The sequence below is a fragment of the Calidris pugnax genome, unplaced genomic scaffold (assembly GCF_001431845.1).
Source record: "Calidris pugnax isolate Ruff unplaced genomic scaffold, ASM143184v1 scaffold188, whole genome shotgun sequence".
Classification (NCBI taxonomy): domain Eukaryota; kingdom Metazoa; phylum Chordata; class Aves; order Charadriiformes; family Scolopacidae; genus Calidris; species Calidris pugnax.
Window position 1 is genome coordinate 12,127,250 of NW_015091257.1, and position 72,089 is coordinate 12,199,338.

Below are 72,089 nucleotides of genomic sequence, written 5' to 3' on the forward strand. Positions count from 1 at the left end.
ATAATAAATAAATGTATTTATTATACCAACTTGGCTGGAAAAACAGTTCCCTCTTATTAGGGCCTTAAATTATGCTGACTTTAAAAGTGCTAAGATGGACATAAGAGTGCATCAAGGCATCACATCTTACGCTTCCTATGCCAGGCTTCCCTTTTCTAGCCCAGTCTTTTGAAAGGGGTAGTAATACAGCCATTGCAAGGTACATGTCCTCACGCTGGTCACTGTCCTGGCCAGAGGACTGGATCCATTCCTACAGATACCTGCCAGAAACACTGACATCTGCTGGTTTTCATAAATGAGAACTATGTTTTCTTGATCCTTTGGGGTCTAGACAAGTTGACTCTGGGCATAACTTTACTACCTTGTCAAATGTTTATACGTGATAAAGCCCCCTTCTGTGAGAGTTTGTGTGAGAGGGTTCTACAGCTGTGGATAGAGGAATGGTTACCAGCAAGCAGCAGGTTGAGAAGACTACACACTGAAAAGCAGCACGCGAAAGTCTCCTGGGAACTGATAAGCTCTGGAGACCAGTTGTCCTGTTAAATCCACCAGAACTGATAAATTCAGAACACCAAGAGCATGCTGGCTGTGTACAAAGCCACTACCCACATTAGTATCAACCAGGGGTTGTATTAACCTGGATCATGTACAAGTAGGTAGTGGTTGCTGTACACAGACAAAAAACCTACAGGGTTACACAGATGCACCTGATGAAACAAGTGTTTTTCGAGGGACTTTCTAAACTACCTACCTAGGAACCAGAGGTCCCAGGGGTTGGGACTGGCCTCCCAGTTGTTGCTCCTATAGATTAATTAAGAGTGTGCAAGTAAGTCAATGTGCTGTGTGAAAAGTTATCTGCTACTAGTAACAGCTTTATTAACAAAAAGCCTTCTGTTGGTTGTGACCTGTATCTCTCTCAACTAGATCTGCTACTATGGTAAAGAGAATTTACAGAATCAATCATCCAACTATTTTATCAGTTATTTCTTGGCAATACTAATCCCCAGTAACTAGGACTGCTGCCGTCACTAACTGATTTTATTTCTCACATGACTTGCTCCAAAAAAAGTACTTGCAGAACTCACTCTATGGAAGAATTCACTTCCAAGACTTTTTTGGCAGTTCAAAAAGTGGGACTCCAGCGATTCATGACAGAAACATAGTGAGCCAACCTAACCAGTTTTCCTAGTCCGTGCTATTTGGACTCTCCATTTGAACACCAGCATGGGCTGAGATTAATCAGTCACAACAGACCAAATAAACCAAAGGTATTAACCTTTAGTTGCTTTTACTGCTGAATAGCAAGTTCAGGAAAGCAAGTATCTCTAAACAAAATTCCTGCTGCTGCCACTTGAAGATAAGATTCTAAAGAACCTGAACCTTTGTTAAAGCCCTCTCCATTTTTCCATTATTCCTGGCCAAAAAAAACCACCCCACAACCCAGCGTAAACCTTCCAGGTATTTTCAGGAGACCTTTACATTTTGGCACATAGAAGTATGTCCCATGCGTATGCAATCCACCTACCAATTGCATCACTACCACTAGAAGTTGTGCAATGCCATCATGCATTACTCAGTCGGAGAACTACTCCCAGGAATCTTAGAGCTGTAAGAAAAGCTTTTAATGATCTCATCCGATGAGATACAAACTAAGCATTCATGCCTCTGGAAAGACTCTTCAGAAGAAACATGTTGTTGTAGGTGTTATTATTCTACAGTAATAACTTCACCTTACTCTTCTGCCATTTTCACTGTTTGCTTCTTTTCAGTAACAACCCCATGGAATTAGAAACTGGCAACTTCTCTCCTTAGCAGCTTCTCCTCATTGTCCCACTCTACTAGTTCAATAAAAAGATGTGAACACAAGTTTCTCTTTAAAGACAGACAGACAAAGATAGGAGGGTGAGTTACAACATGACACCAGGCTGCTAGAGCAGTGCTAATAAAAATCAGCTGATGGACTGTTTACATCACTTTGCATAAACTCCTTCAAGGCCCTGAGCTGAATAGTAGCTTTGTTGCTCTGAAAGTCTCTGCTCAGCTGGTTTACCAAGGTCTTGCCCTTAGCTGCAAGCGACAGGATTGCACTTTTAGATTTTTTGCTTCATTTGTGTTTATAATCGGGAACTTTCTTCTGGAAATTCCAGTGACAATGACTGCCAAGCCCTAACAATCAGCTCTTCAGCTTTGACTAGGGGCTGAACAGAAGTGCAGCTTAACAAAGTAAGTTTTTTTCTTAACAATTCTTTCTTATCCAGTAAATACTGTTTTCGAAATACCCATGACAATTTCTTAAAGCATTCTTGACATCTTAATGCAAATTTTCCCTTCTATAGTACTTTGAGTATCTCAAAAGTGAGACTACCTCACTAAACTGGTTGAACTTCTCAAGCAGTGTTCTCTCATTTATTGTTTTTCCAGCTAGTGTTTTTTGTTTAGATGTGCATTGCTTTACTCCCAGTACCAATATAAGAAGATGCCTCAGACTGCAAACATCACCACACTAATGCTTCTGGAGGACATACATACAGAAGTTGAACTTTCTGATGAAAAAAGATACAGAAATATTCTGAAATGTCAGTGTTCCTTTGAGTCAATAAATATCTTTCATTCTTCCTGCCAAACTTTTATTGTCGGACTGCAGCTGCAGATGTTAAATATTAAAACTTCGTTTACAGGAAAACTATTCAGTTTTCTTTTTCAGCAAAATTTTGACCACTTTATAAAAATGGACTAGGAACATTTTGCTTACATAAAACAGAGATAAAAGGAAGCAGATTATTGTGATTTGGAATTTTCTAAGCTTTCTGCCCCTCATGAAGTTGAAAAAATGGTTTAAAGAAATTATTAAAATGTAACTACCTCAGCAAGTAGTACCTGCAAGATCCCAGGAAGTCTCTTCCTGGATGCATAGGTGGTATCTTGTCAAATCAAACCAGTGAAGGGAGGAATAAGCAAAGAGTTGCCTATTATTTAAAATACTTCAGACAGGCCAAAACCACTGAGCAGCTAGTATCAGACAATAGTATTTAGGACTCAAGGCACAAGCAAACAAATCTGCTGACATTGAAGATAGAATAATGTCCAAGGAAGGAGAGTTTCCTCCAGGATTTATGAATGAGATTAGCCCTACCACTAGATTCTGGATGGGAATGGACCTCTCAAACCTGAGGTGCTTTATTACAGAGTGGATCTTCACAAGTTCTTGAAATTTTGTAAGAGGCCTGATCAGGTTCTTCAGCTCCAAGAAATACTACAAAATCTCTCAAATCTGAGGGTGAACTCTAGAAGAGAGGGCTGGAAGGTACAATCAGAGTTTTATTCCTCAGGTATTATTAAAAGTTATTTAAAAGGCTTGGTATATCATGAGGATAAGCTGCCTCTTTGAATTTGTCAAACCCTGTACTCAAATTATGAATTTAAATTGGTTGCTTAACTTAGATCCTTTCTATAGCTGTCTTAAGATTTCTAAAAGAACCTTAAGTTTTACCTGTGTAAACAGTCATCTTTCAAGTTTAATAGGATTATTTTAAACAGTACAGGCTTGTTAATTTTTTTCTAATATAGTTCATAAAAGGATGATTCAAGTAGTATGATTTTGGAATAGGAGTTATTAGAAAATGCCTTAAAAATAGTATTTTTGAAATCTGTAACAAAGTAATGACTCAGCTATCTTTAATATTAAATTCTTGCCAAACCAGCTACAAGTCATCAACCAAAATACCAGTATTTATCTGTAGAAATAACTGACCTATAAAATAAAAAATAAGTACCCATGAAAATATAAATATTATTTAATAATCTTAATAAAATTTTATTCAAAATAAACATAGTGAATAGTTTCTAGGACTTGCTCAGTCTCCACACAATTGTATCTGAACTGAGCTGAGCTTCTGCTATTTTCAAAGACATTTCCTGGTAAATGCCACCATTCATTGTTTGATTCATACTTAGCACACTCTCTTCCCGTTCACTCTGAAACTTCTTTCTGAATTGCTGAATTCCTTTCTCACTGTCCAGTAAAGAAGCCACAGGAGCATCACTGATTTTCTTGTCAGGGTCATTCCCCCATGTTGAACTATTTTCAGCTTTACTTTCTTTTGAGAAGAACAAACTCCTTGAGGTGAGCATTTCTTTTTCCAAAGCCAGTGCTAACTGTTCAGTAAGTACACCTTTGCTTCCAGATCTCAGGAGTTTTACATCACAGCTTGGTGGGAGAACTCTAGTAAGGCTGTGAAGGCACTGGAACAAGACAGTCAGATTTCTGTAAAATAAGATTATTATTATTATTATTAAAGCTATCTTATATCTTCAAAATGATATATTGGAAAATAACACAAAGCTACTTTACATCAGAGAAAAACATGCTTATCATAGTTTTAAGTATTCTGTACCTACAAAAGTAAGCAAGGGCTTTTTAATGGTGTGCACACTAGTCACTGTACGTCAAAAGAGCTGACACTAAGCAGACTGCAGCAACATAAATATTCTATGCTAAAATATATGTCCATGATTAGGGTTACACATGCATCACTTGTTTCTTTAAGAAGCAATTCAGCGTATATGAAGACCACATGTAAAAGCACAGAAGAAATGTGTTTTCAGGTCTACATTTAGTGGCAGAAAGAAGTTATTTATTTTCATAGACTGTCGTTATCAATAGGTATGTGCAGCATGGCTATTAGGTGGCCCACAGCTTGTCTTTTTAAAATGGTCACTGAAGAGGGAAAGTTGCACTTAAAAATCAAACATTCAAAATTATTAAGAAACCAAGACAAGAGAGTGCAGGTAATCATCAGGGAACCTACCCTCCTGAATACCAGTGTAGCATATATGACACAGTGACATATTCCTCATTCTAAGAGGAATGCAGAGTTTGTCCAAAGTCTTACTTCTGGTATTTGCCCAGATAAACTCCTTGGAAGATGTCTCTTGATGGAGGAAGAAAAAAACCTCAGAAAAAACCCAACACACCACCACCAAAAACAAACTAACAAAAAGTCGTGGACGGAGCTGCTCCAGAGCTGGCCTGACCCGCAGCTGAACAGCAAGAAAGATTCAGCTGGACAGGGTTCTGGGCCATCTTGTCTAGACTGTGCTTTGCCAAGAAAGGTTGGACCAGATGATCCCTGAGGTCCCTTCCAACCTAGTATTCTATGATTGTATAAAAAAAATCCACCCAAAAAACAACTTTTCAAAAGGAACCAAAAGTCTGGAGGCTTAAAATTTTACTGATTGACTTCTTAAACATTTCAGCCTTTCTGCTAACATAAAAGAAGAAAAACAACTCCTAATTTGAGTAAAATATTGAACTTCACTATAAATTAGAAACTCTTAAGAGATATGCCTTTTCTTACTTTTATTTTTTAGCTTGAACTCTTCAGGACAGGCAACAACTGTCAATACTTGGGAAGTACTTTTTATATTGTGAGCCTTATCCAGCTAAATTGTAAACTATAGTAGTATTAGTAACTTGTTTAGCTTGGTTTAGCAAATTTTATAGACATTTGCCCAAGAATCTACATGAGAAAAGGAAATCATGCGGACTCTTCAGATTATTTCCTTTTCGAAATCACGGTAGATAGGAAATAAACATATCAGTTTGGGTTTTTGTTTTTTAAGGAATTTTTTTTTTAATCAGATGTAGAAGAAAAATTATATATTACACTAAGAATAATGTAAGAAAAATTAATATAAAAACATGATACAGTGAAAAAAACAAAAGAAATAGTACCAAGGAGATATTAATGGAGACTAGACTTATTTGTAATTCGATATTCTAGCCTAGAGGAAGTTAAAGAATGCAGTTCAGGTTCTGCCAGAGTTCTGATTTCAAAATAACTGTTATTACAGATAGTTATCTTATCATCCTATTGGAGGCCTATTGGTTATGATTTTGGCTGTTCTTTGTTACCTGAAAGAAAAAATAGAGTAAAGAAGTAAAGAAAAACAGTGTATGCAAGATGAACATAGTCTACACTCTTTGAGCAATTTTACCTGCAAAATAACGTTAGAACTCCTTCAAATGGATTTTTCAGGTTCCACTTAAAAACTGTACCGTACACATTTCCTGCTTTATGACAGAACATGTTGTCATGGCATTCCTTAAATGGCGTGCACTCCATTTCTCCCAGTAACCATGAATTTACTGGAGTCAATGTGCAGTCAGAAGACACAATCTGAAAGGAGAATCTGACAGATACTGCAAGGACAGCAAGTATATCTTCCATGGAACCTGCAAGAAGATACAGTAGAAACATATTTGACCTCAATATTTTGATGATGTTGCATGCATTAAATGTACTTACATTTTTGGTTCTCACTCCCCATTTTACATTAAGAGTTTGCACCTGCATTCAGGTGTTCTTTGGGAATTTTCTTCTCACTTAAATTCTCATACCTACTTCTGTGAAACAAAATAGTTAGCTGATTAACAGAGCCCCACATATATAATGAAAGATCTAAAAATAATCATCACCTTGCCACAAGATGACTATTAATAGCCTCCTGTGATAGTAAGATGACACGCTGGCTTCAGTCAATGATATAGCATTAAAGGAAAAAAGAAATTAAAATTCATTGCAAACGATCAAAAGGATATTTCGCTACACGAGTGGAAACTCAGTTCAAAATCAATTCAATCAGGAATATTAAAAGAAAGGAAAATAAATGACCTTAATAGATATGTAGACGAGGAAAAGCTTCAATTACTTTGATATTATTTAAGAGGCAATACCGTGTCATTAAAAAAAAATAAAAATCTATGTATCTAATCAACAGTATCTCATTTAGAGAAAAAAACGCAGGCTTCAGCATTCTATACTCAGGCTTATGGTCAAAATTAACCTTTCCAGATAGACTTCAGCAGCAGTGCTAGCACAAAACTTTACAGCAACTCACTTAACGTTTTTTCCATTTTGAAAACTGTTCCATCTTTTATTTCACCCAGCTTTTAATTCCCAACAGATCTGCGCAGCTCATGTTCAAATACACATATGGATCACAATTTGATAACTTAGCTTGACATCACAAAGAGTAAACAGAAGAATCAGCCATATATTTATGAATCCAAATATCAATCCATTTACCTGTACAGTAACTATTATCCCTTAGCATCTTTACTGAATATTTTCCATTTGAAATATCTTCCAGAGTTAACAAAATTTTTCCACAGAGTACCGTAATCTTTTTGCTCTCTTGTATACCATCATTCTGAAGTTTTTGTTTCTTCATATGTAGAAGAACTATGCAACACACACGATGAAATGCCAATAATGGTGCAAGGCTGGTAACAGCAATGACTGTCTTTGTTCCCTCCAGCTGAACCTTTGAACATCTCTTAGGAAACTCTTTTTTCAGATCATTCTTGCTATGCAAGTCCAATTTAATCTTTTTTGGAGGAGGCTCAATTTGACACGAGGAGACAGCCAATGCTGAGGAGGCTTTGTTTAGCTTAATGATTTTATTTCGGCACTCAATAATTGGAGAAATCGAAGAGAAGTCTTGATCCATCACTAAAGATAAACTGACATCACTCAGTGACCTGTGAAAATCCATATAAAATGATTGGACTTCTGGTTTGTATTCTCCCTTTTGAAAAATAACCAGAACTTTGCAGATAAGTGAAGATATATGCAGATATATACAGACATTTAAGACTACCACAAACTCCAATATCATTCCAGGTTAGACTGTGCAAATAATACAAGTCCTTCAAATGACAATTTTGTCTAAGCTTAGTGTAAAGATTTTGAAAATGTGGCCTAAATTTTCTAAGAGCTTCTAGGAGTTAGATGCTTCATTTCAACTGAATGAATTTGGATGTCTAATTCACACAGAAAATGTTGAAAATTCCACATAACCCATGCAAATACTCTATGACAATTATAATTTAAAGACTTAAATTTCTTTTAATAAAAAAGTTACAGAAAATACCAATTCTGCCCTTTTTGAGGACTAAAAGCCTTTCTGATGTTCCATATTGTTTTATAGATATCCAAACAAAATTGAATGTAGAGAGTAAAATAAAAGGTTTAAGATATTATTACCTTAAATGTGCAGTCATTTCCTGAAACTTATGAAGTACTTTATTTATTCAACACAGGGTTCTTTCAATGAAATCCTAATATTACTATTTCAGATCCTCTCTTAATGAATATATTTTACTCTGCCAATCAGTTCAGTCTCAAGATGTCACTGACATCTGAAAGTCTTATGAATGTCTGTAATTCTTTACAGAGAAGTATCACCACCTAGCAATGCATATTAAAACATCACTGCAATCTTGCATTAGTAGGAAGCACATAAATAATAAACAAAGACTTATAGTGCCTGAGAGTGGAGAGAAAAGCTAGTCCTTTTCCCCCAAACCACAGGTCATTGTATATAGTACTGAACTGGAGCCCAGAAGACCTAGGTTCTGCTGCTAGCCTACCAGGTAATATTTGACAAATGACTTCATCTCCACAGATCTTTTCTCAGTTGTGAAAATGGGGGAGAGGCCAATGTTGCTGCTGGTTTTTAAAGAATGGTTCCAAATCTACCGAGGATTTCTGAAGCTATACGGGAATTATTTCATTTTCAAAAGCAAATTCATCATCAAAGCTAAAAGAATAAACACTGGAAAGACAAAAACAATCTCTTGCCTCAGTGGCTCTTAACAGAGGCTGTCAAGAAGATGAGGTCAACTTTCTTGTAAAGTTATAGCAATCTGGCAGTTGAGAAATAATACACCCGCAGCTCCAGCAGAATGGCCAAAGGGCGTAACAGGTCAGGTCCCTCACAACCACTTGAATGATTTTCAGTGGCAACAGTATTTAAGCTTACCCTAACACAGTCTCAGCTACACTGCTTGTGGGAATATAGGTCAAAAGGTAAGTTCTGACTCCACCAAAGTTTACATTACACAATGCACATCATAAATTTATGTTTGGTGTAATCCTGTCTTTTTAAACTGTGTTCCAAATTAGTTCCCTCCCTGTAAGGGGGAAATGACATGAGTATCATTTACAACTAGAACTGAGCAATTAAAATGAACAGAATAAACAAATAATTTTAAAGACAATAATAAGAATAAACAAATATTTTTGAAGGTTTAAGTATCATATGGCTGATCATTCAACATAATTCACACAATACATAAGCTTAGCAAATATTTGATTGGATATTTGACTGTAGCATAGTTCAATTCAAAAGTTGAGTATTTATTAAGTTGATAAGAGAATAGAAAATGTTTTCTTTTGTGGTTCTTTAAGCAAATTGCTCTTTAGGAATGGCAAGATGTTAACAGTAAGGCATCAGGGACTGTATAGCTAAGACAGAGCTTTATATACACCACATACTGATATCAGCATAGCTATGTCAACATGGACTATAAAGAATCATAATTTTTATCAAAAAACTCTGTTGTAAAAAGTCTCCAGTAATAATGATGTTATACTGACACAACTGATTTTTAGATATTTTTTTTGCACAGTGCAAAGACAAGCAACAGCAACAATACTGACAAAGACACACACTTTATGTAGATGATCAAAATAAGAGAGTTCAAGGCTCAAAAATCCACTCTTGCCACTGCAGAGCTTAACCTGCAAATTCAGTTTCTATAAAACTACTCAATGAAATTATTAGATAAACATATATACTTACAAGTAAATTGATTCAGTTAGTTTTACTCCAACTACCAAGCTGTCACCCACAACACGCTGCCACAATTTCTCTGTGAAGTGCTCTGGGACTTTAGACGTCAATGATGTCTCTTTGCTAAGAGAATGAGGAGGATTTTCTACATCATCCCAGAGAGAGACAAGACCTTCCTTGCAGAAAAATGTTTTTTTAGGTAAATCAAGTGGAGATATTAGTTCTTTTTATACAGCATTAGTTCGTGTTTTACCACAAATGACCGCAAGAAGTGCTTTTAAGATACAGAAAATAAATCTATATAAACTAATTTATTCCCTACAATAGATTCAAAAGACAGAATTGCATTTTCTTAAAACACATGATATTACGAAAAGCACAACTCATTCTCTCCTTGTCATACAATTAACAGCCCAAAGAAGACTGAAGCTACTAGAGTTTATTTTATATTACTGCATTAACTTATTGAAATTTTGTTGCCTAAACCTGGCTGGCTTGAAAGGGACCACAATACTAATTGAAAGGGAGATCAACTCCATTTGAAGTAAATTAGGAAGCTTCTTTTGAGCAACATATTAAGATATCGTTTTCCTAATCTCTATCACCTTCTTAGACCACAGTTCACTCCACCCCCTTTGTAAAATCAGTTTTGCTTACACAGATCTATGCCAGCTCATTCATTTTTTGTAACATGTTAGATCACAGGCAGGTATTTACTATCTAGCCAACTGTGTTAATTAAGACTGTACACTTCCCCTACTGTTTGTCACTGACTCTTATCTAGAGGTTACTCCTCCATACAACTCAGTTGACAGAAGGTATTGTGCAAATCAATTTCAAGTAAAGACAACCAAAGTTACTCTTGTCTACCTACATTGATAGGTTAGAGTAATGAACCAGACTTAAAAAGCAGAATAATGAGTTCTGATAGTGGCCATCCCTACTGGTGAAAGTAACAAGTGGTTGAGGGAAGCACCCTCTACAAATGGCTCAGCAGAGTTCAGAAGTGATCTGTACTCTCTTCTGCATTTTACCTCTTTTGCAGTTGGTAGAATATGGGTTCTTTCTTCAACAAGATCTATTAATGCTCTGCAAGATTCAAGAATAACCCTCCTTTTGAGTCTTAAATGCTGTTGTAGCTCTCGAACAGAGGTGTAACCAGCCTGTAAAAGATAAAAATGATCATTAGAATTATGCTTAGGTCTACTGTAAATAAGAACTGATATCGAAGCAACTAAGGTACCTTTTCAGCTTTCCATTTTTATGCAAATACCCTAAGCCAAGATCCTGGTGTTCCTCAAAAATGGCTCTAAAAAAATGTTCAAGTTAGGCTAGTCTGCTGCCAAAATATCAATCTAAGAATCTTAACCTCTCACTATTAGAGTTTAAGATAAACTTCTAAGGTAATTTTTATCAAATTATGTAGATATTCAACCATTTCATTATTATTCCTGCTTCAGTTTTCCATTGGTATCAGTTTCGATTTCTTCTCAAGATTTTTATTGATTATTGGTCAAGTAAAGATACTGAAGATTTGACAGTTTCTGACACAAGTGCAGGCTATGTCTCAGTTGGGGGAAAAAAAAAAAAAGCGCACCAGCTTCTTAGATTTTAAGAAAGCTCCTCAAAAAAAGCTCTTCTCTGGAAAGCAAGATCCTGAGAAGCCTGATGCTGTCAACGAGAGAACAAAGCTCACGATTAGAATGCAAAACCAAACTTCCCTTCCCTCTACCCCCCCAAAAAAATCCCCCCAAACAAATCAGGATCAATCATAACTAACTGACAAGCCTGAATAAAAAGCACTTAATGTAAGCAAAGTGATGTCCTCTGCTCTAGCTGCAATGGCAAAGGGCATTTCGAACGAGTAGTACTCACTATGATAAGTTCTGTAAAAAATTTGCCACCTATCAAACCATAATTCTAAGTCCCAGATTCCAAGCATCCATCCAGTGCCAGACTTGAGTCAGGAGAGGAAAAGGAAGAGTTAAAAACAAAGATGACTCTACAATACCTTCCTAATCAAGGTCATCAGAATACCAAACCATTACTTACCCCCATTGGTGAGCAACTCCTGCATAAACCACTGAGAAACAGAAAGTAAACGGGAAAGCACAGACTGAGAAGCAGCCAAAATTGCCAAAGATTCATGGATGTATGCTTGCTGACCAATCTGACTTTTGCAAGTCCTTTTTCCTCATAAAGCAACACAAGAAAGAGATCTAAAATTCAGCACGTGGCAAACCCAAGACTGGGCAGCACCCCACCCATCAACTCTCTCTGGAACAAGTGGCATGTATGTCCTTTCTGCCATATGCCAAGGTGGACTGCGCAACAGGCATCAGCAGAAGTCACAATCTGTTCACTATGAAACTAAGGAAATAAAACTAGATCACCTAAAAAGAGAAAATAAACATCAACATAGAAACAAGGCAGTCCAGAGCCAAACACAATAGAGCTGTGAGTAAACCCAGCATGAATGGCAGAACAGATGAATCACTGTCAAAAGCAAAGCAGATTAAGGCAGAGGCTTAGTATTAAGTAGAACAGCCAACTGTTTTGACACACTGCAATAAAGTTGCAGGATTCATAAATAAATAAATAAATAGCCATACATACAGAATGAAAGCTACTGAGCCAAGAAATGTGGCACTTCTACAAAGGGAAGAAAACAGAAAGGAAGATTAATGATTGATAAGACTAAAAAATATTGGGGAAAACAAAGGTAAAATGGAAAAATTAGACAGAAAATCAAGTGGGAAACATAATTCAGAGATCTATAGGCAGAAGCTGCTTATATGGTAAATAACCAGTTCTGTGTTTTTCAAGTGACTAAAATCCCTTATAAAAAAACATCAAAAACAAAATGGGCACAAATCCACAGCAACAGCTGAAAAATAAATACTTAAAACTTACACTAAAAATAGTAATAAAAATCAAATATACAGACCATTTCTTAAATAACTTTCTACTCGCCACCAAATCAGCTTTATCAGAATGAGAACAAAATGTTAAGACATTGCAGCAATTCAATAAATCGGCAGAAAGTAATAAAAAAATAACCTGCCCCAAAACAAGCAAACCAAACAAAAGGAAACAAGTTAATAATAGATAGAAGAATTTGGCAATATAATCCTTACAAAACCTAAATACTTGCGGGGAAAACAGGCCAGTGGACATAAAAATATATTTCTGATTCTTATTTCTGCCAGAACAGCCAACTAAAACCATGAGAAACCCTGTAACCTCAGCTGTTGTAACGTAACTGCAGTATTCTGCCAAAGAAAGTTTTCTTCAGAAGACACTAAAATGAATGTTTAAGAAAAAAAAATCTTCAGAGGAGAAAAGGAGAAATGCTATTTCATTTTGCCCTAAAAGATGAGATTCCATAGAGACTCTCAAAACATGATTTGATTACAAATTGCTAGAAGACCTGAATTTTGATGACAAATATCAAGATGCACCCCTCCAAGGCTAAATAACCTTTGGAAATTCCCAGGATAAGAAGGATCCATACACTATCGAATCAAAACAATCACTCTTGAAATTCAATTATATATCAGATGACAAAAAACAGCAAGAGTATTTCACTGTTCAGGGAAACAGAGAGAACAATGGAGATCTCAAAAAGGAAGCAACAGTAAGGTTAAAAAGAAATATCTGCACCTACTCCCAAATCAATCAGTATGACAATTTCAGAGATTTACAGCATAAAAACATAGGAAGACTTTCAACTTACTTACAATGCTTGTGCTAGCATGTAGCTTTGAAAATTATCCATCTAAAGAATCTTAAAATAAATAAATAAATAAATAAGGTCCTATGAAGGATTCTGCATCTTATCAGCAGACAATACATGAAATTGCCAGTCTGTAGCTTGTTCCCAGCAGAACCAGCACAGCATGCACAGCAGACTATTCATTTGATCCTAACACAGGTCCACAGAGCCGTACTGCTGAAAGCCAGGTGGTGTATTAAAAGAACAGTCACAGAACATAGTTAAACAGAACATACAGTGTCAATGGCAGGGTGGCCAATCTTCATTGCAACAGTGGAAGGAGAAACGAATGCAAGGGACTGAAACTATTATCTGTTTTGTAGAGGAGGAAAGTAATGTAACGAGCAGAGAAAGAATGCAGCAGCAAAGAGATCAGTTGTAAAATATATGACTACCCAAATGAATCCAGAAACAGAAAAAAAAAATGAAAATGCATTTGGAAGGAATGCATATACTTCTGCATGTAAAAGCCAATAGACCTTTAACGTGCAAACTGCAGAACTGTAAAAATGTAGGGTTGGAAGCAATCTCAAGAAGTCCTCAAAATTGATCTGACTTCCACTTTCTCGTGCCTTCCAGGAAGGAAAAAACCGTATTGTCCAGTGTTCTCCAAACTACAGCTTTTATCTTTTAGAAGATGCACAAGATCTCTTCAGACATCTCTTTTGTAGTTAGAACTAGAACTAGACTTTTTCAGTCTTTTCCTAATGGGTCATAGTCCTCCTTTTCTTCGAGTACTGAACTTTTGCCAGTTAATTTGCTTCATTTTTAAAAGTTGGAGATAAAACTGCCATAATATCCTCCTTAAGTTTTCACTAATTCTCAAATGACAGGAGTAATTACTTCCTATCTCGTACTTAAAGCACTCTTAGCAAACTAAAAATAGCCTCACATCATTGACTCAATTTAAGATTTGTTATCTACTAAAGCTTTTTTTTTTTTTTTAAATAACCTTCCTATTTTGTCAGTTATTACCCATTTGGTATAGGCCAATGTGCACAATCTTGCAAAAGAACATCTTGGAGAGTGTGCTGGGTGCTTACTACTTGGATTCTGGCAAGTTTCCCCCAGATAAACGATGCTAATTGAAAGGAGGACACATTTTAGCTTCACCTACTGTATTTTGCAAAATTATTTTTTAAAAACCTACTAGTAACAGGAGGAAAAACATCAGCAGTTGGTGAAATAACCATGGTTGCTAATTTAGGCAAAAAGTAAAAGCCAACTTGATTGAAGTCCATGGATAAAGAAACAGATCATAACATTCTTCCTTATTTTCTGATTAACTGCCACTACTAAGCAGTCACTGGGAACCACTGTCTCCAAGTATACAATGTGGAGCAAAAGAAGCAGACGTTCTAGATTTATTAAACTAGTATTTAAACATCTATAAGTAAAATGACTGGTAGGAAGCTCTGATAGGATAGCTTCAGCATTATCTCAAAATTTTAATTAAAACTAAGTTAGACCCTTCCAATTACCCAAATACATTTATAACAACAGAGAGAACTGAAACACAGAATACCACTGATTCAAGAATGGATACTTAACAATGTTGTCTTCTCCCTGAACCGCCTATCCAATAAAAACAGTATCATTAACCTCACCCTTTAGATAATGTAATGATACAGAAAAGTAATTTGGAGAAAATATGAAAGCAGAACTAGTGAGTACAAACCTGTAATCTTGTTTCAAGGGCTCGGACAGTAAGCAAACCATTCTCTTGCAATCCTTCTGCAGGAGGGACATCATGTTTATAATTAATGCCACTCTAAAAAGAAAAATGAAACCCCTGAATTAATTAAAAAGCTGAAAGTAAGGTACAGCATTATAAATATCTGAGGGAAAATGCAGAAAACCAGCAGAATCACAGTATGCATTTTAAAAGAAAAATCTTATCTTCTGAAAGCAATTAGTTTGATAGTACATAATGGAAAGATCCAATTATCAGAAGATAATTAACAAGCACTATGGCCTTAATTAGGATTTCTTAGCCAAAAGGTAAGCATTGTAGCAAACCTGTTACATACGTGAAGCATTTTTCAACTGCATTAGTTTAATTTCCCAATAGAATGTTGATACTATCAAGGAGGTAGAATAATCTCTTCAGATAACTTAATTTATGATTATAGCAGGGAATATTGTATTCAAACTTCAGGGTATTTCACAGCACACATCCAATTTCACTTTGCACCAATACTTTAAGGATTTGTTGAGATTTTCTTAATTTAGTAAGCACAGGCTGAGTAGCTAAGAAAAGGCAAGCTGAACTTACTCCGTAGTTGACCTCTCCAAGATCTGTTATTTTGAATGCACTTAACACGTCTGTGTTGGAGTCATCCTTAAAAAGCAGTAACAGTTGTTCACTTCCAGAGCCAATAAAATCATCCACCAGAACAGATTTTACATTTTGCCATTTGGAAGCCACCTACAGGAAAAGAGGTTTTAAAATAGATATATATGAATAAATATTGCATTTGAGATTTCTTTCTAGTGAAACTAGATTTTCATACAGCAGCAGCCTATTTGGGTGTGCAGAACACAGTCTTCTAAGAAAGTTCAAGCTCTCATTCTTACTCCATCACTTAAGATCTGTGTAACTCTGGGAAAAATTAGCCACTTCTTGTTAAAGATCACTTTTCAGAATAGAGGTAGCAGAAAAGATGACAACTTCTCCATGTACTCAAACAGCTGAATAGCTGAAGGCTGTAATATTTATTTAGAAACAGCAATACTTGCAGATCAGTTAAAGACATTATACCTTAGAAATTCAGAAAGATCTTTGTCGCATCGCAATCTAAAGGCTTAAAAGGTAAATACAAATTTGTACAATAATGCTGATGACTAAATAGGACAAACTTTCATTTCCTGAGTTATGTAAGTCTTCTTGACAGAGTATTACAAAACACTAGCAAGTAACTTTGTCCCTTCTGACGTTAGGAAACAAAAGCGAGGCCTCTTCTTGTCATTTTCATGAAACAGTACTTTTTGTTACTAGGAAGTGAGACTCAAAAAGCTTTTAAATTCCAATGAGAAGTTTATGCTTTGCATTGGTATCAGTTTACTTTCACTTTAACACAAGTTATGTAGGCACACTCATACTTTCTTACAACTTCTAGTTCTTACAGTATGGAAGTTTTCAGTTAGCAACAGAAGCTTTGGCTCAGATTCATAAAATGCATTACTAAATAATAGAATCCAGAGTTTATTTTCACATGTATAAGCAAGCAATGAAAGCGAAACAATCTGATACTTCAGACAGGTTATTTTAACAGAAGGAACAATAATAACAACAGCTATAGAACTTAGACATGCAGCTTTTCAGTTGCAGAAACTTCCAAGACGATAATATATACAAAAAAGATACAGTAGTAAAAAGGAGGTGTTTAAAGCCAAAAATACCTGTAAGCTCTCTCTCCTCTGTACAACACAGATATTTCCGGAGGCAAAAGACACAATAAATAGCAAATTATTGCTACTGGTTACAGCTGTTATTACTGAGCATGGTTTTGCATAAGGAAGCTCACTAAGACCTTTAGGGAGACCATCTTGGAACCAAATAAGCTGATTCTTGTGGGTTACGGCAACAAGTGATATTCGGAGCTGTTTTTTCAACATTTCATTCTTGCAGACGTAGACAGAAGATACCACTCTGCTGTAAGCATGAGGCATGAAGCACGTGCCAGTTAGCATTTTTTGGGTTTCAATAGCATATCCGAAGAACTCGCTACCCCAGATGGCTCTGTCTGAAGTGGAAAACTCATCTTCATCTTCACTCTCTGGCAGGCAAGCAGTTCCTATCCCTAAAACAACAGTGCCTTCATTCTCAATTTCACCTACCCACACAACAGAAGAAAGCTGAATAGGAGCACTTAGAACCGTGCAGGTGTCAGAAGAGATGTAGAACAGCTTATTGGCATGCCTCCACAGGACTGAAGGGCCAGCAAACAACCTGATGTCTTCTTTCAGCTCATAATCCAATTTAAAATGAAAGGACTGCTCAAATTGATTTGAACTGTGAAGCAACAGTAAAAGGTATTTGACAACATTGTTCCGTTTTTTCTTTTTCATCAAAATGCAGGGAAGAATAATCCCTGTTCTGGAATCCGTTGTGCAGCTACAACAAATTATTTCAATTTTTAAGTGACTGGCATGCATGCTGAATACTCCAGAAGACTTCTGAACAAACAGCTTAGTGTCTCTGTTGAATGCCATTCTTCTGACACATAAATTGGTTGTTTTATCAGCTGCTCCCTCTGCGTGTTTTGTTTTTGACAGCTGAAATATAAGGACTTCACCATTGTAGGACAAGAATTGTTCTTGGTCACCTAGAGGCATCTTTGTTTACCTTTATGTATACTCCTCTACAAGAAAACTGTACGCATCTCCGTTTTTGTCAGGATTATTTCTCTGCAGAAATTTTAACCTATCTGGACGTTTTCCATCTACAAAAGCAAGCAAGAAAAAAAATATTAAATTGTTTCAGGACTAGCTGAACTCATCTTTTAGAATAAGAAAAACTGTACATTGCAAAGCAATGACATCGACTAATTTGAGAACGTGAGGCTAGTATGTGCTTTAATCTCACAGATTAAAATGAAGTTAAGCAACTTTGTACTGAGATTTAAGTAACAGAAACATTTCAGAAATGTATTCTAGCATTTATTTACCAAATCATGAATTTGCTGTTCATCAACAGCAACGTGGCATAATGTAAATGGAAAGAAACCAAACCAAACCATGCACGCACTGTTTGTGCGACCGAATTCCAGCCCCACAAACATACCGAGCGGGCTGAAAAGCAACAGCGCTTTGAATTCTCAAATTTAAGAGCCTTCGCTCAGGTGTAGGCTTTATTAATAAATATCAACTCGCTCTTGCTTGAAATTACGAAGCAGCTTAAGGGAGAAAGTCCTCTGAGCCCAGTCATTTTGCCGCCGAGAAGGCTTCCTCCCTCCCCCAGGCTGGTCCCCGGGGACCCAGAGCGAACCGCAGCCGCCTCACCAAGTTTCACTACCCAGCTTGCGGGGTACGGAGCCGCCCTCCGCCGCGTGAGGGGGCCCGGGCAGCTGAGGGGGCCGCAGCAGACCCCCCCCCGCGTCCCTCGCAGCCTCGCCCGGGCCTCACTACCCCTCACCCGGCGGCGGCCCGAGGCGGCAGCAGGCCCCTACCTGGCTTCCCCCACCCAACGCCGCTGACAGCCGTTAACACCCACCCCGCCCGGCACAGCAGAGGCCGCACACGCCCGTGCGGAGAGCGCCGGCCCCGAAGGGAACAGCGAGCACAGGCTCCGCGCCGGCGAGGCCTTACCGGGCTCCGGAGACCGCCCCCGCTTCGGGGAGGGCGGGGGAGGGGGAGAAGGAAGGAAGCGAGCGGAGCGCGCGCTCCGAAACTCCCGCCACAAGGAGCATGATGGGAGAGAAGGGCGGGTGGGGGCGGGGCCAAGGGAGCCCAGCCCGGGGAAAGGGGGCGGAGCTTCTGGCCGGCTGGAGGTGCTCTCCGCTTGCGGCCCCGCCCCTTCGCCGGGGTCACGCGGCGCCTCGATCCCCTCTTGGCTCCGCCCCCTTCGCGCTCAAGGGCCCTGCCGCGGCGCGTGCGGGCGGTTGCGCTCCGCCGGGCCATGGCTGAGGTGAGTCCCCGGGCTCCTGCCCTCTGCCCGGCTGCCCGCCCGCTCGCCCCCTCAGCCTCCCCTCCTGTTCCCGGCCGCCCCTGGCAGCGGCTTGGGGTCGGGGGTCAGGCGATGGGAATGGCCGGGCCCGCTGTTCAGGTTGTCTCGGGCCCTGGCCTTGCCCGTTCCTTTCACTCCTCTCCCGTTTCTTGTTTTTCCCTCAGCAACGGCAGGACAAGGCCGCGCTGATAGGCGAGACCAGGCGGCGTTTCGAGGCGGAGTACCTGCCAGGTGAGAGCCTCGGTGGTGGCGCGGGGGGCGGGCGGGGGGCGGTGGGGCCGGCTCCCTGGATGCGGTCTCTGGGGCTTGCCCGGTGTCGCCTTTCCCCTGGAGGGGGGTGCTTTCCTCTACCCCGGCTTTCCCGTACCCCGGCTTTCCCAGCTGCTTGGGTGCCTGTCCCTTCGCTTCAAGTGGCCGAAGCTGCTGGGTGGAGATGGTGCACAAAGCAGGAGGCTTTCGGTGTTGGTTCTTGGTGCTTCTCTTCTGGGTCACTGTCTTGGGCAATAACGTCGGGGCAAAGGTCTGGGTCCTTTTGACTCACAGTTGTGTTTGGTGGGGTCTGGGACACTGCTGTGCTTGGGGCTCTTCTGACATAAAACATGGTAGGGGAGCGAGGAGAAGAAAAAAATTCGGACCTCGACCACTTTGTTAAGGAGAGAGTTGTTTTTCTAGAGTAACCTGCAGTTCAAATTCACGTAAGCCTTAATTAAAACCATGGTGTGTATCTGACTTGATTCTTAAATGCAGATGCTTTTAAACTTGTAAATGACGGCCAGGAGGTTCTGGGGGTGCCTAGGGGAAAGGGAATGCCAGGGTGAGCCTAGAGGAGTTTCCTTTAATTTCGAGGTTGATTTGCATTGTTTATGACAGAAGAACATATAGTAGTAGAGTATGCTAACAGCTGTAGTAAGAAGTACATCTTATGACTGTCTGAAGGCTTTCTATTAAAAAACATACTTCTATCCAATTCTTAATGCAAATGGAGTAAGAGCCGAGTAGTTTAGGAGTTGCATGCGTCTCCTTTAATACAAGCCTCTATCCTGCAGACACATGCCTTGCTTTGATGTTCCTGATCAGAATATTGAGGTTACCTAGTTACTTTTACATAAGGGCTGTATGCTTCTTTGTGATTGGCTATAGCACTTTTCGTGAAAACTTTGAGGTTCTTGAGGGTGATAAAACTTTGTTTCATATGGTTAGCTCTGCTAACTTTCATAAAGGAATCTACTTTGGCCTTGGTTAGTGATCACCTGTATTGCTGGCAAGATGAGAAAATTATTAGGATAGCGTCTTGAAGAAGAGATCTTATTTTGCCACTTAGTATTTCTACGTGAATAAAGATTGTTTTGGCAGTCTTAAAGCTCAGGACTCAGGAGAGTGGAGGATCATCTTAAGTTATAAGTTCTTTTGGCTGTTGATGTTTTCAGTTAATTTGTCTGTTCTTCTATGATAACTGATTGATCTTGCTTTGTACTCTATTGTCCCAGAGTTCTAGTCATAAAAAAATATTTCAGAAAGCCTAGAATTGCTTTGGGACAGTTGCTGCTGAAAAGGGAGTACTACCTTTTCAGTTGAACTATCCCTTGCAGTCTTGGAATTCAACAGGTTTCTCTAGTTGTAATGAAGCCTCTGTGTTGTTACTGCCATTAAAAGAATTTAATACTGTTGGAAGGTAAGCTGTAATCCTATTTGCAGTATTTTGAACACATTTTCTCAATAAGCCCATTTTTGGATCGTGGTTTAGGGCACTTAGCCTTTTCAAGTAAATAGGATTAGGATTTTTTTGAGTTTATATTCTTAAGTCCCTCCCTCGAATTTAGGAATGCCACAAGCAAACTAATATTGTCATGCCAACATCAAATTGTGAAAAACAATGGATTTTAATTTTATTGCAGTCCTTCAGTCTTTACTGTACATGTATTCTTTTATGCTTTGTCTTAATTGAGAAGGAATGTGGAGATGCATGTATGCAGACACCTCCAAACGTGTGACTTTCTGTGTTGTAGAGGTGCAATTGATTGCTTCATATACTGAAATTTTAGTCTGGCTTCAAAACTAAAGGCACTGTTAAGGCACACTGGGAAACTGATACTTTCTGTGAATTGTGGGCCTCTACAGAATGAACGTAATTCTATTTACAGGTGAGCTGCAAGTGTTAAAATTTGAGTAAAACTGTGAGGCAGTTTTGTTTCTGGGGGATGCAGCTGCCACTGTTTTATTTTTCTTCTGTGAAAAACAGTGTTCCTGATTGTTCTAGGAACTTGGTGTTTGTGTTATTGAAGTGATTCTTCAATATTATGGAACTCTAGTAGTTACTGGTTCCTTCCACCTCACGCAGGAGGAATTGCTAATGGTGACAAATGTGATGGTCTTGCAGTAATTTTTGGTTTTGTTGTGAAATGAAAACTTAGAGGGCCTTTTAAATCCTGACTTTTGGTTGAAATTATTTATTGGGAGAAAACAATAGATTATGCAAAAATACATCTTCTATAGTTGTTTTAGAAAAGTCTAATATTAGACCGCCACATCTAATACATGTTGGAATATTTCACATAAAAGTTAAAAGCAAATAATACTACGGTCTTGACAATTTCCAAGGTAGGATGGGAAAAGTTTTGTTTAGCAGTTGAAAACACCAGAAATCCATTTTCTGAATTATACAGCTGCTTCATTTATAAAATAATTGTAAATATAATAAATGTATAAAATATAATAAAATATAAATAACTTATAAAATAATAAAACATATAAAATGATTGTTTTGATAGTCAGATACAGTTTGGAGAATACTGGCTCATTCTCATTGGAGAATACTTTACTGGCTCATTTCCCCAAAGTTTGAACAAGAACTTTTGCTGAAATTGGTCAGCAAATGTGGCCATTGAAGGAAAGCTTGGTCATGGTGAGATCTTAATCTGCAAAGCTGTGTTTAATGTTAACTGAGATCTTGTGGTGGTGTGTTTTTCCCTTCAGTAAATTTTCTAGCTGTGTTTGAAAGACAACTTCAGTTCTTGTGAGGAATGTATATCTCTAGTAATTAAAACCCTTCACTTAAAAGGGGTATTTCTAATACTGAAAAGTTCCTGTTAGTCCAATAGACTAGCAAAGGCTGTCTGATGTGGTAGGCTGTTTTGTCTGTTTGGATTCTTTGTGAGAGCTAGTGATGTAAATGATTTGGGTGGTGACAGGAACAATGAAAACAAAAGATTATTTTCTAGTACTGACTGGTACTAACAATGTTTTCTAGCAAATAGTCTTTTTCTTCAGTGCATTTTCATTCCTTAGAGGATTTCTAAAATTAGCTTTTATTTCTGGGTCTGTTTTAATGTTACAGTGGAAATTATTTGTAATCAAATCTTGTTAGATTTTTCCATTCAACAAATCTTTTCCACGCTTCCTTTTGCATATTTACCATTTTTGCCTCTCCCCATTTGCATCCTCTTCCTTTCCCCTTTAGGCGAAGCTTAATATTCAGAGAAAGATTTTGCAAGAGAGGTTTCCCACTCCAATTTAAAAGATTAAATTTCATCATGGCTTTCTTTAAGCTAGTAGTAAAACATTTTGTAATCATATTGGCCAATTGCCAATATGGTTTTTTTGCCAAATTTTAAACGTATGAGGCATCCTCAAAAAGCCAGCGATATGACTGTTGTGGAAAAGTCGTAAGGTAGTGTTTGAATACCTGCTTATGTCTCCTTATACTCTGAAAAGTCTATTTTCTCTGATTCTTGGCTTTCAGGATGAGAAATTCTGGAAGGATAAAATAGGAAACATACGGACAGGAAAAACCCCATACTTTTATAGAAAGCTGTCTGATGTTAGTGCTTGGGCTTTCTGTTGAAAGTAGTCTCTATTGTCACTGAGAGTGTTCAGTCTTGCTAAAAGTCTAAACTTACCATGTCTTGTAGAGTCAAATATTTTATTTGTTTATTGCCGCTTGATTTTGTTGAGTTCAGTCCTTATTAGGCTGACACAGCTCGGTTTTCTTCATTCCTGTCCCTCCCTGTGTGGCTACTGACCTTCCTAATTTGTTTTTTTCACTCCTGCCAATTGCCTCATCTAAAAATTGAAGGCACATACCTGAATGGCTGGAGTACTTAATTTAACGTGTAGGTATCAACAGCCAATTATAATGGGTTTCCTCTTTCTAGCCAATGTCAGAGGAATAATTGCCTGTTTCAGACCCAAGACTTCTTGGTTGAAATAGCTTAAGGCGGTAGTTAAATTGAGAGACTTTGTGTAATGGAACACTTGAAATACTTTGCTAAGTTGTTTTTTCCCAACTTTTTGTACAATGAAGTGTTTGTTGTTTTGGGCTGATCTTTTTTCCTCTATTCAAAAGTATGCAGTTGCTATCCCTGCTTAGCTTTGTGTATGACTTGTTCTGTAACATTTCTTTTCTAGATGGGAGTTCTTCTGGAGGAGGGGAATCATTCTTACATGTTGTGTATTCTGAACTTGTCTGGATTAATTTAGTGTGGAATTTAACTGTGCTGCCTGTTTTTCAGTCCTGTAATCTTTCTTCTATATTCTTGTTGAATATTCTCAAATGCCAGAGAAAGACACAACAGTACAGCGTTGGTCTCCTGGTAATGTAGAAGGCACTTAAAAAAATAAAAAACGTGACAAGAAGGGATGTTACAATTTGTGCATCAAAGAATTTCATGAATATTTCCAGTGAAATTTGTGTTCATTTGGTTTTGTGTGATTCTGGAGTTCTCAGAGCTGTTGTCTTGTGTTATACAGGTTATAATGGAAGATAGTAATTAAGTTTTAGAGTTTCACCGTGAGTTTCTCTGCTTGAAGAAGACAACTACTAAAAGGGCAGAATGTGGTCATAGAAAGAACAGAACTCCTCGCTTAAGCAAGAAAAACGGAAAACGAGTAATGGGAAGAAGCTGCTGTGTAGACCGCTTCTCCCAGTCTTCTCCCATGACCCCAAATGTTCAATAAGGAAATGAAAGTAACTTTAGCTATTTAAAAAAGAATAGCTACATAAATGACATAATTTTATGAAGTCAGTAAACTTTAAGGTTCTGCCTGAGACCCGGTTAATCTTCTTGCTCAAATTTTCCTAGAGGCCTTTTAGCTGAGGGATTTTGCAGAGAGCTGATTTTGGCCTCTCCTCCTTGCTGTTGTCACAGCTACTTTCTCATATATACTTAGAATTTGGTTTTAATGCTCTCATAAATAGCAAATTTGCTAAGCAGATTATGTGTTCTATCCCTTTTCTGGATCTGAGTCTTGCTTAGTTTTCTACACTGCTTACCAGTTTAACAGAAAAATCCTGCAGCATCCCAGTTACTCTGGCATACAGTAAGGTGTGAATCTCTTGGGCTGAGGGCAGAACCAGGTTTCCAAGCTTCTGGACAGTTGTCTTAACCTTGAAATGTTTCACCAAATCTGCCACTGCTGTGGCTTTCACTAGCTCTTTCTGAACAGAAGTAGCTGTGAATGCTGTTCCTTGTGTTAATTTTGGGGCAAGTGGGGTGTGTTCTAAATACCTTATGAAATTCTTTTCAGTATGGACTTAATTACAGAGATGTCCATCTCAGCATTTTAGTGGCAGTTCTGCAAGTGTGAAGAAACAGGTACTTATTTTCTAGTGAGAAAAGCATCAATATATGTTTACAAGTATCTTAAATGTCTAGGCTTGGTGATTATCTTGAGGTAAGATAGCTCATTTTACAGTTTCACTTCAATTTGCATTTGGGTACCCCTCAATTTCTGTTTCCTTTTTGGCCTCTTAATTGTTGTGTAAGATGTGCTTGAATTGCATGTTGAGAACACCTAAAGTTTATTTTCTTTCAACTAATTGTGTTTTAACTCCAGAAATTTCTGATCATCCAGTAACTGCAGTCAAGTGTTCCATGAGTGATTTAAAATTAGGAGCATTCAAATTGTTTCACAGTGTAGTTTGAAAATAAGTTTCCAGATGTCTAGAATTATGGGAAATGCACAAATTTGAAGAAGAATTCCTCCTCTGAATTGACATACTTTCAGTGACTGGATTATTGGAAGGACTCCAGCAATTTAGTATCACTCCACTTTATATGTGTGTGATAAAGCACCTTTCTTTTGGGTTCACAATCACATTCTCAATTTTATTTATTTTGTATCAAGAACTGGATTAAATTGGGTAAGGTTAAAACATTAGTCAGTAATGCTGTTGTTCTGTCAGTCTTGTTAAGCTTACCTCATTGGAATGCCACATCCTGCAAGTTCCTGTGGAGACAGAATTGGACTAGTTCCTGGTTTAGTGTGTTGTAGTATATATGTAAATTCAGATTCCATGTGTCATCTTGAGAATTCAGTTACTGAAGAGAGGAAAAATATTTTAGTTTTTTTGGGCTGTCCCCATCTCTGAATCCAGATTGCTTTTCTTTGATATTGAAAGTTTGGCTAAAACATTTTTTTCCATTCCTCTTTCACTTTCACGTTCTTAAAATATATTCACAAAGTTAGATAATATTAAAAACATTGAAATTTAAGTTCAGGGTTGGGGAAAATTTGTTAGTGGCCCCCAGAAACTTGTGTTCTGAGGCATGATCTACATAATGATGCATGTTTAAATTATTGTTTGATACACTATTTTTGATACACTATGTTTGATGCACTATTCTGTCATTCTGACAGTGTGAAACATTCTCCTCTTAGTTTTTACCTGCTGGTGTGTGGTTTTTCTCTTTAATTACGCAGTATCCAAATCCCTTGTACAAATAGGCTATATGTGGGACTGATCTTAGAAAAATACTTGGCTTATTGATTAATTGCAGTCACTTTTAGCTGGAATCTAGTGCGTGTTGCAGATTGTTAAACCACGTTGAAGTTCAGGCACTGGAATTGTGTAATACTTGTGTTAAAGTAAATCTTTGCTCTAGCAAAGCCCTAGTTTGCTATGGGTATTAGTAGCTAGATATGGCTCAAATAGCCAATATACCGTATTGAATAATCCATAGCATAGAATAGCTAGTATACCATGGTTAAGAGAAGCCAGTGATTCTCTTTAGCTAATTGTGGATGTGCCAGGTTAGTTACTGTACTTGACAGTATCTCTGAAGGGGGTTTGGGTTGGAATGCTTATTACATGAAGAGAGGCTGTGGAATCTCTCTACCCTTTTGAGTTTTCAAAACTTCTACCCTTTTGAGTATTTAGTGACTCTTTTGAACTTAGAAGTTAGCCTAATTACAAGCAGGAGTTAGGGCTGAGGCCACCTGCAGAAATCCTCTCCAATGTTAATTTTTTATGATTCTAACTTTAAACTAGGTACTGCTAACATTTCTCAGGCAAAACTGTCCAAATCGGAAATCATTGGGAGAATAATCAAATTTCAAATGAGCAGCTGAGACTTAACAAAATTTATACCTACGTTCTTTGCAACTTGTTCCATCTGTGGTTGATCTAGAGCCACAGAGAAGTTCAACAGCACTTCAGTCTTGTGCTGAGTGTTCGCTTACTGTGCTTAATCAGAATATAGGGAATGAGCTGTTCAGTGCAAGTATGCAAATAATGAGAAAAGGAACTGAAAAGTGAGAGAGTTTTAGTGGATTGGAGGCTTTTGGGCAGAGAGGAGCAAGAATAAGATTAAGGAAAGTGATATTTGACTGTAGAGTTGGCTAAGGAACAAGGTAAGGTAGTGGAGTGATATCAAGGGAAGGAGAAATTTGAAGAGCCAGATGAAGAAGGAACTGAGTAGATAATGTATGTGAGAAGCAGTCAGATGCAAAGAGATGTGTTGGGGGAGTGCAACCACAATAACTTGTAGTGGATGCACACATTTGAAATGGGTATATTCTTACTGTTATATTCACTAATTCGTAACGGGAAACAGTATCAATTGAATGACAAGTCGTATCTTTCCATGTAGGGCAGTAAAACTAAAAATATTAGCAGAATTTAATGGAGTCTTTTTCTTGACATATTCCTCAAAGTTAAGAAGTCTGATTGAAATACACATTCCTAAACCATCAAGTCACAGTTCTAAATGCTTATTTTAATTATGATGACCCTGAAAGTAGTTATTTTGAGTTTATTGCTTCTGGCAAGGGAATAGTGTTTCCGGTATGTGAAAATGAGCATCTATTTTATTAACAACAAGTCATACTTTTTTTCATGCTGATCACAAATGAATTTAAGTGAATTCTTTAAGAGCTTGTGATTTTTTTAGTAGTTAGCAAAGAGAATGAGTATCGGTGTCTGTTGCCTTCAGAAGCCTGTTTCTATCATGGACTCTTACTTGATTTACAGTCCAGTTATACAGATTTCTCAGACAAAGAGGAGTATTGCTCTAAAACCCGAGCCTTTGTTTAAGCATATCTGCTATAAAAATAGGTCCACTTAGGCATTTGTATTTTACAAACTTTCCTGTTTAAAAGTAATGATAAACCGAAGTAAGGAGTGGCAGCAGCTCCTGTTTCATCTGAAGTACTTCCTAAGGCATGTTAATGTGGTGTCCTGTTGCTATCCTGGTATGAGAAGAGTTTGGGGCTTGTGCTTTGTACTGCTCTAGCATTGCGTGTAGCTTGCATTCAGTAAAGTAACAATAAATGAGAAGTGTAGAATGCATTATCTTTTTAAAGGAAAAAATATTTCATGCAATAATGTATGGCACACAGTCAAAAATAGTAATTTTAAAATCTGTTCTCGGACATTTTGTGGTCTGACGTGCTGATGCCTGTAAGTTTGAAAACTAAAGCTTGAACTAGTGATGCTTAATATGTGCATTCCTCAGTATACAGATTCTTAGACTAGATCCTAATTTGTTAATTATAAAAACCTGTTCTTAGAAAAATTACACCTGACCTGCACACACTTCATGTTCTTTCTTTGAATATGAATCACAGAAAATATTTTTCTAGTGAGTTCCTAAATATCATCACAGTAGATATTTTTAATCAATTTCTCATGCTATGCTTTGTCTGCTTAAGTTTGAGACTACAAAAGAAATCGTATGTACCTAGATGATTATATTGAAACTCAAAAAATCTCCTTCTCATCTTTTTGTAGCAAATGCTATATTCTTACAATAATTGATTTGTTTGCTAGATAAATCGGATAAATACGATTCTAGAGATGTGGAAAGACTTCAGCAAGATGATAAATGGGTGGAAAATTATCTGCTTTGGCGTCATGATGTTGTGGATGATACGTTAAAGATGATTGATGAAAGCTTTCAGTGGAGAAAAGACTATACAGTTAATGGTAAGCTATGTTATATAATGATTTTGGTGGTGTATATTGCTTTCCTGTTGAATTATAACTGACTTCTATATGTAGTTTCATATGTAGTTTTTTTTATAAGTACCGCAGAGAACTGAGTAAGAACTTTTCTACTCAGTAAAAAAAAAAAAAAATTAAACTATTGCTTTTTATGTTGACCAGTGCTTTCTCACTGTTATGTTGAGGTTCCATATGTCTATTGAAAGGTTGTTTAAGAGGAAGGCATCTCTTGTTTTGTTTTTGTGTATTTGTTAGAGTGGAGTCCTTAAACAACAAACAAATGCCACAAAATTGAGGCTTTGTTGTTCATCATAGTACTGGTCTGATGCCCTAGGTAGAATAGATCTGGGTTTTGTGCTGTTAGAATGTTTTGAAGGTGACTTTATCTACAGGACATCACAATCTGAATAAAAAGATAGAGTAAGAGGGGCTGCAAATATGAGCAAAATCACACATTTGCAGCATTTTTGTATCAATTTTTTAATTCTTACTTCTTCCTAAATAGATCCTACTCTACAGTGTGAGATGAAGAAGATAGTAAAGATTTCAAATGAGCTCAATATTTCTGTTAGTTTAGTAAAGGCCTTGGAAAGTGATTTATAAAAACATTTTTGTATTTAGTTGCTAGGCTTCTGTGTTTTCAATGATTTATGGTAAGTTAAAATGTGATTATTAATATGATTACTGAAATAATCTTTGATTTGTCTTTGCAGACTTGACAGAATCTGTCCTTCCCAAATGGCTATTTGAAAGTGGTTCTCTCTTTCTGCATGGATATGATAAAGAGGGCTATAAATTATGTAAGTTACACAGAATATTTTCAGTCATTCATCATTACCTTTTTGTTTCTAGCATTTTGGCATCTCTTTTGAAAAAAAACATTTTAAAAATTGAAGTAGGTACATATTGACAACTGTTTTTTACTGAAATTGATGAGAAGGTGTGATCTTTTTGGATCACAGAAGTAGAATGAATTGGAATGAGGAAACTGTCATCAGTTTTCAAAAATCATAAACTTTTATCCTAATTATAATGCAGTTTTTAACTTCCCTGTTGAAGTGCATTGTTTCTGTACCTACTGTTTTGAGTATATGACTAGTATAAATGTTCATTATTACAGCACATTGTCATTGCTTTTCTAGCAGCCCACATTCTTGGCATACTTGCAGTGGTTCACAGGTGGTCTGCAATGGTTTTCTTTATTTTTTTAATATTTTTCTGGTGTCATTGGATCTTCAGTAACAGTGTGGACAGCTGACAATTGTTGTAGAGTAAATGCTCAAGTTGTGTGGTTAGTTTCTAGTAATTAAAGAATAAAATTTATAGGGAAACAGTAACTATTGCCTGAAGTACTCCTGAGGGTTTTTTTTAATAGTGTATAATAGATAGTCAATATTATTTTCTATAAATTAATCTGTTGTAACATCTCACATATTTACTTTTGCTAAGGCTAAATCCTTAGAGGCAAAAGAGGATTTTTAAACAAATCACTCATGAGGCTTTTCAAGCAGTGATCTTGAACCTTGAAGAAGCAAAAAATCTAAATCTGAAATCGTGCTTTTCCTTGGTTTACAAGGGCTAGTTTGTACTTCCAGAAATACACTAACAATCCAATCTTTTACAGAAATGATTGTTTTAAGCATCAATATACTAGTTTTCAAGATAAAAAAAAATCATGACCAGAAAAATACAGCTTCTATTTTATGGCTGTATTCTGTCAAACTGTCTCTTTTCTTATCATTGTAAGATACCAGTGCTGTATGAAAAATTAAGGATTTGTTATGCTTCATGATTTTTCTTTTAGTCTTCAAGGTAAGTGGTGGTGATAGCTTTTTGTAGCATTTAGAAAGCTGAGCATGATTATACTGGGTGGTTCAATTTGATGAGATTGGGGGTGGGGAGAGAAGTAGGAAAAACATGACTTTCTTGCATCGGTGCTTTGACTTAGAAAATTATGCAAATGTTTCACGATAGGAATGTGTAAGTCAGGTAAATAATGATTTCTGATTTTATTGTTGCTGAAACATAACTAATGACTCAATTTTCCATACCTGAAGTGTTTCTTCTGTGAATGTTAATTGTGTCAGCCTATCTGACTTGGTATGTAAATTCAGATTGTATTGCAGTTCAGAGTTCCTGGTTAGTCAACATTTGTGAAACGTGTTTCTTGGGCCATGTGATCCATTCTTGGTCTCTTACATAAAACAGACATTTTAAAAGTATAAAGAAGTTCTTCAGGAATTATTTACTTTCACACGAGTCCTATGTTTGAACGGGGATAGCTTTCAGAAATTCTGACCTTACAGCATCTAGTTTATATGCAATGTTCAAAAAAAAGTTTGTTTCTTTACACTAGCCATAAAGTATTTAATTGCAATTGAAAGTAAAAGACATGGAGAAGAAATCTGTTTTTTTAGTAAGATTCTCCAGGTTTCAGGGAGTAAAATTTTATTACAATATATCTACAGTTATTTTCAGGGTTTGTCTAATTTTGGTATTGTAGAGGTACCAAAAATGAAGTCTGCTCTTCACATTGCTGCCCCAAGTATTTCTTTTATCACTTGTGTAATTAGTAATTTGGTTTCAGATGCTTTTATAAAGTCTGTTACTTTGAAATATGCTACTTTTCATGGAAAAGCTTGTCTCTGTATGACTCATTTCTTATTCCAGAAGGGTATGTATTGGGCATTCATTTAAATATTGTTTCTCATCATCTGGATTCTTTATTTTAGAAAGATCTGTTGCTTTTTATAATTCATAATGCGCGTATAAGTATTTTTTTCAAAACACATCAACTGCAATGCTGTAGAAAACCTAAGCAGAAAAGAAACATAAATTTCACAATCACAGCAATACTTAAAATATATGCAGGACATAATACTATATCTGAGGACTGCATGATTTAATTTGAAATTGAAAAATTATAATCTAGAGTCTTCAAATTCATGAAAAGTTTATTTTCTCAACTGTTTCTTCTGTGGTGTAACTCTCTGTATTTTCAGGTTTTAGAGAGTTCTGGTATAAAAATGTGAGCAAGGAAATGGGGTATGCAGTTATTTTTCTGGCTGTTCAGTGGCCACAAAATCAGTAGAAATGTAGAATGTAAACTCAGAGGTGTTAATAAATTTCACTGCATCCTGTGTAGTTATTTGCATAACATTTTCTGTTAATTTGGATCTGTTTTTTCAATTGTCGTGTATGTTTTCCTTTCTTCTCTCAAGTTTGGTTCAGAGTGAAGCACCATATAAGAGATCCTAAACAGCAACTTGAGAAAAAGAAACTAGTAGCTTTTTGGTTAGAACATTATGCCAAAAGAGATCATGGAAAGCCCTTAACAGTGGTATTTGACATGGCCGAAACTGGAATCAGTCACATAGTAAGTATTTTTATTGTGCTTTTCTGATTACTTTCTGAATCATTTAACCTACATCCCCAGAAAAAGAAGAGTCCCTGCACAGTCCTTATCACCTGAATTGCTTAACAATTGCTCACATCAGTGATATGTAGGGCTTCTTTCTGTGACTTGGGCAGTTTCCAAAATCTTCTTTTAAATGTTCAACTTCAAGTTTGTGCAACACACTGAGAAGTCTTTGTTTGGTGACTGAGCCAAAGTGACTACATATAGCAGTCGAGTAAAGTGTGCAAAAGTGGGGTAGTGGTGGAGTATTAAAACCCTTAGATACAGTGGCTGAGATATTTGAGAATTATGATCTGTTCTGACAAGTCAACATCTTCAGTTGACAGATCTAATTCTGATTCTGCCTCTCTATCCTCCATACTATGTATGCTGTCCCTGTATCTTTAAATTGTATTAATTTCTTAAGACTCTGCATGCATCTCTCCACCTATTGAATTTTATTGTGAAGAGAAGTTAGCTGGATGCAAGAGAGCAGTTCATCAAGTAGGCATTGCTTTCAGTAATCATCTGAACCAAATATAGCCCAAGTTTCTGTCTTTTCTCTTACTAACAAAACATATTATTAGTGATGAGACTAATATGGTGAAGAAATCTGCATGCTTGTTGCTGTGTACAGATACAGAAAAAATGAGGGTGTCTGAATTTAAACAGATGTGATGGACACCTACAATTCAGAAGTCTATCAGACTCAAGTTTGTACTTCTTCAGGAATAATAACTTCACCCCCTGCTTCAGTTCCTTGTCCAACCTGTCAGCTTTACTGAAGGCTGCTTCCTCCAAGTTTGACTATATATAAGTGAGACCTTCCTACTTTTCATTCAGAATAGAAGACATTTCTCTTAGCAAAAGTTTTTATGCATTTCTAGGTGTTCTTTAGGACTAAAAAATGAAGGAGGAGCCATGTAGCTTAGTCACTTCTGTAAATCTGATAATTATTTAAAATTTTGAAATTAGATAAGAAAATTTTAATGAGTTGAAGAGTAGGATTTCACATTTGCCTTGGACATAATTGTAGAACTGAATCATTAAAGAAGCCAAAAGAAATTATACTAGTTTTGGAAACTATTCCAGAAAACTACTTCCCATTTGTATAAGAATTTACAAAATTCAAAGCTTCATTTATTTTAAAAACACTTCAGAATTAAGTACTTGAAATTCCATGTTCCGAGTACTTGGAAATAAGTATAAAAAAATTCCAGACCAAGCAGTCATATGTCAAGTTAGTAGTCTACTTGGGGAATTACTTAGAGATTTATTGTAGTTACACATAGGATTGGGTAATTCCCTGCCTGAAGTAAACTTCAGAGAATGTTTAAGTTTAGATACTCATTGGAATTTAGCAAATTATTTGTGTGAGTTACATGAAACTTAATGTATTTAAGGACTGTTCCTGAATTGATTGTTCTTAAAGTCCTGTGCCTATATGGAAAAGTGAAAGATTTAAAGAACGTAATTTGTGGGGTTTTGAATTTTCGAAACCTTTATTTATGGTTACTTTGGCCATAATATTTTGTAAACCAATCCTTAAAATATTGTTGTGACATGTTAAAACTTTCTGCAAACTCCTCCCCATGGAATGTTCTTAAGTTAGAAAACCAGTAGTTGAGTATCTTTTAATTTTCGCTAAAGCTTTCACAAAGCACATAAGTATCTGTTTTTACATGACCTCTGGAATTTCATAGTGTTTGAGGACAGTCCATATTTGCTTTTGCGTCAGTGGTTCTTGCACACTATCTGACCTGTTGTAACTTGGCATCCATAAACCTGCAGTTCTTTGAAGGATGCTAAACTATACTGAGTTTGTAGTCTAGTAGCATCAAATTGTAGCATGTTGAGTGGGGTTTCTTCTAGTCTGAGCTAGAGATTCAGCTCAGTATTGTATTTTTCCCTTGCGATGCAAAAATGCTATTATCTGTTTCAGCAGGCATATAATTGCCTTAGTATATAGTCCTTGTGAACAGTTTTTCCGATATGTGGATTTCAATCCACAAGACATACAAAGAAATACATTTGGTTCACTTGTTTCAGCATTTATTTTAGTAAATTTGAGACAAGAATCTTTTGCTGATGTCTGGTATGTGTCTGCACTTCTGTGAGGACCAGAATGACAAACTACTCCATGCGGAGTTATTGTGCATATATTGCAGTTGAAGACAGAATTTTCAACTGCGTGCTGTGGGTTTTCTTTTTTGTGGTAATTTTTTTACTTCCTTAGCTTTGACATGGAATTTTTGATCCCAATACTTTATTCTGCCTTCTCAACATTTATCAGTACACTGGTTGCACGCTGTCATCTGGGCTTTTTGTGTATTTTCTAGAAGGTTTTTAACACACATCTTGCTTCTAAGACAGTTCCACGTTGGGTTTAGGTATATAAGTCTTATTAAAATCTTCTGGTTCAAAAGCTGCTCTTGTTATAAAGCAGAAGTTCTGGTTAATATCTGGATTGCTAGATTTACTTAGTTCTAAGTGCACTAGGTGCAGTCTTTATCTTATGTAGTCATCTTTATAGTGAATCTTTAAATTCACCAGATTGGGGGGGGGTTTGTGGTCTGTTGTAGGTATGAGTCTGGGTGTCAGCTTGTGTACAGCTTTATCTATAGTTACCGTTAATACAGTCTGATATATTGATACTAACTGAACTTGATCTGCTTAATGGCACAGAATTAAGCTGTAGCTTAGTTATTGGGTGAGGTCTTAACTAAGCTTGTATTTTTAATATTTTGATTTCCATTGCATTTACTCCGTGCTTTTGTTTTAGGACTTGGATTTTGTTCGGTTTATTGTCAGCTGTTTTACAGATTATTACCCAAACTTCCTCAGTAAGTATTGTGTATTACTTCTTAGGCACTGCAGGCTTGTATAATAAGAGCATTTCATAATGTTGCAGATGTTGGGGGAAACTTTAAATCTTTCTGCATGTGCTTTGTGTGGTAACTACAAGGAACACGTGGAAGTTACAGATTCAGAATATTTCTGTACAATTAAGTCAGTGCAACTTTGTATTGTAAATAAACTTTCCATTCATCAAAAATAAACTGGCTTTACATGAAATAAGAATCTCAGACATGATTTCAGAGGTTAAAAAATGATATAAGCATCTAGTAGAACTGAATTGGTTTGTTTCTTTTGTTCCTTGTTAGTTGGATAGAGGCTTTGCAACCTTGCATAGCAGTTTGTATCCCTGAGGAGTCTTCGGGGGACAAAGAATGAATTACTGTAGAAAACTTTAGGGAACAGTAGTTTACTCTGAACAGATTAAGGCATGTTTTTATGCCTGCTTGGAAAAACCTGCATACTTGCCTACTAATTTTTTTATGGATGGGAAAACACTGAATATTTTTTGCCATCTCATCTTACATGATATAAATTTTAGGTGAATATGTATCTGAATATTGAAATTCTGTACAGGAATTGCTTAAACTCTAAATACTAGATTTCAGATTGCTGATCAGAGTTTCTAACTTTGATCAAATATCAAACTTAAAGGCAAGTGCAACATATTATGGTTTTGGTTTTTCCAAGAGAAAATTTTTGGGAAACTTCTGAGTTGAAGTACTAACATTTTAGTCTTCTCTGCTAAAAGAAACAAGCTTGACAAAAATGTAGATCTATGAAGACTCTTGCTATTTGATTCTTTGGGAAAAAGAGGTGCTGAATATACCTGTTAAAGTTTCTTTTTCATTCAATAGTTGCTTTACTAGATCAGGTTGAGATCTTACCTTTCTCCACCTTGTTCGGGGTAATTCCTTATGAGTAACAGTATGTCAGCAAAGTAGTATCCCAGAGAAATATATAAACAGTGTTAACTGTTTGTTAACAGTTTATTTGTTTTCCAAGCAGACAGCTAATGTCTTTATATAGTAATAAAATAAGTTTATACATTTTAAAAACAAATATACAGAATTGCTTCTACTAGGAAGTGAACATGGAGGTTTCTAAAAATGAGTAGTCACTTTTTATATGACCATTATTGCTGTGCTGCTTTTTAAGCGGAGAAATGCATAATACTTGATATTTAGGTTATCTCTTTTTTGTCTTTTCAGCAAAGATAGTGATTTTTGAAATGCCATGGATAATGAATGGTGAGTTCTTTGGTTTTGAGGTGTGGTGCGTGTGTTTTGGGGGGGCGGAGGTTGGTGGGTTTTTTTTTTTTTTTAGATCATGATAGCTTTGTAAAATTAGTAGCATAAATAGGAAATGGTGTTGTGCTGTCTGTAGATACAGCTGAATGGTGGAACTGTTAAACATGCATCATTAAATCTGTCAGTTTGTAGGTTGCATACTTCTGCTTTTTCCTCCTAGCAGTGTCTTTTGGATCATACTTTAAGTGTTGTCTGTATTCATCCTGTTATCTTTAAAGCTTGGGAGACCTTTCTTCCTTGAATGTTTCCAACTGTACTCCTTTCAAAGCTAGATCTGTTCATGATTTAAGAATGCTGTCAACAAATGATGGACACTTATAAATAGCCAAAAGCTAGGACCACAATTTAAGATACAGATGCCTGACACTGACAGGGTTACATATGTTTTGATGTGTGGACTTAAGTATCTTTAATGTACAGGATAAGCATGTTATTCCTGTATTTTAGCATACGAATACATATTTTTATGGTGACTTTGTATTTTTCTGTATATTCATGTTTTACCATCACTGCAATAACTATGGTATTTGAAAATGCTCTGTAGATCTAAACAAGTGTCCTTTAAAGCAGCAAAACATTTCAACTAGGAAGAGTGTATACATATTGTTCCCAAACTGCCTTACTCAAATTTGGAAATACAATTGCTTTTACCCCCTTTGTAGTTTCCAGGCTAAATTTGAAGACAAAGTTGTCATTTGTTAAATCAAAGATACTCTTTCCATGAAAATCTATGGTCTGTCTGCATTTGTCTGTAGAGAAGCATATATCCATAGATACTTGCTCTAAATAGTATTCTTTTCCTTGTACTGTTTATTCCCATTATAATAGATACTTTCAGAGCATGTCCTGCCATATCTTATGGAATGAGGCTCACTTGTATTCCATAAGGTCTAGCAGTATACTGCAAAAAAAATGCTTCTTGGCAACTTACATATACTCTTTTTTTTTTTTTTTTAAAGCTGCTTTTAAAATTGTGAAGGGTTGGCTTGGCCCAGATGCAATAAGCATGTTAAAGTTCACGAACAAGAATGATGTACAGGAATATATCAGTGGAGAGTATCTGCCACCTCACATGGGTGGAACTGTAAGTAAATTAATATTTCATGGTCCTTTTGTGATAGACTGAGGTATGCTTATATAAATTACATATGTGCGGTTGAGAGTTGAAACTTCACGGATGTGAAATTTCTTAAAGCTGTTCTGCCAGTGATAATTTGTAAATCATATTAATATAGAATGGATTAACTTCATGAGAATTTGATATCTGGCAGTCTTAAGTATAGAAATAAGTTTTCTGAATCATTCATCCACTTTGAAGTCATTGGAAACCACTTAGTTTTTCAGACCTCTAAAAAAAAAATGTTCCGTTTTAAGTGTCATTCTTCCTTTTACTCTTCTCCCCTCCTTCTGAAGAATTTGAGATTTGTGTTGGTTTATTAAACCAGTTCTGTGAGTAGAAAATCGGTTTCATGGGCCTCTGAGATTTTTTCATCCTGCTCCAAAGCTATGATTTGGTAAAGAGAATCATATTGCAATTATTTTTCCTTTGTCTCTAGGGCTGCATTTTAAAAAATGGCTGTAGAAGTTTCTGGGTTTTTGATTATATTAGAGCTCCAAAGAGTATTGTACAATCCAGTATCATTTTGATGGAATCTGGGTCCTAGCAAATAAATAGCAAAACAGCACAAACATCTTGTACAACAGGTTTCATTTTTTACAAAGCCAGTAAATCAGTTTGCATAATCTTTATAATAAAATTTGCTGAAAGGGTATGTTTTCCCTTTAAAAGTTTTGTAGACCATTTATGGTAATGGAATAAACCAAATTTGGGAGTTATTTTTACTTTTCTTCTCCTTTTTTTTTTTTCCTGAAGTATTTTTAGTTATGGCAGTAACAATATGGAGAAAAGGAAGAGTCTGCTTCAGCAATAGTAGAAGAGGCTGTGTTCCTTTGTATAGTAACTCAAGGTAGAGTTCTGGTAGCCAGACCACATGAAACATGTTTTGGGAACATAAAGACTTAAGTTACTTCAGTTTGTTCTAATTTCACTGAAAGTAGCAGCCTTTAAAAAAGCGCTTTTTTTTAGCACGAGACTCTTGAGGAAAAGATGGTATCCTCTTGCTGCCCAAACTCCTCAGTCTCATGTAAAAACTTTCTCATGTTAGCTGAAATTGCTGAACTTCAGGAGTGGGCATTGAGGGAAGAGTTGGTTATGTCTGAAGCGACTTCAGGTGGTTCTGGGCCTAGTTCCCATGGTCTTGTCCTATTGTTGCAATAGAGAGGAAAGTTCTTTTCCTCCTTCTTAGAGTTGAGTGTCTCCTGTCTGCTTTTTAGACCATCTTGCCTGATAGCTAATTACGTCTTTAAATAAAAAAGCTTGTGGTTTTGCTAAATATGCTCCTGAAGTGTCTGGCTAAGCACACAGAGTTACCCTTTATCCTGCCTTGGTCCTGCAAGGTATTGGCAGTTAGTGGTTGCTGGCCACATTGGCTCCATGTTGCCCATCTAAGAGCATTAGAAGTTCCAGAATCACGAAAGCAGCTTACCCAAACCATTTGGCTGTGGTAGTAAGTGGTAGTGACAGAAATACATTAGTCGAATAGGAGTAAACTTGTTTGACTTGCTTAAACCTCCAAAGGTTTTGACAGTTTCAGAAAAACAGCTATAACTCTGCATATTAAAAGCTTGTATTTTGAACCAGCAGATGTTTTGTCTAACTACTGAGCTTCTTTCATATTTAGCCACTTGACGGGTGTTGGGAACTTCTAACTTCAGAACTGTCATCACTCAAAGCATTGTTAGCAAATGCTCAGACTGCAAAACTGTGTACCAGCTCTTCCTTCCAAAGATTTCATACAGTAAAACAGGATTTTGTATCTCTCTAAAAGCAAGGAGTTTTTCAACCAGAAGACAGACAACTCACAGACACTTTCTCAGAATTTAACTGTTCTTGATGGGGTAACCTTGATTCCACCTGAGGTAACTAGAGTCTTTGAAAATAGAGTACATTCACCATTATTAGTGTTGTCAGGCCTGTTTTTTTAAGGCAGTATCTGACTTGCGCAAGTTAATTCCCTTCACTTTCCACTCATGCATTTATTTTTGAGTATGTTTAGGTTTTTTTGCCTCCTTCCAATTCCCTTTCTATTGTCTTTGATTTTCACATATCTTGGAGCAGATCATCGTATTTGCAAGTAGCATAATGCAGGTGAAGAGCAGAGCATATCTCTTCAGCCTTAGTACTCGATACGGTAGCCATAAGTAGACTCATCCTCTTTCTGCTGTGTCCCATATTAGGATCTGTCTTGGAATAGCAAGATTTTGCCAGGTGTAAAAAAAACTAGTGGAGTAGTCATTTGGCTTGTTACTCTGAGGAGATAAGTGTGTGCAGTGAAATCTAGGTATGCAAGAGGAATGTTACAGACTAGTTTTGGAATTAACCAAAAAAATCCAATAATAATGTTGTACTTGGAGTCAATGGTTGCTTTGCTTGATGAAGGGAACTGTTCTGTGTCTCCATCAGAGGCCTTCAAGCTTCAGTATCTCAGTGAAGCTATCTAAGTACGTTTTGTTTTCACTGTGGCTTGGGGTTGCTTGAAGGATGAATCTGAGGGTTTTGTTAGCATGAAAATCCTTCAGTCAACTGTCAGCCATCTGTGAATGGAGAAAAATAACCTACTTAGTTTTTGATAACCAATGGACAAAGATGTCTCCAAAATATCAAAAGCATTAAAAATAATAATGGAAAACAGCAGCTTAGATCTTGTTAAATCCAAGATTCCCTCCACAAGTGCCAATATGGAAGAATGTGTGCAACTAGAATACTGTGTTCTTCACCTGGGTATCTGTATTGGTAGCCCATAACTTATTTTCTTGGAAGGACCTTTTATAGGTCAGTGGCATGAAGTTAATACATCATTAGGCGTTTTGCATGTGACTTCATGGCCACTGCGTACATGTAGTCTTAGAAAATATCACTACAATGATTAAGATATCTCTACCACAGTTGCCAAACACATTAGTAAAAAGTCTCTACATCTACTATAAAAGAAAGCAATTAATCTATGTAGTTATTTGATGCTACGTAACAAGAAAGATTTATTCAGTGCTTGATTACTCGTCTGAGGTTTTCACCCTGTTAGTGGATAAGCCCATGTCACTGAAACTTAAGGATTGTGATTGGGAAGTGTGGTACTTTGAGTTGTCCCAGTGATGAGATTCTGTTCAGCTGCTGAAGCTGTCCAGCATTAGGGATTACTGTGGCCAAGTGAAATGTGCGGCAAAATTAACATCTCTTTATTAAGGTCATTTAGTCATATATTCTTCATCATTTGCTGGAAAGGAGTGAAACAGCTTTTTATCAATTTGACTAAGGGTAAACTGGCTATTTCTTCCTTGTATTTGCAAATGGAGGATGTCAGTATTCTGCAAACCTACTGTAGTGTTTCTAGCAGTCTGGAGTCTTTTCTAATAATGAATTAGTCTGTTCCTGATACTTAAAACTTGTCCTTTAGGGCCTTAATAGGATACTCCTTGAGCCAGCAGATACCTCTTTCATTCACCTAAAGGTGTGTGACTTGCTTCAGCCTGAGGAATAGGAGAGATTTAGGCATTGATTATAGGTTAGTGGGAACTATGCTGTTTTGTTTGGGAAGTATGCCATCTTTGGATGGCCTGTCTAAGGTTTTTCCTTCCCCCCCATCCCCCCAACATCACTTTATTCTTTATATTTTGAGAAAACATACTTGCTTATGGAGAGCTTTCTTGAAACACTTAAACTCCCTGCTGGTAGCATAGTTTGTGGACTGTGGGTATGGCTTGAGTCTCCCTCACAGGAGTCAAAGCTAAATCATTCTCCTCCTCCACTGGGAAAGCTGACAAACTAATTCAGTTTACTTGGGGTTTAAAACATTGAAAGTGCAATAGGAACAGACACCCTGTTTAAACACTGTTTCTAACATTAGACATAATTAAACTATTTTGTGAATGGTAAGAGAATTTCTAGTTAGCAAAAACTGTGTTTGCTGGTCTTCTAGTACAAAAGATATCTTTACTGTAGGAGTGTCAACAACTTAAGTATGCTGCCTCTGTTACTCAGGTGTCTAGAATATGATGTTTAAATTGATTTGGCATTCCAAAGACTGAGGTCTGAGCTGCAGGCTATATTAAAGGTCCACATACTAGGTTAAACTTTGAAGGATTGTTTCAGGTTGTTTTGTGGTTTTGGTTGGGTATTTTTTGTTTTGTTTTCTATTAACTGTGTCTATTGCGAAACTAAAATACAAAGAACACTGAAGTTTTTTCCTTGCTTTTGAAACATTCTTTTGAAATAGCTGTCATAGGTTTTAAGCCACGTTTTCTAGAACTAAGAACAGAACTTCAGCGTTAGGACTCTGAATGCTGATCCTCAATAGACCAGATTCTGCTGTGACTATTAATAACAACAGTAGTTGGGCTTAATTGGGTGACTGTATTTGTCTATTAATAATGATAAAAATAATTCGTAGTACCAGCTTTCTGCATAGGGACCAACTTAAAATGGATAAATGAAATGTACAAGTCATGTAAAACAAAAAAATAATTGGTAGTATTTCCATTTAAAAAAAAACTTCAAAGGCTTAACTTTCTAAATAACTCCTAAATAACTGGTTCTTTAAGAATCTCCTTATGTCTTAGGATTCTTTCAAGTACAGCTATCCTCCATTGGTTGATGATGATTTTCAAACTCCTTTATGTGAAAATGGGCCCATTACTAGTGAAGATGAACATGAAAGTAAAGAAGAGATAGATGCGGACACCAAGGAGACTGGGGAGCTGAATGAAGAACAAAACCTTAATCACAAAAAGGTATCTAACTGAAGGCTGAGGCAAGACTAGTGAAATGGTTACAAAGTGGGACAGGAGGCATATAATTTTTGTTGCTTGTCGGGCTTCTACTTTGTGTATTGATTATTTTCTGTTAAACTTTTCTGGCCTCCAGTTTGACAAAAGAACCCAGTAAAACTGAAAATCTTAATTGCAATTTCAACCTTGCTTCTTAGTCTGTTAAGATTAGCCTCATGCTTCTGAATGAGTAAAATACGTATCAAATATTAAGTATATCTCTGAAATATAGTGAATTGTATGGTGAAATCTAAAAGGTTTCTGTTTTGTTTTCAAAGATTGTCTTTCTAGTTAGTTTATTTTTAATCTTGGGATATCTAGTGGTGTCCATCTTGAAATACATGTAGTTTTCTCACCTTAAGTCAGTATGCGTGTGAGAAAAATATAAACAGTTAAATATTTATACTTTACTGGATGTAAATTTGTTTTCTTAAATTATTGATAAAATCTAAATGAAAGCTTTTATATGTTGAGTTTCAGGAGAAATTGTATCTCTAATCCATCAATGCTATTTTACAATACAATCTTACTTCAGTAGTGTTTATCCATAAACATAAAGGCATTTGATTACACAAATCCATATGAATTGATATTTAGGAATGCAATGATAGTTGAGATATCACTCTTGAAAATAGCAGGAAAAATCTGAAATTCACTACTGTAGTGCCATAATTAATTTTGGAAGATTAATTGCAAGACTTCCCTTAATGCAGTAGAATATTTGAATGTATTTGAATATTTGTCAGAATAATTTGAAACACACAGCTCACTTAGTCCAGCTGTTTTGTGCAATGTGGCCAGCTTACGAAAAAGAAAAACAGATAATTTCCCTGACTTCAAGGTCAAAAGGAAGCATTACATAACCATGTCGGCTTCTGACCATTAGACTCAGTACCTTATTTTGGTTGTCATATCTCCCAAGCTCTGATTCTCAGATGTAGAAACATGGAGAATTCCTGTACAGAAAGTTGACGTTGGTGCTTAAGAGCCTCAGTGTTTGTTTTCAATTTGCTTGGCTGAGTTCAGTTTCTACTTAAAGTATTTTTTTAAATTTTCACTCTTAAAAATAATGATTTGGTTTATGGTATCTTTTCTTTTATATAGTGTAATCAAGCTGCTACTCAGTCTTTTTAATGAATTAATAAGGTTGCCATTTATGCTTATGGATCGATATTAAGGCACTTTTAAGGCCTTGCCTTTAACGTACTTTAAAAATTTCAGACCATATCTTGTTGTTGATGGTACTACTTCTGTAAAAAGTAGATATTATTTTTTGCTTCAACTCATTATTCTTCTGTTCACATACTTAAGAATAGTCCTTGCTATTTCTTTCAGCAAGTATACCATTGCTTGCCACTTTAATGTTATCTCATTTTTCAAAATGTGTTTTTCAGAAATATTCCCTTACTGTCTCAGAATGGTTGGCATTTCTTATTTCTAATTAAATCAGTTTAACTTGACTCTATCTAAATGTAAATATTCAAATACTGTTTTAGTAAGGCCAGCTTCCAAAAGAAAAGATTTCAAGTGATTTTTGATATATTGACTTCATTATGATTTACTGCACTCCCAGTCTTCATATGCAGATTCTTGTCATCACTCAGAATTCCTCTTATTTGATTTATATATATATGCCTCTTCTCATCCCATAGAAGGGCTGACTTCTTTCCACAGAGCAAAGGGAGCTGTGAGCAATAAACTTAGTAAGTGCCTGTCTTGTAGGTACCTGCAAGGTACCTCCTTTGGCAAGGAGGATTCCACCTCTAATGTCTACTGTAGTAATATTTTCTATGGTAATTTTACCTAGATTTACATAAAATAAAGGCCCAAACATAACTAGTGCAGTGTATTTACACACTAACCTTTTACTCTAATTGTAATTATAACAAAAATGAAATAAAATATCTGGGTGGTTTCTCTTTATGAAACCTATTTTCCATAAGATTTGATATTTCTTTCATTCCCATACTTCAGATTTACATAAACTGAATTTTCTTCATGTCTCCTCCTCTCTGTATTTTAAGTGGAATTAAAACAAGGCTAAGCAAACTGTTGAGGTAGCTGATACTGACTCATGATGTCACCAATTCTTCCATTTTTCTGTATCCCCTCACTCCCTGTTTTGCACTTAATTCCAGAGTTCTTTCATTTTTTTATAGTAAGATCTCCAGGTCTGCTGACACGTATTTTTCTTAATGTAATAGTGGAAAACCCTCAGAAATCTGCAGTTTTGGATGCACCAATTCAATCAGCTTTCTTTTAAATTCTTCAATACTTCCGAATTCCATCTAAAAGCAGTGTGAAGATATGTTTAGCACCTCTGCAATATAATAAAGTGTGAAATTTTTGTTGCATTTTCTGTTCAGTGTTGCAGTGATTGTATTGGGGTGTCTGTTCTAACTGAAAGGTTTTGCTGTGGAAGAGTAATATCAGTGCTTCATAATCTTAAATATTTGAGGTGCTATAACTTAATGTGTCTAGAGTTTTCGAAAACAGCCAACTTGGGCATCAGGAAGGCACAGTGAGGAAAAAAAAACAAAGCAGAAATTTTGTTTCATGCATGTTCAATGTATTATGTAACTTTTATAAGAAATCATTTTATTCAGTGGACTTCAAGCAGCTTCAGAGAATGAATTCATATTAAGCTTGGTTTGCAGTACATAAATCATTGATATAAGCCACCTCCATATTCTTTGAAGTACCTGCATGATTCTGTAACATGTGTAATCCAGGTTTCTAGTTAATCATTATAACTATCGTTTCTACTCAGATGAATTCTGTAGAACAAATTTCCAAATCAGAGGAAACTGACAAAACAGAGTTCAAACCAAAAAATGCAAAGAAAGCATTAACTACTTTTAAAGGACCTTTATTACATATCAGGTAATAATAATTTTCTTTTTTTTATGATGTGCTTTGAACACTTGAGTAGTGAAATAGTTCAGAGGAAGACAATAGTTATAAACATCCTTGTAAGAATGATTTTTTTTTTTTTTTTTTACAAAGCTCAAAACAATTTTTCTGGTTTTACAGGTTTTTAGTGAATCTTTTGGTTGTCACAATTTGCATGCTTTTTGTACTAGGTTTATATTTCATAGAAGCGTTTCATGGTTTGATTTATATTGAGAAACTGCCATTGGTTTTAGTTAAACCTGTGCTTATCTGTATGAAAGCAAGGATTTATGATTTCATTGGCTTAAAAGGCGATGTGTTTACTAAGACAGCTTTCACTGTTAATCTTGCTTAAATTCTTTTAACTTAAGACGGTGTAAATATCTACACCAGTTTGCACTAATTAAACTTAATGAATGGGTCCAATTTGTTTCATGTGAGAAGTGTTCGGTATAAATGGCATATATGCACGGAAGATTTTTGGCATCCAAGAGGCTCATGTCTTGCAGCGAATGCTTTTTATCATTGAACTAGGAGGAAAAAAATCAATTAGCCAATATAATTTTTTTCTTTCACTGCCTTTCAGAATAAGATGCTTCTTTAGAAATTGATTTAGATGTTAACTTTTATTTTCACTTCCAGTTTGCTATTAGATGAATGAAGAAAATATCTAATTTATAGGTAATTCCTTAGCTAATTTTGTAAGTGCTGTACTGAATTAGTTCTGGAATGAATTTGAATAATGACATGCTCTTTAGCATCAGAAGTACTTTGTATGTGTCATTTTCCTGGTTTTGAAAAGAAAATTATTTTCATAGTCCTTTATGTGCAAAAACCTCCTCTGTATAGACTTGATTTCTCATATGGTAGGTCAAAAGCATAGACTGCAGAATTGTGATTTTTTTTAATCCAATGTCTAAAATTTTCTTTCCCTAAAGACAAAAGAAGCTGTGTTCTTCTGTCTACTTCTTTAAAAAAAAAATACACCAACCAAAAACTCCACACAAACTATCTTTTTTTCTCTTAAAATATTTCAAGTTCTACCAGTGAAATGGAATTGTTGGAGATTCAGGGAAATTATCTGAGCAGACAGGGATTAGGTTAGGAAAGCTAAAGCCTGAATAGAGTTAAATCTGGCCAGGGACATCAAGGGCAACAAGAAAAGCTTCTATAGGTATGTCAGTGATAAAAGGAAGGAAATGGGAGACCTGGCCACCTGGGATATGGAGAAGGCTGAGGTACACACTGACTTTTTTGCCTCTGTTTTCACTGGCATGGACTCTAGCCACACCACACAAGTCACAGAAGGCAAAGGCAGGGACTGGGAGAATGAGGAACCTGAGGATAGGAGATGTAGGCTCAAGACTATCTGAGGAACCTGAAGGAGCACAAGTCCATGAGACCTGGTGAGATTCATCTGCGGGTCTTGAGGGAACTGATGGATGAAGTTGCCGAGCCATTACCCATCATATTTGAGAAGTTGTGGCAGTCCAGTGAAGTTCCTGCTGACTGGAAAAGGGGAAACATAACACCCATTTTTAAAAAAGAAAAAAAGGAAGACCCAGGGAACTATAGGCCGGTCAGTCTCACCTCTGTGGATGTCCCGTACCTGGAAGATTTCAAGGCCAGGCTGGATGGGGTTTTGTGCAGCCTGGTCTAGGGGGAGGAGTCCCTGCCCAGGGCAGGGGAGTTGGAACTTGGTGATCTTTAAGGTCCCTTCCAACCCAAACCATTCTGTGATTCTATGCATTCATGTAAATTGCACGAAAGAGTAAACTTAGTCAAGAATAGAGATGTGATAATACTTGTAGTCTTGCTGTCATGGAAAATAAAATACTGGTGTCTCCATTGTCCTTGTTGCTTGTTTGTGTTTTATGGGTGTTGTTTTTGTTGTTGTTGGTTTTGGTTTTTGTTTTGTTTTTTTTTTAAGTAAACTCTTGAGATTATGCACAGTTGTTACTTTTTCTTAATCTTCTAACTGTAGGAGCTAGAACTAGTTTTTATTTCCCGGGGATCTTTCTAAGGACACTGAACTAAAACTTATTGAACTGATAATATATAGTGCCACTTTTAACTAGTCACAGGCACCTGTCTCAAAGATTGTAGGCTCTGCCAGTGGAATTAGCTTATGTTCTTGCTGGTACCAGCATTGCCTGGTGAAGGGAGCAGCCTAGAGCCTGACCAGGAACCTGAAGCGTAGCAGCTCTGGTGTCATGAAATCACAAAGAACTGTCTGTTTCTCGTGTTTATAGTCATACTGACTAGTCATCTGCCTCTGCCTGGTTTAGGCCATGATTGCATTTGCCTTGCATGCCTTATGATGAAAGACTGGTCTTTATTGGCCTTCCTCCTCAATAAATGAATATTTGATAAGAGAAAAAGCAGCAGTTACTTGCACTGCCTACCAGAAGACCAGCGTGTGTTGTGGTGTATGTTGAGATAAAAATTTCTAGTAGAAGCTGAAATGGTTACCACACACGTCAGGGTAAAGGAAACGTTTCTGTAAAAACACTTGGGTGTTCATTTAAAATAAAGCACCCTGCCCTACCAACAACTGTATGACCTCCATGCCCAACACTATGGAACTGGTTGATTTCACAGGCAACAAGCATACAGCAGTGGCCCTCACGCTCCATTTCTTTTTATCTAGTGGGGGGAGTTGTTGGGGTGTTTTTTGGTCAATAGCTGCAGTTGGTGGTGGAACAAGAAAGATCACGCTCTGGCAGAGTGTTTCTTTCCTTGAGCTGTTTGTGTGGCTTGTTTTGATGCTGGTTAATGCTTTCCTGCCTCATTTATGGTTCATCTTGCAATTGCTGTAGCACACAGCTGCACTAGCACAGTATGAAGATAACCAAAATACTTTGCAACTACAACCCTTCCTTCCCCTACTGTTGTTGTTTACTTAATTGGAGAATTTGGGAACAGGAAAAAAACAAAACAGAAGGTGATAGTTACCCTGTTAATCTGTTTTAAACCTCAGTTTCTTGCTTACTGGCTCACTTAGCTTCTCCCTACCAAAAAGAAAAAAATAATCTTGTCATGGGGACTGTCTAGTGCATTTTTAAATCATAGGCACCCCCAACACAGAGTCACCATTGGGCTCCTTCTCTAGCATAGGTGTTCAGGCTTGCCCTACAGCACCAGGGATTTTTCTTCTCAGCTGATACACTGGTTTAAGTGAGAGGAGAGGATTGGTACTTAAAAGGAGGTCTTTTTAGGAGGAGGTCAAACTAACATGAAATTGGCATTCTAAAAAGAGAAGGGAAAAATATATAAAATGTTTTTCAAAAAGGCTTTCTGTCAAAAGAATATGCAGTTCTGTAGTACTGCATAGTATGGCAGTTCTTTGTGTACTCCTAATGTGTCAAACTAAAAGAAAACAATTTTTCACTTGTTACTTGAGTTTCCTCTCAACTTGTAGTATATGAGCATGCCCTACTTTTTGCCTAGTAGTGTTCATTTGAATGCTTATTCCAAAATGAGTTGCGTTAGTTTGGTATTTGGTTTAAAAGGTTTCATGCATGACTCTCCTAATTGCACAAGAATATTAAAAACAAGCAATGACTTTATTTATGCATGTGTCACGAGAAGTATGTGAAGACTGACTCATAAGTGCAAGTGAATTTAGCTGTAGTGGTTGAAACAATTGCCACTTGCAGATACCTGCCAGCTCCTCTTACATATGCACTATAGTCATTGCAAGGATAGGCGTATAAGGTGTCTGTCACACCTTATACTCCATAATATTATCATAAATTAAAATTAATGATGCTTTCCCTTAACATACTGCTGTGAGATGCAATGGCTGAATTGACTGTATATTTCTCTTGGCGATTCTTGCTGTTGCAAATGGGCGCACTCTTCCAAATGGCAGAAGCCAAGGGCAGTAATCAGCTGAAGCAGCTAGGTCCACTTGTGGTCATGAGTCAAACCTGAGCTTCACTACCAAATTTATTTGTTTTCACAGCTTTTTTTGATGAAACACTGTTCATAGTGACTGTAGCTGCAGGGTGGGAAGTATTATATTTTCCTGTAGGTGTGGACAGGTTTTTTTTCTGTGATATGTTCTAAAGATAATATAAGATAAAGATAATTTGAAGAAATTAATTCTTCTTAAATTTCTTATTAGCCCAGCAGAAGAACTATATTTTGGATCCAAAGAAACTGGAGAGAAAAAATGTTTGATAGTTCTCACAAATGTCACTAAAAACGTAGTGGCTTTTAAGGTAAGCATTTTATATGTCGTCTGGTTTACTTTACTAAATGCGTATGTTTTTCTTGGTTTGGGTAGGGAGGAAGAAATACTATTAAACCCACTTTTCAGTCTAAATTTTTTATTCTGTAGTGGTGTTTGAAGCAGATCAGAGAAATCTTCTGGCTGAATTTATGCATATATCTACCACGCGAAAGGGGATAATCAGTAATACAAATCTTTGGAGCACTGACTGGAAAGGAGCTGTGGTGATGATTAGTTATTCAGTGAGAGTCTAATACTTCCTGAAAAAAACAAGGAAGACTTGAGCATTGAAAAGTGATCTTTTTAGAATTGTTCTCCTTCTTAAGTCTTATCTGGAAACAAGTTAGTAACTCTCCAAAATGATATAGCTCCATCTGCGCATGGCACCATCAAAGGAATGAATGCAGTTATGTTTGCTTCAGAAATTCTGGGTTGACTTGCGTCTTGATTTGGTTTTCCACCACATCTTTTCTGTTCTCTGCGCATACAAATAACTAAAGTTTCCATAGTTCCATATTAAGAATTTTATCATAGTCCATTTGATATTCTTGGCTCTTTCTAAGTATGTATAAGAGAAAAATAGCGTATGCTAGAAAAGAGAGGATGGAAGCGGCTGAGAGAGGGGAAGAAGAGAAATACCAGTGTCTCATTAGTCCTACAAAGTAAAGTATTTTAAAGACTGTATGTATTACCATGTCTTAATACTTAAGCTTTTGGGGATTATACTATATTATATATACAGAATGAGGGAGGTTATGAAACAGTCATAGTTTGTGCATGCATTTACTATATGCTTGCTTGCTATTTTTCATTTATAGGTGAGAACAACTGCTCCTGAAAAATACAGAGTTAAACCCAGTAACAGCAGCTGTGAACCTGGCACATCATTGGATATAATCGTCTCTCTTCATGGTGGTAAATAAAATCTTACAATAGAGTTTTTAAGAAGTCTGGGCATGTTTTATTAACAGGCTGACTGCTCTAGATACTAACCTTTGTATGTGCCTGCTGAGGTGTAAGACTGACTGACACCCATGTCTACTTGACTCTTGCATGAGAGTGCTACTATTTGTAAAAAAAACATGGATGTCAGACAGCATTTGTGTAACTGCCCCTACTGATTTACTACTCCACTTAGGCATAAGCAACTGTTGTCTGCAGCTCATTCTGTTTCTTGTCTTAAAAAAAAGAAAAGAAAAAAGGTTGCAGTGGCAGCTGTCTCACTTGTGCTTTGTTACGGTGGGAGTTTATCTGTGATAAATAGGTTTCCTAAATTGCTGCAAGGGCAAGTGAATTTGCTCGTGAATACGTTCTTTACAAAATTTGGGCTTGTCCTTGAATCGTTCAGATGATACTAGATCTGTTAAAATGAAACTGCAGAATTTTGGGAAAAGTAATCAAAATTGTTGCGCTTAAGAGAATAATTTCATTATTTTTATTTCTTGTAAGTCAGTGTCTGATGTCCTGCAATAAACAGGCTCTCATTTTAAACACTTCCATTCAAAAATGCTTCCATATGCTTTGTAATATTGTCATTTTATCCAATCACACTTCTGCTTCCTTTTTTTTTTCCTTTGAGGGCAGGTTTTGCAGCTTCTCTGCAGGATCGTTTTCTTATAATGGCAGCAGAAATGGACCAGTCTTCTGGAGCAGGGGTACCAGAACTGACTCAGTTTTGGAAAGAAGTCCCTAGGACCAAAGTTATGGAACATAGGTGAGCATATGGTTTTCTGTTCACAGGAAGGGTTTTAGCTATAAATATGTGTCATATTCATATGGGAAGCTGTGGATGCCCTGTCTTTGGAAGTGTCCAAGGCCAGGCTGGATGGGGCTTTGAGCAACCTGGTCTAGTGGATAGTGTCCCTGCCCATGGCAGGGGGGTTGGAGCTCGGTGATCTTGAAGATCCCTTCCAACCTGCCTTTTCAAATGTGAAAAATGTTGTTGCTAAGGTTTAAAATGGAAAGAAAACCTTTAGATTTTGTTTGCTGTTCAAGAAATTGTTGCATCTTTGGTAGTATTTGACTGAATAATACAGTGCATCTTCTACTGTGAATTTAAAATTATGAAGATACATTTTAACTGAGCATGCAGATAATTTTGATCTTGCTTTCTGTATCAAAAGCTGTCAAAACATAATTGGTGGACTGAGGAAGCCTTTTCAGGCTATCATTGCAATTCTGTTTAGAAAATTAGTCAACCAGAACAGATGATAAAGCGCATAAAATAACTGTTAGAAGGACTGTTTACTATTAATTATACAATGTTACATTAAATTTATGATTTTAGGTGTGTATTTTCTCCCCTTTCACAGGCTCAGGTGTCATGTTGTAGAAAGAGGATAGGAGATGTAGGCTCAAGACTATCTGAGGAACCTGAAGGAGCACAAGTCCATGAGACCTGGTGAGATTCATCTGCGGGTCTTGAGGGAACTGATGGATGAAGTTGCCGAGCCATTACCCATCATATTTGAGAAGTTGTGGCAGTCCAGTGAAGTTCCTGCTGACTGGAAAAGGGGAAACATAACACCCATTTTTAAAAAAGAAAAAAAGGAAGACCCAGGGAACTATAGGCCGGTCAGTCTCACCTCTGTGGATGTCCCGTACCTGGAAGATTTCAAGGCCAGGCTGGATGGGGTTTTGTGCAGCCTGGTCTAGGGGGAGGAGTCCCTGCCCAGGGCAGGGGAGTTGGAACTTGGTGATCTTTAAGGTCCCTTCCAACCCAAACCATTCTGTGATTCTATGCATTCATGTAAATTGCACGAAAGAGTAAACTTAGTCAAGAATAGAGATGTGATAATACTTGTAGTCTTGCTGTCATGGAAAATAAAATACTGGTGTCTCCATTGTCCTTGTTGCTTGTTTGTGTTTTATGGGTGTTGTTTTTGTTGTTGTTGGTTTTGGTTTTTGTTTTGTTTTTTTTTTAAGTAAACTCTTGAGATTATGCACAGTTGTTACTTTTTCTTAATCTTCTAACTGTAGGAGCTAGAACTAGTTTTTATTTCCCGGGGATCTTTCTAAGGACACTGAACTAAAACTTATTGAACTGATAATATATAGTGCCACTTTTAACTAGTCACAGGCACCTGTCTCAAAGATTGTAGGCTCTGCCAGTGGAATTAGCTTATGTTCTTGCTGGTACCAGCATTGCCTGGTGAAGGGAGCAGCCTAGAGCCTGACCAGGAACCTGAAGCGTAGCAGCTCTGGTGTCATGAAATCACAAAGAACTGTCTGTTTCTCGTGTTTATAGTCATACTGACTAGTCATCTGCCTCTGCCTGGTTTAGGCCATGATTGCATTTGCCTTGCATGCCTTATGATGAAAGACTGGTCTTTATTGGCCTTCCTCCTCAATAAATGAATATTTGATAAGAGAAAAAGCAGCAGTTACTTGCACTGCCTACCAGAAGACCAGCGTGTGTTGTGGTGTATGTTGAGATAAAAATTTCTAGTAGAAGCTGAAATGGTTACCACACACGTCAGGGTAAAGGAAACGTTTCTGTAAAAACACTTGGGTGTTCATTTAAAATAAAGCACCCTGCCCTACCAACAACTGTATGACCTCCATGCCCAACACTATGGAACTGGTTGATTTCACAGGCAACAAGCATACAGCAGTGGCCCTCACGCTCCATTTCTTTTTATCTAGTGGGGGGAGTTGTTGGGGTGTTTTTTGGTCAATAGCTGCAGTTGGTGGTGGAACAAGAAAGATCACGCTCTGGCAGAGTGTTTCTTTCCTTGAGCTGTTTGTGTGGCTTGTTTTGATGCTGGTTAATGCTTTCCTGCCTCATTTATGGTTCATCTTGCAATTGCTGTAGCACACAGCTGCACTAGCACAGTATGAAGATAACCAAAATACTTTGCAACTACAACCCTTCCTTCCCCTACTGTTGTTGTTTACTTAATTGGAGAATTTGGGAACAGGAAAAAAACAAAACAGAAGGTGATAGTTACCCTGTTAATCTGTTTTAAACCTCAGTTTCTTGCTTACTGGCTCACTTAGCTTCTCCCTACCAAAAAGAAAAAAATAATCTTGTCATGGGGACTGTCTAGTGCATTTTTAAATCATAGGCACCCCCAACACAGAGTCACCATTGGGCTCCTTCTCTAGCATAGGTGTTCAGGCTTGCCCTACAGCACCAGGGATTTTTCTTCTCAGCTGATACACTGGTTTAAGTGAGAGGAGAGGATTGGTACTTAAAAGGAGGTCTTTTTAGGAGGAGGTCAAACTAACATGAAATTGGCATTCTAAAAAGAGAAGGGAAAAATATATAAAATGTTTTTCAAAAAGGCTTTCTGTCAAAAGAATATGCAGTTCTGTAGTACTGCATAGTATGGCAGTTCTTTGTGTACTCCTAATGTGTCAAACTAAAAGAAAACAATTTTTCACTTGTTACTTGAGTTTCCTCTCAACTTGTAGTATATGAGCATGCCCTACTTTTTGCCTAGTAGTGTTCATTTGAATGCTTATTCCAAAATGAGTTGCGTTAGTTTGGTATTTGGTTTAAAAGGTTTCATGCATGACTCTCCTAATTGCACAAGAATATTAAAAACAAGCAATGACTTTATTTATGCATGTGTCACGAGAAGTATGTGAAGACTGACTCATAAGTGCAAGTGAATTTAGCTGTAGTGGTTGAAACAATTGCCACTTGCAGATACCTGCCAGCTCCTCTTACATATGCACTATAGTCATTGCAAGGATAGGCGTATAAGGTGTCTGTCACACCTTATACTCCATAATATTATCATAAATTAAAATTAATGATGCTTTCCCTTAACATACTGCTGTGAGATGCAATGGCTGAATTGACTGTATATTTCTCTTGGCGATTCTTGCTGTTGCAAATGGGCGCACTCTTCCAAATGGCAGAAGCCAAGGGCAGTAATCAGCTGAAGCAGCTAGGTCCACTTGTGGTCATGAGTCAAACCTGAGCTTCACTACCAAATTTATTTGTTTTCACAGCTTTTTTTGATGAAACACTGTTCATAGTGACTGTAGCTGCAGGGTGGGAAGTATTATATTTTCCTGTAGGTGTGGACAGGTTTTTTTTCTGTGATATGTTCTAAAGATAATATAAGATAAAGATAATTTGAAGAAATTAATTCTTCTTAAATTTCTTATTAGCCCAGCAGAAGAACTATATTTTGGATCCAAAGAAACTGGAGAGAAAAAATGTTTGATAGTTCTCACAAATGTCACTAAAAACGTAGTGGCTTTTAAGGTAAGCATTTTATATGTCGTCTGGTTTACTTTACTAAATGCGTATGTTTTTCTTGGTTTGGGTAGGGAGGAAGAAATACTATTAAACCCACTTTTCAGTCTAAATTTTTTATTCTGTAGTGGTGTTTGAAGCAGATCAGAGAAATCTTCTGGCTGAATTTATGCATATATCTACCACGCGAAAGGGGATAATCAGTAATACAAATCTTTGGAGCACTGACTGGAAAGGAGCTGTGGTGATGATTAGTTATTCAGTGAGAGTCTAATACTTCCTGAAAAAAACAAGGAAGACTTGAGCATTGAAAAGTGATCTTTTTAGAATTGTTCTCCTTCTTAAGTCTTATCTGGAAACAAGTTAGTAACTCTCCAAAATGATATAGCTCCATCTGCGCATGGCACCATCAAAGGAATGAATGCAGTTATGTTTGCTTCAGAAATTCTGGGTTGACTTGCGTCTTGATTTGGTTTTCCACCACATCTTTTCTGTTCTCTGCGCATACAAATAACTAAAGTTTCCATAGTTCCATATTAAGAATTTTATCATAGTCCATTTGATATTCTTGGCTCTTTCTAAGTATGTATAAGAGAAAAATAGCGTATGCTAGAAAAGAGAGGATGGAAGCGGCTGAGAGAGGGGAAGAAGAGAAATACCAGTGTCTCATTAGTCCTACAAAGTAAAGTATTTTAAAGACTGTATGTATTACCATGTCTTAATACTTAAGCTTTTGGGGATTATACTATATTATATATACAGAATGAGGGAGGTTATGAAACAGTCATAGTTTGTGCATGCATTTACTATATGCTTGCTTGCTATTTTTCATTTATAGGTGAGAACAACTGCTCCTGAAAAATACAGAGTTAAACCCAGTAACAGCAGCTGTGAACCTGGCACATCATTGGATATAATCGTCTCTCTTCATGGTGGTAAATAAAATCTTACAATAGAGTTTTTAAGAAGTCTGGGCATGTTTTATTAACAGGCTGACTGCTCTAGATACTAACCTTTGTATGTGCCTGCTGAGGTGTAAGACTGACTGACACCCATGTCTACTTGACTCTTGCATGAGAGTGCTACTATTTGTAAAAAAAACATGGATGTCAGACAGCATTTGTGTAACTGCCCCTACTGATTTACTACTCCACTTAGGCATAAGCAACTGTTGTCTGCAGCTCATTCTGTTTCTTGTCTTAAAAAAAAGAAAAGAAAAAAGGTTGCAGTGGCAGCTGTCTCACTTGTGCTTTGTTACGGTGGGAGTTTATCTGTGATAAATAGGTTTCCTAAATTGCTGCAAGGGCAAGTGAATTTGCTCGTGAATACGTTCTTTACAAAATTTGGGCTTGTCCTTGAATCGTTCAGATGATACTAGATCTGTTAAAATGAAACTGCAGAATTTTGGGAAAAGTAATCAAAATTGTTGCGCTTAAGAGAATAATTTCATTATTTTTATTTCTTGTAAGTCAGTGTCTGATGTCCTGCAATAAACAGGCTCTCATTTTAAACACTTCCATTCAAAAATGCTTCCATATGCTTTGTAATATTGTCATTTTATCCAATCACACTTCTGCTTCCTTTTTTTTTTCCTTTGAGGGCAGGTTTTGCAGCTTCTCTGCAGGATCGTTTTCTTATAATGGCAGCAGAAATGGACCAGTCTTCTGGAGCAGGGGTACCAGAACTGACTCAGTTTTGGAAAGAAGTCCCTAGGACCAAAGTTATGGAACATAGGTGAGCATATGGTTTTCTGTTCACAGGAAGGGTTTTAGCTATAAATATGTGTCATATTCATATGGGAAGCTGTGGATGCCCTGTCTTTGGAAGTGTCCAAGGCCAGGCTGGATGGGGCTTTGAGCAACCTGGTCTAGTGGATAGTGTCCCTGCCCATGGCAGGGGGGTTGGAGCTCGGTGATCTTGAAGATCCCTTCCAACCTGCCTTTTCAAATGTGAAAAATGTTGTTGCTAAGGTTTAAAATGGAAAGAAAACCTTTAGATTTTGTTTGCTGTTCAAGAAATTGTTGCATCTTTGGTAGTATTTGACTGAATAATACAGTGCATCTTCTACTGTGAATTTAAAATTATGAAGATACATTTTAACTGAGCATGCAGATAATTTTGATCTTGCTTTCTGTATCAAAAGCTGTCAAAACATAATTGGTGGACTGAGGAAGCCTTTTCAGGCTATCATTGCAATTCTGTTTAGAAAATTAGTCAACCAGAACAGATGATAAAGCGCATAAAATAACTGTTAGAAGGACTGTTTACTATTAATTATACAATGTTACATTAAATTTATGATTTTAGGTGTGTATTTTCTCCCCTTTCACAGGCTCAGGTGTCATGTTGTAGAAAGCAGTAAGCCTTCCTCTTTGACATTAAAAGAGAATGCATTTAATATTCCAGCAAAAACCAACGAAGATTTACATGTACAGGTAATAGTGTATTCCTTTGTGCTGACTATTGAACAACATTATAAAGTATGATAAAAATAAAAAGAATTTGTGCTAAACCTCTTTGGTGCTTCTTAAACTATACTATAAACTATACTATTTGAAAAGCTCAGCAATTGAAAGTAACTAAATCAGTGATAGTGATTTAATTATTTTGTTGAATGGTAATGGTTTCATAAAATACTACTTGCAATGCAGTTTGTTCATTCCTCTTGTGTATATTACAGATCTGGGGTATCATTGAGCCTCAGCAGTATCTTTTGCTTCCTAGTTTGAAGATGTCACCTGCTTCATATAGGCAATATAGGCTGTCCATAATTCTTAAGATTTCAAGTTTCTTTAATGGAACAGATTCCTGGTTTTGTTTTGTTTTGTTTTTTTCCTCCTGTGCTTATAGTTATTGGCTAAATAGCTCTGAATTAAAAAGTACATTCATGTACAGTCATTCTAATTTAATCAAACTATTTCTATTTTCAGCTAACTCGTTTACTGCAAATTAATAAAAGACTTCAAGAGCAGATTGATCGCTGCCTCTGGTTCCAGCAGTTGTCGGTTGTTTTATCATTACTATCAGTTACTGTTGTTGCCTTCTGCTTCTACCTGACGTATACCCAGAGAAGCTAAAAAGAATTTCTTTGCACTGGATTTGTTGCCTGTCCTGGTTGGTTGGAGTGGAAGAGATTGCAGTGTTGTGCTCGGATTCTGGAACTGCCAAAATGAGGTTTGTGAGCCCACAACAACGAACGATGATACGATTTGCTAAAAAAAAAAAAAAAAAAGAGAAGAAATGAATGACTGGCAAAGGAAGTTACTGAAAGTTAATGCTTTGAACAGTGCATGAGGAAGATGTTAGAGCTAGGACCTATTTTCACTGTAATTCCATAAATACTACTGAAGGAGGAAACCAAATACAACACCATAATTTAAAACTATTTAGTTTTTTTTCCCTCTATTCAACTGCTTTAAATACACTATTTCATTTCTTTTCATCATACTCTTTATTACATCATGAATTATTCTTGTAGAAGGTGCAAGCAGTCAAGTTAAGTATATTCTAAAGGTTAACTTGTTCTTTCAGGAGAATTTTTATAGGTTTTTTTTTATATAATATATGTACATGCACACATAAAAGAAGATATTTGTTGTTAGCAATCATTTTGGCAATTCAGGCTCATTGCTTTCACTGGTTAAATACCTTACATTTGTGTTTTTCCTGAATCCAAAGTTAATGTAAGTATTTCCAACCAAATAACATACACAGCAGCCATATTGACCAGAGTATAACCCTTGTTTGATTCCAAAGATAGTAATGAAATAATCACAATGAGATACTATCAAATTGTGGAAGAACTGTGAGAGTTGACTTTTGATGACCTGTTGCTGGTTCATAAAATGGCTGATAAGTAGTCAATGTAAGAACTCATTCTGAGATGTGCAATATCCTTAAATTACAGATGAATTTATGAAAAAAGCAAGTCAAGTCGGAAAGATTAAATGTTGTTGAAGGTAACATAAAAGTGTTACATCTGCCATTTCTCAGAAACTGATGTAGAAGTGGTGTATGAAACTAGCAAAAACTTAACATTAACAAGGATTCTTTGTACTCATTCCTGTAAATATGTATATTAAAATTATAAACACAAGAGGAGACTGATGGTATCTTTCATACATTTAAAATTTTCACTCTTGATGAGGTCTAAAAATAGAAAATAATTTCTTTACTAGAATTAATTTTTGCTACAAATTGGCTTTGTAACAAATCATTTAGTTTTGTCTGCTGAATTAAATTGATGAGAAGAGATTATTGAGGAAAAATAAAGGTCATACTTTGCTTCTGTCTCTTTGCTTATGGTATCTCTCCAGTGTGTTGTAGATGTAGTATCATTTGCAGGTTGAAAAAATGCATTAGGAAACTGATTAACTAGTAAAGAAGCAATATGAGTATTAAAAAAAAAAAAAACAAACCTGTAAAAGGCAAGTCTACAGAACTGTTTGGTGCAGTCTTCTGTCCTTTCTTAATTTATACAATGTTTAACACATCTACATTTTCTTAATTTTTCACTAATCTCATTTCTCTTCTATTTTCTTCTCAGTATTTTGTTTTCTTAACGAGCTGTCAACTTACATTGTTCACTGCTAACTACAAAGCTGTTATTTAGGTTATTTTCATGTGCATGGAACTCAAATGGTTTGCTTCCAACAAAAATGGGTTGTTGTCTTGTCAAATAAGGTAATGAAGTAATTTGTAACCTTAAGATAGTAATAACCATGCTATTAAAATGCCAATTCCTTAATTTGAATGGATTGAATAGCACTTTACTGTAAAATTGCAAGAAATATATTCTTAGAATCTTTGCCAATACGAATATTTTAATGTTTTGGTGCTTTCATATTTTTTCAGTATTTTATTACTATGTTGGTATTTTCTTTGTATGATGAATCAGATGAACATCTTTTCTATTTTAATATGTTTTAGAAAAATACAGTTACATAATAAATATGAGGAAATATGTAGTCTTGACTGTTTAGTCTTTTAAGAATGGCTACATCTCTGGAGGTTTTGATTCTCTTGTTAGTCTGCAGACAGGGAATATGAGGGAGGGGTCAATATAGTAATGGCCTATAGTCTGTTCTATCATAGAAGTTGTGATAATACTTGGCAGACAAACGTGAAATAGATTATCATAAATTCTTCGGCAGAATGCCTCATATAATAAGATAGCACATGGTATTGACGTGTAAACATTATCTAGGCACACATAATGCAAATCCACCACCAAATATATATATTTGGTTAAACTATTAATGAAACATCACACAGTAAATGGAAAAATAGATATAAGCAAAAAAAGAAGAATGCAAAGTAACAGCATTTTTTCTTATATAGAAATCGTCAATAGTCTGTTTTGTATTTTTCTTCTGCGAGAACTTTGTTTCTATCATCACAAAACACATCACAAACACAATACCAATCAGTATTTTCCCAGTCTCCAGATGTTAGTAGTTTGAGGTTTTGTTTGCCTGTCCTTGGAAACACAGGTTTCAACCAGTCTGTTTTGGAAGTTTGTGTGTCAAACAGACAATTAAGAGACAGCAATGTTTGTAATCCTAAAAATTAACAATTTGTACTCCAAAAGAGCATGTACTCTTTTCCTAGCAAGCACAATTTGTGTGCCCCATTCTTAAGTTCCATTTCTTCCTTTATTAAGTAAAAGATTAGATTTAAGACTTCATAGATAGTGCTTTGTTCGTTATCTCTTTTCTGCTTCTTACTGTGAGAGAGCTCTGGACTGTAGGAGTAGGTGGTGGTCCAGTGATACCACTCACACTGTCACTGATGTTGTTCACTGTAAAATTGTTTACAGCGGTTTAATGTTAGGAGATATTTGAATGCTCAAAGAGTTATCAAAAGAGCTTATTTTACACAGGAAGTATATTTTTTTAATAGTGAAAACAGGAATTTTTGTAGAAGGACAGAGTCATCTTGAGGTTTTTTTAATTAGATACAAAATATGTTAAGGAAAAAAACACATTGGAACAGGCTAATTTGGAAAAAAAAAACCCAACAACTTGATTATAATACTTAAATATCTCAAAGAATTCTCCCCCTGCTTTAGAAAAACAGACACAGGCAAGCATGATATATTTTAGACATATTGTAAAAAAAAAAAAAAAAAAAAAGAGAAAAAAGAGGCTGCACCAGGAAAAGGGGGTTTTAATTGCCTTTCTTTTACTTCAGTGATTCCCTACTGTAACTGATTTGTCTTTGATGTCTGCATTCAAGTTCTAATAAATGTGCTTTAAGATGTTAGTTTATGTGGCAGACACTGACTGTGTGGCATTGCAGAGAGCATTTAAATCACTGCACTGTCTTGGGGATCCTCTTACTTTCTGTGGAGTTGGACTGGCAGCAGAAGGGTATAAATGCTGTTCTGTTAATAAAGGACAGTGTTATCTCTTTCTTTTTTTAATGGCTTTATTGTGAAAGTGAACATTCAGGCAGGATAATAGAAGAAATTTGAAAATTGACCAAACAACACTGCTCTGCAAAACACATCACAGGTGTCTGTAAGAATTCAGTGGTTTAGATCTTGTAGGAGTTCCATAGGGTGTTGTGTCTGAGACATGAAGAGGGCTGTATTTGCAGTATATGTTTCAGTTTAGGAAGAGCTAATCAGTTCTAATTAGCCAGGAAGAGCAGGTTGAGTGCTCAGAAAAGCAGTTAAGACATCTTAAGTCAGTTTCTGAAGTGCATGGCTTATTGTTCCCTGGTTCCTGGAAGATGACTCACTGAGGGATTACTGACCCCCTATTATGGCAGTTGCTACATTTCCATTATGTATGTGTTAACACAGGTAAGTGGTTATAAGTTGATGGTTCAAGACAGCAATGCTGTTCAGTGTGCCTGTTTCTTGGGCACACTTTGGCATCAGCAGCTCCCGGCTTGGCGTTTCTTGCAGCTGGTGAGAAGCGTAACCTCCCGTTTTTCCAGTTTGCTCACTCATTGCAGTCCCGCTTTGCAATTCGGACCCTACTGTTCTTGCATTTCACTGAATTTTTAGAGTTGGAAGGGACCATAGAGATCATCTAGTCCAACTCCCCTGCTAAAGCAGGACCACCCAGAGCTTGTCAGAGCATGTTACTCAGGACTGCATCCAGGCGGGTCTTGAAAATCTCCAAAGAAGGGGACTCCACACCCTCCCTGGGCAGCCTGTTCCAGGGCTCCGTCACCCTCACCATGAAAAAGTTCTTCCTCATATTCAAGTGGAACCCTTTCTGTTCCAGCTTGTGCCCATTGCCCCCTGTCCTCTCACTGGCAACTACTGAAAAGAGTCTGGTTCCCTCCTCCCTCAGCCCGCCCTTGAGATACTTGTAGGCATTAATAAGGTCTCCCCTCAGCCTTCTCTTCTCCAGACTAAAGAGTCCCAGCTCTTTCAGCCTCTCCTCATAAGGGAGATGCTCCAGTCCTTGAATCATCTTGCCGCTGTTACAGTGAATGCCTACAGTAGTACACATAGAGGCAACTTGAAAAATAAAGTGCAAAATATCCACCCCTCCAGAAGCTTGGCCGTGGTGAGAATTTTTCCTTCTTTGTAGAGGAGGTGAGTAAAGTTCCACGTGCCGGCCTTGGCTGAGACTGGTTCAGGGAGTTTCCTAGTAGATGTGTGCAATTACTGCTTTGCTGTTTCTGAGCAGAAAAACTGAAATCCCCAAGTTGTGTGATCAAAGAGTAAGCATCTAATAGATTTTTACCAGTAGGTGTCTCAGCTCCCTGATTACTTCATTAACAAGGTGCCCCAGCATACCTACTTGGCATGCTCTAACTCACTTCTGTTTTCCTAAGCCTTGAAAGAAGCACTGGGCTAACAGCTGAAGAGTGTGCTCAGTTATTGCTCAGTATGATTGCTACTAATAGCACTTGTTGTTTTTTAGATTGCAGTAGGCCATTCATTCTCATGTTATTGCTGAAGTTAATAATGAAGTCCAAAAGCAAAGCCCTTTAGGGAAAAAAAACCCAATTTATCAGTTGCCAGTCACTGTAGTCTTCACAACAGTCCAAAGTGCAGCAGTAGCCCACCCAAAGGACTGCTACATTCTTCCTTATGCCAATTCAGAGTCTCTTGATCTGTTAGCAATACTTCCTCTGTTCTATTTTAATTCTCTTCTTATTGCTTGCACTGTATTAGCACTGTATTGGAGTTGATTGAAATGTAGGAAAACTTGAATATTAAAAAAAATGCCCGCAACTTTCATTTATTTATCTTTTCTTTAGTCAGCAGTAGAATGTATTCATTATTTTATTGTCATTTGGGAATTTTTGCCAAAATAATTTGGAAGGTTTTGCTTCCTGTTGAAAATAATCTTGTTAGAAGGATGGTAAATTATGTGTTTCATTCCTCTTGATTAGCCCGTGATAGGTTCTTGTTCAGAGCTAATGTGGTTTCCTTAGATTTGCAAAGAAATTCTCCAGACACGAGAATTCAAATCCAGGTCTCCAGTATCACTCCCACCACGACCACCATCCCATCTTGTGTTTATTATGAAATCTGAATTAAGATATCCTTTGGGTAATGATGATGTAGTCTAACAAATCCTGTGTGGTGCTTAATTATTCAAAATTGCAACTTTCTTGTATTTCCTCAGCCCTGAATCTGTTCAAGTCATTGCCAGTTTCATTTTTGACAGCTTGGAGCTATATCTGAACACCTGCTTTTCAAGCCCCAGGGAAAATGTCAGAAATAAGGAACATCATTCAAATAAATATAGACGACAACAGTAGTGTGAAAAAAGAAGCATAAAAAGAATTTGTTAATCTTTTATGTTCTAGAATGCTACAATTGATAAATTGCTGAAAGGAAAAGTGTATCTGGGCAAACACCACAGATGCTTTATTAATCTGGTGCAACTAACACTTACAGATTGATGCTTAACCTACTGGCACTGAATTACCATAATCCCCATGCCCTGAAGTGCAATTTCCTGTATATAAGTAGCATTTACCATATTTTCCTTTTTTTTTAATATTTTTTTTGGAATTTAAACTTGCAGCTCAGTGTGATGACTCACGAAAAAGATTTTGTAGTGCTTTTTAAAAGAAAGTAGTATTTTCTTCTTGAGTTGACAGTTTGATGGGCTTTGTTCTGCAAAAAGGATGTATAAACATGGATTCTCAGTCCAGTCTGGAATTCAGTGGAAAACCTCAGAAAAGCAGTGCTCAATCATGCTACTCCATTGCAATTTTTAAATAAGGTCCTCAACAAATATGTGTTGGTGTATGTGGAAACCCAAGTATTGCCGTTCTAGTGGACGTTGTGGTTGATATGATGCCTCTTCCTACCCCTCCGCATTGGATGCGTGTTGGAGTTTGGAGTAGGTATTAAGTCATTTATTTCTAGCCCATACTGAAAGTACACTCCAATATTCCTGCGCTGGCTGTCCTGTACTGGTCTGTGGTTGGGAAACAAGGGGAACTGGTTGTGATGGATGCACTTGACCCCTTATCGAAACTAGCAGTAGTTTGGTACAGGCTCCAAAGGAGGTAAAGGTCTGAGCTGTAGCCAGGCCAAGAACTCCTCTAGTTTCAATCCGGTCTCTGAAAACCCACAAAGGAGCAGAGTGACACTGAGCACTGATGCAGTTGAGCTTGCAACACAGATCATGTGATTAACACATGAACAGCGGGTGGCTTTTCCAAGACTGGTTTATCAAAAGAACAAGGAAAGTTTTGCGTACAAGGAGTTTCACGTATACCTTTTTCATTGCACATAATTTGACTACAGGATAACCATTTTATTCCATAAATATGACAGCCCAAGTGAGCCTTCTTTGAGCTCTCCCTGCACAGCAGCCTGGCTGCAATGGCAGTGGTCTCCCTTCGAGCTGGGGCATCTCTCAAGGTGCTCCTCAAGACAGAGACTCCTCTTACCAACTGCAGATCCCTGGTAAGCAACTGATATTATGCATAACCTTGTATTCTGATAACTTTGATTTTGCTTTGGTAAGTTTGATTGCATGCTGAGTTGATACTAAGGAAAATTTACATAAACTTTGCATATATAATCCTCTAGATGTAAATTATTTACTAAGTCTGGATCCAGCCACACCTAGACGCCTCTCTGAGAGGAGTCATTTCACATTTAGAAAGCAAGGGGGTCCATTCTGATCCTTGTGACTCAGTGGGAGGGCCTCCGTCATCCTTCGTGTCCCTGGTCTCTCCGTGACTCATTCTAACTTGAGTGTAACTCAATTTCCATTAGTTTTCATTTGTTTTTTTTGTTTGTTCATTTTTCCATGCAGTAATTAATGGAGTAAACCTTACCATTCCCAAATCTTAAACTAAGTTGTTGTGTTTATTATAACAAATTTTGTTAAATCGCTCTGATATTGGCTGATGCTTAATTATTGTTAAAAATCATGCAACGTAATCTGGTGATTTACCCTAACAGTATCAATAAATCTTAAACTGCTGCAACCTCAAAGTTCTGTAGGATCCATGATCTCTCATTGACGTCAAATTGGTGTAGTCAGCAGGATACAAAATCAGCTTGTTCATGACAAATTGGCCTGGTTGACAGGATCCTAAATCTAAATTTGCGACACTGGTACAACCACTCTGTTCTTGAGAGTCTTCAGAGTGACCATCTGTTTACTCCAGCCAGTTTCCAAATTGAGGAGAAATTACAAAAGCATCAGAGGAGGAGTATCTTGTTCTTTTCACTACTTTGGGCACATGCATCTGCTTGAAACGTTGAGAAGTATTACACGATAAATAAATGGTGAGGTAGTCAAGGAAGGAGCTCTATCTTGGTTTTGCCTGCTTTAAGCTGCACACTGAAAAAACAAAGTAGACAAGTAGATTTTGTGCTCTGCCCATTTTCAATGAAATTTAGCTTTCGTTAACCATATCACTGTGTGACTTAAGTCCCTTAGTTACATAGATGCCATTTTAAAGCATTCTGGGCTATGGATGGTAATGCTTGCAGATATGGAACATTAAAACACAGGAATACACCTCCTTTTTAAAATTCTCCCTGGAATTATTTACTGTAATTGAAAATACAATCTTGTTTTTGTTAATTCCTGGGAAACTCAAGAATGTGTGGAAAAGCTACCCATGGTGCTTACAGGAGATTCAGAGGCAAGAATTACAGAATCATAGACTATCTCGAGTTGGAAGGGACCCACAAGGATCATTGAGTCCAACTCCCTGCTCCTTGCAGGACTACCTAAAACTAAACTGTATCCCTAAGAGCATCATCCAGAGGCTCCTTGAACTCTGATGGGGTTGGTGCTGTGACCACTTCCCTGGGGAACCTGTTCCAGTGACCAAAATGAACTTACTCATTCTGTAATGTCTCTTCAATTTTGTCCATGTTTGTCTTCATTGCTATCCTTGTAGTATTTGAGCACTTTACTGTCTTATTTTATTTATCATAAAAGGAGTCCTGTAAATTAGGTTAGTCCTATTACCATTAAACACAGCGAAAACTAAGAAATGTTTAGAGAGATGAAGAAAAAACAATAGGAGGGAATAACACAGACAAAGTAGCAATTCCAGCTCTAAGGGCCCTAAAAGGGGCAGAATCCTTAACACCATACAGGCCCTTCTCTAAAAGAAGGGCAAGGGAAAGAGAATTTTTTTCAATGTCTGCTGCTGTAGTTTTTAACTGGACTGCATAAATATAGCACAATTTACATCATCTTCACCCGCTGTCATTGCTTTGACATAGCAGCATGCTAGTGGCTCTGATAGCGTGCAAGGGTTCTTGCCTTACAGCTCACACTACTGGGGAAGGGAGGACCTTGCAACATCTATTTTCTGGGCTGTATGTAATTTTGCAGTAGAAACGTGGAATTGGAAAGTCATGTAATCAAACCTCTCGCGAGCAAGCTGGGGCAGAGAAGGACAGTAGTGAGTCAGCTGGGAGTCAAACCAAGATTTTTTCCCCCTCCCATTTGGGCTTGATCATCCCCACTTTATTTTCCAAGTCTGGTTTCCGAATTTCAACACCCAGGTTGTACCCCATTATATATTAACTCATCAGCACAGAAGAAGCACACAAGATTTGTAGCAGGACTGTCTCGTTAGCAGTGTAATGTGCAATCTTCTGGTTTGTCAGCAGACCCAGGGGTTTCAAAAAAACATCTGGCTGAAGTGAAGCCTTTTGGTTTGGCTCTTGCTGGTTGATTGTGTACCATTCCTCAGCAAATCCATTCTCAGTCCTCAGCTTTAGGGAGTATCAAAGACTGCCATCATTTCGAATTTTTACAAGCAGAATTAATAATATCAGGATAAATGGGTTTATATGTATCGGTGACTCAATATTGCCAGCGTCATCTCTGCTGTTTGAAGTCTGGCCAGATACTTCTTTTCCACGCACAGTAGTGCCCCATGTTGTGTATCAGGTCCTTGTAACTTCTCTTTTTAAGCGCATCTCAACTTGCAAAGAATAAAGGAAAAATGCCGTAATCTTCCAGTTGGATTAGATACTACCTCTTGGGTGAAAACCTCATAGCTAGGTTACAATGCACTCTACCAGAAGGAAATCAATTTCCAAAGTGTCTTTTTGAAGTGTTCCCACCACTGAAATTCAAGGAGCTGTATATTTGCTTACCAGAGTGTCTGTTTCTTTGTTAGAGTTTTTCTAGATCTGAGTCATGCTTTAGCAAAACAGGATTGCAGGCTTTTGCTAATGAAGTGTTCTTGTCATTTGCATTAGGTTACTGCTTATGAATCATCAGGAATGGCAGAGATGCACAGATAAACCTCTGAAGAAAATAAAATTATAGCTCAATTTCTAATACCAGGCTCTTTAGGATAGGTATTTCAAATATGCCTACAGTGCATCCTCCTCCCTGAGGACAGACTGCAGGTAGCTGTCTGGAGGAGTGAGAACTTTCCATCCTTGCTTTGCTCAGTGAGCTCTGAAACGGTGCAGGAGGAGGGATACGGGGGCACTCAGACTTGAATACCTTTCCTGTGACAGTACTGAAAGTTCTTTCTCCTACAAGGAAGCACTGGTATTAAGTGAAATTACGCAGTTATCTCAAATTTTAAATGAAACATTATTCCATATCCTGTTTGTTATCACTTCCAGCAGCACAGCAGCCATTCTAGATGCTTGCAATTGTATGTTTTCTGATGACCTTCTTGCAAGTCTTCCAACCTTACCTGCTCTTATCTGTGATTTGGTTTTTGTCGCTGCAGCAGCTTGAGGTAGTGGCTGCTTCACCCGCATCCACTATTTTTCCCCAGACCCGCATATGGAAACAGCTGATATCCAGACACTCACTAAACCAATCACAACAACACCAGGTACTTTTTGGGCTGATACCAGCGGCAGACTATAATCATTCTATCTATCTGTGGCTTGGGACTAAACTGTGAAATGTAAATTTAAACAACTGTGAAGTGAAAAAAAAAAAGTTTCTCATAGAGTAACAATGACTGATGAACATGTGCTAACCCAAAAAAATGGTACCTTCTGGTAGTAAAAATGATAATAATAAAATATTCAAACCGATGTCTTCCATACGCTGGGAGCGAGGAGGCTCAAAACACACTCAGAATGGCTTCATCTGAACTTTGCAATCTATAGCCAACATAGAATTGCAAATTCCGTGTTCAAAGAGTTTGAAACCAGCCAAGGCCTTAAAGGGGAGGGTCCCCTCGGCCGCTCAAGCCACCCCCTTGCACAGCCCATGGAGCTGTGAGCCCCAGGAAGCCCATTACACCCTCAGGAGGTCCACAGCTGCCTGCCAGCAGCAGGAGCCAGAGACCAGAGACTCCTGGGGGTGGGGGGTAGGTAGAAGGTGGAGGAGTCTTTCCTTCTATTTGATGGGATGCACAGAAACCATGAAAATAGTTGCTCGAGTGAGAGACAGAGGAAAGGACCTGCCTTGCAAGCCAGTGTCTCAGGGAAGGGAGTCATTGATGAACCTGCTGTTTTAAACTGTCTTGCCTAAAACCTCTTCCGCTTCTGTTTATATTATAATAAATCAATGAAGACTCAAAACCCTGAAAACAGTTGTTCTTGGTTTAGTGAACTTAGAGAGAACACATAGATAGATTTGTGTCAAAGCTGTGGGTGATTTGGTATTTGGTCATGACACGTGAGTTAAGCACAGTGCAAGAGAGACTCCTACTTTCCTTCAGGTCTACAGTATTTTTCAAAGACTGTCCTGCCTTTGTGTGTGAAATGTGCATTTGAAAGATCCCCATTAGCAGACATGCTGTTTTGGCCCCTGCTTACCAAGGTCCGTGGGAAGGCAGTATGAGCCACCTGTTTGGTGGCCTTATGCAGGGCTGAGGCTGATGCCTCCAGACTCGCCCAAGTGTGGCACAGGAGTGACAGATGCCTGCTTGTGTTTGCTGTGGGATAGCATAGACTAGCTTCACTGTCCTCTCGCAGCTAATGAAACACCCTCCAGGATGCAATAGCTGCCAAAAAAAAAAAAAAAGGGGGAAATTGCTTTGGTAACCAAATTGAAAATTGCTTTGAAACATGCTGTGAAAATGTTGTCTTGACTAGCAAAGTCACCTATAAGTCATCTTTGTGTAATGATGGGCATATGTACATGTGAATGCAGGTTAATTTGGCAGCTCTCAGAGCCAAATACATGTTAGGGATTTTCCAACCCAGTTTATAAAAGCAAAGATCTTTCTTTGCCAACCTGTCTGGGCCAGTGGGCAGGAGACCTGATTGTACTGCTCTGAAAACACAGCCTGGCTTAACCAGAGGGATAGCCATTCTTATATTGTCTCTCAAACAAATTTCAGTCTGGAAGTGCGATGATGCTTCAAATACAGCTCTGTCATGCCAGCAAAAATGTCCTTCATACATTTATAACACTAAACAATTTTTAGACTAAATAGTAAATTTATCCTCAAGAGAAGTAAAAGGAGAAATTGGGGAATATTTAGTAATCACATTTCCATTTTTGTCAGTATTTCTCTGACATCAGAAAAGAGATTGACTAGATACAAAACCTGTTGGTACAGGACTACAATTTTGTTTTCAATGTATCAGCTAAGCAAAAATAAGTCATACAAAATCTCTAAGTACTGCAAATTGGACTGACACAGAAGCCTTCTATGTATATCTCAGCTAAAAAGGAAATAGTAGCGACTACCAGAGCTTGTTGTGCCTGTACTGATGCTATTCACATCCAGTTACTAATATGAATGGGAATTTTTAGTTTTAAAATAAATGAAAGTTAAGTACAAAACCCCCTCACTTGTTGAAAAGAGTTATATGCCTGAAATGGATGCTTTTCTTTACTTATTTGATACCAAAAAGTTACCACCTCAACCATCTTCTTTGAACTGATGACTAAAACTGTAAGCAAATGATATTTCAAGTTTTTTACCCTATATTAAAAAAAAATAGATTAAATATTTTTAGTTAAAATTTGTTGAGTTAAATTTCTAAATGGGTGTATTTGTCCTACAGGAAATGTATGGAGTTCTGCAACATGAGGGTGAGTTGCAAACTCTATATTTGGAGACACAACTCTTCAGGGTAGGGATCTATATCTTTTTTTGAGGCTGGGGATATATTGTGCTGTTGCTTATTGTAGGGTTTCCTTCCTGAAATCTCATAGCACACTCTGCCAGAAGCTATGGGAGAAACTGATAGACAATTCTCAATATAGCTTGCTACATAGTGTTAGAGGATAATGGAATCAAAATATTATTGAGTTAGAGAAAATACTTGATTGGTATAAGTCAGTATGTTGCTAGAATTTAGACCTGAAGGGCCCTGGGTAAGGTGATACTCCAGCAGCTTTGGAGGGTTGGAAAACAATTTTATGTTGTTGACTGTAAAGGACTTAAATTGTTTAGAAGCTGAAACAAAGATAATAAGCATCTCTATCACACAGCATCCACACTGCAGGCTGCCAGGGGAGAATGGCATTAGATGCATCTTTGCTGGCCACAGCTGTAGGTCAGGAGGCAGAAGGTAGTGAGGAACAAGGAGCCCAGCAGAAACTAGGCAGGGGTTTATCTGCATTCTTTTCTCTAATAGCTCTATGTCAGATTTACATAAATTGTACTGTAATTACTAGTTATGACAATCTTCAAACGCAGAGGTTGATCAAACATATCAGCTTAAAAATGCAAGGCTGACATTAGAAGTGATTTACCCTGCCTCAGGAAGCTGGTTCCTGTTGGAAGAAAGGAGTGGTTCCAGACTGTTACGTAGCACCTAATATTGCTACTGCAGTGAAAAGCAGCAATTTTCCCAAATACATGCTGAAATGAATCTGAAATGTCCTATCAGATCTACTTTGCAACCTGATTGAAAAACAACAACAGAAACAAAAGACTTAAGTCAATAAATAAATAAATAAGACAGGATTAATCTCTATCAATATTGTATCTTAGAAACACTGTATGTAGACATTGCATGTATTAGCCATTTTATTACCACAAAAGAGAAAATATTTTTGCAGGTGATGAAGTTTTCAAGCAGTGAAGTAGAACCTCCTGGTTTTAGTGTTCCTCAGCTCCCCTTCCCACAAGTTTAGTAAATGGCAGGGACTACTCTCGCATGTAGACAAGTAATATAATGATGTCTAGTGGTCTGTCAGCACAAATCAGAGATTTCTTGGCTGTGGATAAGCACTATTCATAATTTATAACAATAATGATGCTGTTGAGTGCAGACCTGCTTATTCTTCAGCTTAAGACTGAAAAGTCTGGTATGATGGAAGAACTGTTGGGTCTCCCATTGCTCAACGCTCTGACTGCAGGCTGCTCGAACATGTTTGAAGAACAGGGAAAATCTCTCAAAGGCATGACAGCCAGTAATATTATTTAAGTTGATTGAGCTAAATTAGACAGATGGGATTTGCACAGATGGGGTGCCCAGCATCATTAGCAAACATGACTCAGTTACTTTACTGGAAATGTTTTAGACCCAAAACTGAGTAGTACTTTTGCAATATCCACCAGGAGACTCTTTGTGTCAAGCAAGTGAGTTTCATGGATGTTTTAAATACTGCTCTCTGCTGTATCAGCAAAATCTATATGAAGGCATTTCATTTCAGAGAGATTTGTAAAAATGACAAGCTGGGGAAGAGAGTACTCCTTCTCAACGCTTGTTGACTGTCAAAGAAAAAAACTCTTGGAAAGTATAGAAAATTAAAAAAGCAGTTCTAAAGTTCCTGGTGGAGAGTGAACATGACAAAGGCTGCAAGATGCTTGAAGATGAAGAGTGGATGTGCAAGCTGGCTTTCCTCACAGATATTTGTTTTTTCCTTTGTGAGCTCAGTATGAGTCTCTAGGGGAAAGATTGCCCTTTGCTGCACAGTGTAAGGTTTTTTCTTCTCTTGTGAAAAAAATGCAAACTTTCATATAGCAATATAAACCACTTTCTTTTTTTACAACAAGTAATGATAAGAGGCATAAACTGTAGGAAATGAAACTTCTCTCTTAAATTCACATAGATTCAAGCCTACAGAGTTTGAGGCAGAAAAGCACAGTTTCTGTTCGCTGTCTCAGATGCGGATGCTGAAAAACAAGGGTTCCAGGATGAAGGGACCACCAGTCTGACCTGGCATGGCCATCCCTGAGCACCTGGCTTACAATGTCAGGACTGAGTACCTGCAGGTTTTACTGTGCAGAAAGTGGCCCACCAGAAAAGGTACTGGTCTTTGGTCTACGGAGACCAGATTAAAGTCCATGCTCCACTCCAGATGGCCTGCAGTTGGCATAGCCTTTCTGTGCATCCACTTGGAGGGCAGACTGGTAATTCCCTATTTCAGGAGCTGGGAGGATCAATACCCAAGGACTGAGACACTCATGGGCTTTGGTAAAGGGCTTATGCATACCTCCAGGATGCTGCTGTGCAGAAATCTGCCTGCAAATAACCAAGAAGGAATAAATGCCCTCCCGATGTGGGGGCTGCTCGCAGGCAGAGTGCAGACCTTGCCAGACCTTTCACCTTGGGGACATTCAGGATATGTGTCCCAGGCAGCAGGAGGGTAACTGTCCCCTCCCATCCACCATGGAGTGACAGCACAGGCAGCTCAGGGACAATGG

General features: G+C 37.3%; 2 protein-coding genes across 3 annotated transcripts; one reads left to right on the forward strand and one right to left on the reverse strand.

Moving 5' to 3' along the window:
- Positions 1-3,838: 3,838 nt before the first annotated feature.
- On the reverse strand, positions 3,839-18,770 carry FANCB (Fanconi anemia complementation group B). 2 transcript variants are annotated; one of them, XM_014960199.1, is made up of 9 exons: positions 18,725-18,770; positions 16,817-17,859; positions 15,690-15,842; positions 15,093-15,185; positions 10,674-10,802; positions 9,649-9,815; positions 7,089-7,543; positions 5,998-6,235; positions 3,839-4,264 (listed from the first exon to the last, which is right to left on the reverse strand). In XM_014960199.1, the coding sequence occupies exons 2-9, from the start codon at positions 17,750-17,752 to the stop codon at positions 3,844-3,846; spliced, it is 2,592 nt and encodes an 863-aa protein (XP_014815685.1). In that variant the 5' UTR covers positions 17,753-17,859; positions 18,725-18,770; the 3' UTR covers positions 3,839-3,843. The 2 variants fall into 2 exon arrangements, with proteins under 2 accessions (XP_014815685.1, XP_014815686.1); XM_014960200.1 differs by having other exon boundaries at positions 18,630-18,725.
- Positions 18,771-18,955: 185 nt separating this feature from the next.
- Positions 18,956-57,815, forward strand: MOSPD2 (motile sperm domain containing 2). The gene is made up of 15 exons (XM_014960335.1): positions 18,956-19,043; positions 19,247-19,313; positions 28,129-28,284; positions 29,016-29,102; positions 31,524-31,678; positions 34,482-34,542; positions 35,767-35,805; positions 36,825-36,949; positions 41,542-41,712; positions 44,519-44,631; positions 48,770-48,866; positions 49,696-49,792; positions 50,462-50,591; positions 56,422-56,524; positions 57,020-57,815. The coding sequence occupies exons 1-15, from the start codon at positions 19,035-19,037 to the stop codon at positions 57,164-57,166; spliced, it is 1,557 nt and encodes a 518-aa protein (XP_014815821.1). The 5' UTR covers positions 18,956-19,034; the 3' UTR covers positions 57,167-57,815.
- Positions 57,816-72,089: the final 14,274 nt, after the last annotated feature.

What these genes read in the sequence shown, in the direction of transcription:
- FANCB (XM_014960199.1), bottom strand. Translation starts at nt 17,752, where the DNA reads ATGCCTCTAGGTGACCAAGAACAATTCTTGTCCTACAATGGTGAAGTC. An exon ending in TTCTACCAACTGCAAAAGAG is followed by an intron (nt 9,816 to 10,673) that starts GTAAAATGCAGA and finishes TTTTTCTGCAAG; the next exon opens with GAAGGTCTTGTCTCTCTCTG. An exon ending in CTAACTGAATCAATTTACTT is followed by an intron (nt 7,544 to 9,648) that starts GTAAGTATATAT and finishes GGATTTTCACAG; the next exon opens with GTCACTGAGTGATGTCAGTT.
- MOSPD2 (XM_014960335.1), top strand. An exon ending in TAAAGAGGGCTATAAATTAT is followed by an intron (nt 29,103 to 31,523) that starts GTAAGTTACACA and finishes TCTTCTCTCAAG; the next exon opens with TTTGGTTCAGAGTGAAGCAC. An exon ending in AAAACGTAGTGGCTTTTAAG is followed by an intron (nt 48,867 to 49,695) that starts GTAAGCATTTTA and finishes TTTCATTTATAG; the next exon opens with GTGAGAACAACTGCTCCTGA.